This window comes from Mesocricetus auratus, unplaced genomic scaffold (assembly GCF_017639785.1).
Source record: "Mesocricetus auratus isolate SY011 unplaced genomic scaffold, BCM_Maur_2.0 Super-Scaffold_100011, whole genome shotgun sequence".
Classification (NCBI taxonomy): Eukaryota; Metazoa; Chordata; class Mammalia; order Rodentia; family Cricetidae; genus Mesocricetus; species Mesocricetus auratus.
Genome location: NW_024429195.1, coordinates 44,341,801 through 44,411,406, shown reverse-complemented (window position 1 = coordinate 44,411,406; position 69,606 = coordinate 44,341,801). Strand labels below are relative to the sequence as shown.

The 69,606-nt window shown below is 49.3% G+C and overlaps 3 protein-coding genes and 1 pseudogene across 6 annotated transcripts in view; 2 read left to right on the top strand and 2 right to left on the bottom strand.

Moving 5' to 3' along the window:
- Positions 1–8,984: 8,984 nt before the first annotated feature.
- LOC121143255 lies at positions 8,985–11,496 on the bottom strand (annotated as a pseudogene).
- A 4,337-nt stretch (positions 11,497–15,833) lies between these two features.
- On the top strand, positions 15,834–35,866 carry Stat6 (signal transducer and activator of transcription 6). The gene is made up of 22 exons (XM_040754730.1): positions 15,834–16,122; positions 19,707–19,843; positions 20,142–20,280; positions 20,946–21,029; positions 23,171–23,309; positions 23,432–23,484; positions 23,592–23,740; positions 24,589–24,720; positions 24,819–25,007; positions 25,822–25,909; positions 26,051–26,173; positions 29,650–29,742; positions 30,185–30,391; positions 31,940–32,034; positions 32,137–32,273; positions 32,574–32,720; positions 32,874–32,937; positions 33,029–33,133; positions 33,225–33,308; positions 34,270–34,338; positions 34,423–34,551; positions 34,634–35,866. Exons 2-22 carry the CDS (start codon positions 19,728–19,730, stop codon positions 34,851–34,853), a joined length of 2,562 nt encoding a protein of 853 aa, XP_040610664.1. The 5' UTR covers positions 15,834–16,122; positions 19,707–19,727; the 3' UTR covers positions 34,854–35,866.
- Positions 35,806–41,561, bottom strand: Nab2 (NGFI-A binding protein 2). Of its 2 annotated transcripts, XM_005079745.4 has the most exons (7): positions 41,195–41,560; positions 39,000–39,873; positions 38,559–38,692; positions 38,230–38,281; positions 38,004–38,136; positions 37,613–37,804; positions 35,806–36,636 (listed from the first exon to the last, which is right to left on the bottom strand). In XM_005079745.4, the coding sequence occupies exons 1-7, from the start codon at positions 41,275–41,277 to the stop codon at positions 36,527–36,529; spliced, it is 1,578 nt and encodes a 525-aa protein (XP_005079802.1). In that variant the 5' UTR covers positions 41,278–41,560; the 3' UTR covers positions 35,806–36,526. The 2 variants fall into 2 exon arrangements, with proteins under 2 accessions (XP_005079802.1, XP_005079803.1); XM_005079746.4 differs by lacking the exon at positions 37,613–37,804 and having other exon boundaries at positions 41,195–41,561.
- A 9,299-nt stretch (positions 41,562–50,860) lies between these two features.
- Nemp1 (nuclear envelope integral membrane protein 1) overlaps positions 50,861–69,606 on the top strand; it is a 22,711-nt gene continuing 3,965 nt past the window's right edge. For all 3 annotated transcript variants that reach the window (XM_040754728.1, XM_005079743.4, XM_021232844.2), the window contains exons 1-5: positions 50,861–51,009; positions 57,172–57,293; positions 58,061–58,280; positions 60,682–60,754; positions 69,576–69,606. The exon at positions 69,576–69,606 is cut by the window's right edge and continues 63 nt beyond it. In XM_040754728.1, coding sequence (XP_040610662.1) covers positions 50,883–51,009; positions 57,172–57,293; positions 58,061–58,280; positions 60,682–60,754; positions 69,576–69,606 — 573 coding nt within the window. In that variant the 5' untranslated portion in view covers positions 50,861–50,882. The remainder of the gene's footprint in view (positions 51,010–57,171; positions 57,294–58,060; positions 58,281–60,681; positions 60,755–69,575) is intronic.

The following is a 69,606-nucleotide window of genomic DNA, read 5'->3' as shown; positions in this document are numbered from 1 at the left end:
CTTAGCTTGTCCTGCTCTTTCCATACTGTCTGTATGCATCCAGACCATGTTTCCTGTTAGTATCTTGAATCTCCTCGATGGCTGGGTGCTCTATCCCGGTGTGTGAGCTTCAGAGACTGGTTCCATGAGACGGGAGAATGCTCACTTCGGCCTGAGTCTATAATTACTTTTTCCCCAGCTCCTCGAAAAAGCTCTGCCATTATTCCTGAGCTGAACATCTTGGACTATTCAAAAACTTGTATCCAAAAAGCCTGGTGTGATGGCACCAGTCTGTTGTCCAAGAACTCAGGAAACAGAGGCAGGAGGATCACAAGTTTGAGGATGGTCCGGAACTCACTGCGGTTTTTCACTCCAGCCTGGGCTACATGGTAAAACCCTGCCTTAAACAGAACAAATCTCAGCCGGGCGGTGGTGGTGCACACCTTTAATTCCAGTGCTTGGCAGGCAGAGGCAGGTGGATCTCTGTGAGTTTGAGGCCAGCCTGGTCTACAGGGCTAGTTCTAGGACAGACAGGACTGTTACACAGAGAAACTCTGTCTTGAAAAGCCAAAAAACAAAACATCAAAACAGAACAAATCTGAACTGCACTCACCACGGCCTCAGAATCCTGGTCCACCACCAGACCATAACCTCCTAGAGAGCAGAGACTCTGTGCTGACCTCTGTGAACGCCCCCCTCACCCCTGCATACCAGTGTCTGGCCCGCAGCCCCAGCTCTTGACCGTGGGGAAACAGCGGGATGTCTGCGGGTAAGGAAGTAGGGTGTGCCTGTGAGCATCTTCTCCTGTGGTTTTCCTACAATGCTCATTAATCATTTTCTCCCTGTCTCGGTTCTTCTCTTTCTCTCCCTCCACTTAGCCTAAGACAGCCCACCTTCAAATGCGGGGAAATCAAGCAAGAATTTTCTCAAGTTCATGACATGGGTGCCAAGAATGGTGATAGGCTGACAAGAAGTTGTTTCAGGAGAGTATATCCTCCTTCAGCAGATTATTAACCACCCTGCTTTCTTGTCTGAGTCTAATAGGGCCTGGGATAGGGCATTTAGGGAGGTGGTGCTGGGACAATCAGGCCACTGGCTACCACCACCTAGTGGTCAGTTAAGGAAGTGTAAATAGGAAAGAATATCTCTGAACGGGCTAGAAGGTGGGAAAAAGAAACGACAAACATTTATTGAACAATTTGCCATGGAGCACACCACTGGAATAGAATATGGAAGCCGGGCAGTGATGGCGCAAGTCTTTAATACCAGCACTCAGGAGGCAGAGACAGGCAGATCTCTGTGAGTTCTAGGCCAGCCTGGTTAACATAATGAGTTCCAGGACAGCCAGAACTATACAGTGAGACTCGGTCTCAAAAAACCAAAACAAAGGCCAGGCCGTGGTGGCACACGCCTTTAATCCCAGCATTCGGGAGGCAGAGGCAGGTGGATCTCTGTGAGTTTGAGACCAGCCTGGTCTACAGAGCGAGTTCCAGGATACCCAGGACTGTTACACGGAGACATTCTGTCTCAAAAAAACAAAACAAAACAAAACAAAAAAAAAAACAGGAAAACAAACAAAAGGGAAGATGGATATCCCACTGAAGTCTCACATCACTTTGTGGCACAGGTGTTGTATGCAGCTGATAGACCAGGAATACAGAGACTCAAGAGATCACAGAATCTGTTCCAAGGTCTACCTGCCTCTGCCTCCCAAGTGCTGGGATTAAAGACATGTGCTACCACTTTGTGCTCATTTAAGCACAGAAATTTGAATCCATTTGACTTGACTCCAAAGCCGCTGTGAACCAGTCAACAGATCACATCAAGACAACCTCATGTATGAATAAAAAATCTCATAAGAAGAGTAGAGCATGCAAAGAGATAGGGTCTGGGTTCTACCCCTGGGACCCACATCATGGAAGGAAAGAACAGACTCCCAAAAGTTGTCTTCTGATCTAACGTATGGTACACATCTGTTTTCTCGCCCAGTGTATATACACACACTAAACAGGTAAATAAAATACAAAAAAATTAAAATTGACTGAGTGTGGTGGTGCACGCCTTTGATCCCAGCACTCAGGGGACAGAAGCAGGCGGATCCCTGTGAGTTCGAGGCCAGCCTGGTCTACAAGAGCTAGTTCCAGGACAGCCTCCAAAGCCACAGAGAAACCTGTCTCAAAGAAACAAACAAAAAAATTCTAACTGAAGATCATATCAGAGATTTGGAAAACAAACAAACAAACAAACAGGGATAGTGAGAGCCAGCTTGGAATCTCACCTTATAGTGACTTGGGCTGTTGCTCAGTGGTGGAGCACTTGTCTTCAATGCTCAAAGCCCTGGGTTTCCTTCTCAGCCTAGGCAGTATGGATTGTGTGGAGGTTTGAATGAGAATGGCCCCATAGACTCAGGTCTTTGAATATTTGATTGATGGGCCTGTCTGGGAAGAATAGGTATGACCTTGTTAAAGGAGGTGTATGGCTGGGGGCGGGCACCGAGGTTTCAAAAGCCCATGCTGTTCCCCGTTAGCTCTGAAGATGTGCGCTCTCAGATGCTGCTCCAGTGCCATCCTTGCTTGTACACAACCATGCTGCCCCATGACGGCTATAGACAGCCTCCAAAACTCCCATATACTCTTTTCTCTCGAAGTTGCCGTGGTCATGGTGTCTCTTCACAGAACTAGAAAGGTAACAAAGACCAGAGCTGGAGTCAGGAGTAGGTCATTGCTGTAACAGACCTGGCCAGGCTGGTTTTTGGACGAGTTTGGAAGGCAGTAGGGCTGAGAGTCAAGGGGACTCTGGAGGCCCAGCCCAAGAGGTTCCACAGGGGAGCAATTGTAGCTCCTGCGCTAGAGGCCATTCTTGTGACACGTTAGCAAAGCATGTGGGCCCTCTCTGCTCTTCTCCTAAGCATCTGCCTGAGGCCAAATTGTAATGTTTTGGACTAATTTCCTTGGCAGAGGGGATATACAGACAGCCTAACATTGAGTCTGTTGCTTAGTTATTAGTGATCACTCTTACGAAAGCCTACAATGAAAAAACTTAAGTGGGGCAGGAAGAAATAGAAAATGTACGGTTTGAGGAGAAAAGGAACGCCGGGAAACGTAGTATTACCCTGACGATTTGTGGTGAAGGAGATAAGAAGAAATGGGATGATGGGAGCCGTGTCATTGGTGTAAGACTCCACCCTGCTAATCCTGCAATTTGTGGATGGAAAGACCTAACGAATTTTCTGTTCCTAAAGAGAAACAACAAATCAAAGTTTATGCAAACATAACTCAAGGAGGAGCCTGGTGCCACCCCAAGCAGGTGGCGGCCATTGGCCCCATAGTTCTGGGTTTAGTGGCGTGAAGGATACAGGAGTAAAGGGGTCAGGGAATCTTCCTCCACAGGGAATCTTCCTCCACAGTTAAGAAAAGCTGCTGTGCCCAAGCATGTGGTAGGGGAGTCCCTGTGTGCTGAGTGCTGGAGAGGCCATTTTATGAAACTGTGAAAGAAAAGCCTGGATTGCACTGGAGACTCCAAGTTGCTGGAGATGCCAGAGCCACGGGATACCTGCCAAGGACAGCTGCAGACAGGGGTGGAACCATCCCCAGGGACAGAAGTGTGTTGCAGTCAGTAAAGATGGAAGGGCAGGGCCATCTACGCTCGATGACGTCAGACATGGAGCCCCAGGATTTGGAGTCTGTGCTGCTGGTTCTCAGTCTTGCTTCGGCCCAGTATTTTCTCACTGTGCTCCCTTTCCTCTCTTTCGGAATGGCAATGTGCATCCTGTGCTCATGTATGTTGGAAGTTTGTGATCTGCTTTTTTATTTTGATTTTACAGAGATTTACAGTTAAGAGATTACATGAATTGCTGAAGAGACTTTGGACGTTTATTTTTTTAAGATTCATTTATTTATCACATGCAGTGTTCTGCCTGCAGGCCAAGAGGGCACCACATTAAATTATTGATGGCTGTGAGCCACCATGTGGTTGCTGGGAATTGAACTCAGGACCTCTGGAAGAGCAGTCAGTGCTCTCAACCTCTGAGCCATCTCTCCAGCGCCGAGACTTTGGACTTTTAAACAGTGTTGAGATTGTGAAAGATAATGGGGACTTTTGAAGTTGGACTAAGTGCATTTTGCATTATGATGTGGCCATAAGCCTGTGGGGGCCAGGGAATAAAATATGGACAGATAGCTGTAAGGGATATGTCCTGAAAACTAAGACAGGTCCTGACTAACTGTTGATACTCCAGAACTCTTATTGAGACGAAGATGGGGGCTCATGGTCCTTCTTGACACCCAGAATGGCATATGTGACACGGGCAGGACACTTCCATTGGATTGGTGGGTGCAGGAGGCAGTGGCAGTATAACGAGGTGCATAAGGGAAGATGTCAAATGTGAAAACTTTCCCAGGAAGCTTGGCTGCACAGGGAAATCAAGAAAGGCAAGATGCTAATTAGAGGCTGGAATTTCCTTTCAGAGGTTCAATCTTGACCACAGCTGGCTCTATCCAGAGCGGCTTGGCTTGCCCACCCATCAGGACTGACAGCTGCTTGCGAAGGTCTGCTGGCCTTGATAAGTCACAGCCTGAGGGTTCTTTCTGGAGCCCTGAGCTCAGATGACCCTACCATTGCTCACATCCTGTCTTCCTTGGCAGGACTTGACGGGTGTCCGCCCTTTTACCCTAAGCCCAGTGCTTCCTCTTCCTAACCACAGGGCACCCCTTCCTATGCCCTTTCTGGTGCAAAGCCCTGGCCACTCCGCTGCTTCGCTCCGTGGAAGCTGGGTGCTTTCCTGAGGGTATGCTTCCTTTAGTGAGGTCTTAAAATTGGTGTCTGTGGGAGCATGGAGAGGTGGTTACTGTGGGCTCTGTGTTTCCTCCATCGGGGTTTCAGTTAGGGATGTATTTAGGAACAAGCAACAGAACACCCAATAGAGCAGACTGAATCCAGAGCAACGGTGGGTAAGGTAACTGGGCGCTCAGCCTGAGACCTGAGTTCTAGGCTCAGGACCCATGAGGTGGAAAAAGAGAACTGACTCCCACATATGTTCCCTGACCTATGTGTCTGCGTATACACATGTGCACACACATATACACTCCCCCCCACAGACACATATACACTCCCATACACACACATATACACTCACACACACACAGACACATATACACTCCCATACACACACATATACACTCACACACACATATAGACTCCCATACACACACATATACACTCACACACACAGACACATATACACTCCCATACACACATATACACTCACACACACACAGACACATATACACTCCCATACACACACATATACACTCACACACACACAGACACATATACACTCCCATACACACACATATACACTCACACACACAGACACATACACACACATATACACTCACACACACAGACACATACACACACATATACACTCACACACACATAGACTCCCATACACACACATATACACTCACACACACATATACACTCCCATGCACACACATATACAATGACACACACATAAACATATACACTCTCACACACATACACTCCCATACACACACACATATACACTCCCCCCACAGACACATATACACTCACACACACACACAGACACATACACTCACACACACACAGGCACATATACACTCCCATGCACACACATATACAATGACATACACATAAACATATACACTCTCACACACATACACTCCCATACACACACACACACATATACACTCCCCCCACAGACACATATACACTCACACACACACACACACACACGCACTACACTAATATGAAAATCAAGAGTTCTAGGGCAGGTCCAGACTGGTTAACTCACCAAGGGTTGTTTACCTTTTCACACTGACACATTATCCTCAGTGACTGGTAGATGTCCTGTCACTATATGGTTGCAGCTATCCCAGTGGCACCAAAGAGAAGATGGACAACATCTTTCCCAGATAGTTTTCTAATTGGCCAGGCTCAGGTCACTGAGTAGGGGAATGGAAATACCTTGATTGCTATACCAATTAGAGGCATCCTGTGAGCATGGGAGGCGCTCTAGAAAACTCTAGACTTTGCTAACAATGAAGAAGGGCTTGGCTCCTGAGTAGGCAGGATCAGTGATTGCCTGGGAAGTTTATGGCTATGTGTCCCTGCTGGGAGCTCCCATAACTCTTTGTCCTCTTCAGAACTATATCCCTGGTTATCTTGTACTATCACTACCTGCAAACTAGTGTGAGTCCTTTGGGTGAAGCATAAACACTCAACAAATGCTTGCGCTCACTGGATGTAGGTGCTGGAGGGCTGGATTTGACGGATACCAGTTGGACTTCGTTTTCTCTGAAGGTGGGGATTTTGAACATGACTGTATGCTGAGAGCACAGAACCACAATAAGGACAGAGCTGAGAGTGGACACTGGGGGGGGGGGGAACTGAGGGACGCTGAGGGGAACAAGTGACTGCTGAGACTGAAAGCGGGGCCCTGCTGGGTCCTGTGACGGCACACAGTCACAGCTAAAGTGGGGAGGCTGGGCTAGCCTGGGCTACACAGGGAGACCATTTCAGGAGCAAGCCATCACAAAAATAAAGCAGGGTCCTTGAGCTCGTACCTTGGGCAGGGGAGGGTCAGGCAGGACACTGGGGAAACTCCTGACAGATAACTTGGCTTAGTCTAAGTAATGATGACTTGCTGTCAAAGGGAGTGGAAATTTGGGGAGACTTGTGAAGTCCTGAGAGTCAGAGGTGTCAAAGGGCACCCAATAACTCCCTTCTTTTCTGTGACTTCATCTCATCTATTAACACCCCCACAAATGCCAGGCCACTACCCAGTGCTCTCCAGCTGTCTTGTCTGTGAAATGAATTCAGGTCGATAGTTCCCTGGATCAACCCATTGATAAGGTTAGTGTCTTTCATTGCTTTGGAAGCAAAACCTTTTACAAAGTTTACAGAAAACTGATCAGGAAGGTGAAACTTCAGAGAATTTCTTTTTTTTTTAAATTTTATTTCTTTATTATGTATACAACATTCTGCTTCCATGTATATCTGCACACCAGCAGAGGGCACCAGATCTCATTACAGATGGCTGTGAGCCACCATGTGGTTACTGGGAATTGAACCCAGGACCCCTGGAAGAGCAGCCAGAGCTCTTAACTTCTGAGCCATCTCTCCAGCCCCAGAAACTTCAGAGAAATTAAAAAGAAAGGACTCAAGTTGGATGTCTTTTGTGGTCTAGGTTGTAAAAAAACAAATAGCATGTGTCTTTAAGTGTTTTTTTCGGAATGTGCCCTCCCATCAAGCTAAGGCAGCTGAAGAACCGTGGGAAAATGACTGAAATGATGTTAACCTCCGTGCTGGCCAATATGCAGTCTACTAGCCATGTACATACTGAAAGGTGGCTAATGCAATTGTGACTATGATACTTTCATAAATGACTGAAGTGGTCACCTGACTAGTCATTACTGATGTTTCATGGATCAAGCCATGGGATTGGAGGGGGGGGAACACGACACTCTTAGCACTGCTGAGAATTTACGGGTTGGGTAAACTGATAGGAAAGCTCTGGATAAGTCTTGAGTCTTAGCTAGTTTTGGAGCTGGGGTTGGCACAGCCCACTGAGGGAAGGACTCCTGGGGACAATTCAGGATGATCTCCCATCTGCTGGCTGATGGCTCTGGTCACTCAGGAGGGTTCCTTCAGTCACAAAGTTGGGCCACCCCAGGGCCATGTGTGTGTTTACACCACCCCTGTGGGATAATTAGATGCCTGTTTTCAGACAGGGTTTCTAGAGTCAGAGGAGGGACTAGCAATGGAGGGGAGTGTCTTTGGGTGCTATTGTGATGAAACACCATGACCAACAAAACAAGTTGGGGAGGAAAGGGTTTATTTAACTTACACTTCCATATCACTGTTCAAAAATCACTGAAGGAAGTCAGGACAGGAACTCAAACAGGACAGGAACCTGGAGGCAGGGGCTGAGGCAGAGGCCGTGGAGGGTGCTGCTTACCGGCTCGCTCCTCATGGCTTGCTCAGCCTGCTTTCTTATAGAACCCAGGACAGCAGCCCAGGGATGGCCCCACGCACAATGGATCGCGCCCTCCCGTCCGGCGTTGGCGGCATTTCCTTTTTAAAAAACTTTTATTTATGGGGTGTTGGGGAAGTCCTGTGTACATGTCAATAAAGCACTGTTGGCCAATAGGAAAGCAAGATAGGTGGGACTAGGAGTCCAGGAGGATTCTGGGAAGGAGAAACACAGGAAGTCAAGATGTAGCTACCATAGGGGTCAGAAGTCCAGACCCCTTTCTCTGGTAAGAGAAATACTTAGACGGGTTAAATACTTAAGTCAGAGTTAGCAAGTAAGAAACAAGCAAGGCCAACAGCTTCATAACTAATATAGCCTCCTGTGCATTTATTTGGGACTGATACAGCTCTGGAACCAGGCTGGCAGGAAGGCTTCCCTTTACAATGGGGCTAGAGAGACGAGGAGACTACTCAAAGGGTAAGAGCACTGGCTGCTTTTCCAGAGGCCCTGAGTTCAATTCCCAGAAACCACATAGTGACTCACAACCATCTATAATGAAATTTGGTGCCCTCTTCTGGTGTGTAGTAGGCATACATGCCAGAACAGAGTATACACAATAGATACATAAATCTTTGAAAAGAAAGATCTCTTTCAGTTTAAGCTCTATGCTATAAAAACAAAAAAACAAAACAAAACAAAACAAAAACTTAGCTGGGTGTTGGTGGCGCATGCCTTTAATCCCAGCACTCAGGAGGTAGAGAGAGGCTGATCTCTGTGAGTTCGAGGCCAGCCTGGTCTACAGAGTGAGTTCCAGGACAACTTCCAAAGCAATACAGAGAAACCCTGTCTCAAAAAACAAAAAAAAAAAACCAAAAAACTATTATTTGTTATTATTCTATTTCATGTGCATTGGTGTATGTATGTCTTGTGTGAGAGTGTTGGATCTTCTGGAAATGGAGTTACAGACAGACATGAGGTACCATGTTGGTGCTGGGAATTGAACCTGGGTCCTCTGGAAGAGCAGTCAGTGCTCTTAACCGCTAAGCCATCTCACCAGTCCTGAAGGCATTTTCTTAATTATGGTTCCCTCTTCTCAGATGACTTAGCTTGTTTCAAGTGGACATAAATTATCTAACACCTGGAGCTAAGGGCCCAGGCCTTTTCTGGCCACCTGCAGGGCACATGGGCCCTTTCTTTTCTGAGATTAAGATCTTGGTCTTAAACCCTTTGCTGGGATCCAGCCAGTTTACAAAAGAATCCATTCCTTCTGCCAGCAGGCTTGTGTTGTAAGTGGAGGATTTATACATATTAAACCATGGCTTGGCCTGTGGGCTAATGCCATAGCTGGAAAGGCACACTGTCACTGGGTCAGACCCAGGGGCAGGTGTGATGAACTCGCATAATGGATTGTAAAGGTATCTGTGAGAAAATACCATTGTAATGTTCTGTCCAGGAACCAGATCTCAGTGTCATTGGGTTTCCCATGTTTGCAAATGAGTCAAGCCTTCCCATCTCTATTGAAACTTAAATATTACATGTCGAGACGGGGCAGGGGGGATCAGGGTGAGTCTTCTCTGCCTGGTTTTCATTGGCTTCATGAGTTTCAGCCCCCAGGTCTGCCAGAGGTGGTGCATGGAAGACGTGGAAGAGTCGAGTCAGTTTGGCAATCTCATTATTCCTATGCCTCCCATTGGAGCAATGTGTTCATCTATGGTCACAATCCGTGCAACGTGAAAATTGTCAGTCATCTGTTGAATGAAAGTTTTCTGACCCAGGGGAAGTCCCACCACCCTGGAGCCCCAAATAAACACACAGATGCCATATTAAATATGAACCCATTGGCGATGACTAGGGCTTCTTATTGGTTAGCTCTATCTTAATTATTAACCCATTTCTATTAACCTAAGTATTCCATGTGGTCTTATCTTACTGGAGAAGGGTCCAGACCTCTAACTCCTTTGGCAGCTCACATGGTGACCGATAAGCATCTCCGCAGAGAAGAGGAGCAATTTCCCGTTTGTTCCTGCTTATATCCTGATTCTGCCCAGCTACATCACTTCCTGTCTGTCTGTACAGACCTCCACACCTCTATAGTTAGTTAGTGGCAAGTTTGCCCAGCTATGTCACTTCCTGTCTGGCCGATCAGCCAATCAGTGTTGTTGAGAGAAACACATACACAGAAGAGCACTGTCACCACATCTTTGGGTGCCGCACAGCTGTTGTTTTCTTTCCTTGAAGAGATCATACGAATTTCAGCTTTTCTGTTACGGTCACCTCTGCCACACCCGGGATCTCTCCAGGCTGCAGGCATCAGCGTCCTGGGGTGGGGGCTTGCTGCCACCTTGCAGAGAGAGCAGCGTCCCCTCCATGGCTTGCACCCCTGCTCCTTGATTGCAGGACACAAAACACCAGTGCCCGTATGATGAGCTCACCTCTCAGATAAGAGAATCCATGGGAACCATTTGGCCTGGTGCCAGGCACAGAAGACATGCAGAATGAATGGCAGCCCGGGGGTCACCCTGGCATTTCCTCACAAAGACGTGCGCTGTCTGTCCCAGCTGCCGGACAATGCAGTGGGGATGAGGACTGCGATGAGCTGCCATCCTCCTCAAGCCTACACTCCACCCAAGGAAGAAAGACGTCCATAACGTAATTCCAAAAGCAGTACAGAGTCACATGCAACACTCACCAACATCCACAGCATGTTTTAAAGCCTACAGTCTGAAAGTCTACTTATTCATTATTTTATTATTTGTGTGGGGGGGGTATGTGCACTTGCGTAGGTCAGAGGACAAGATTGGCAGTTGGTTCTTCTCTGCTGAACTAACAGCTTTGGGTGAACCACCACCCCGGATCCTGCTATAGGAGCACTGGGATTACAGATGTGCATCATCAAATATGTCCTGTTTGTGGGAGAGGGGCCAAGGTCTCACAATGCAGTCCTGGCTGTCCTGGAACTCAGTATGTAGACCAGGCTGGTCTTGAACTCATAGAGAGCTACGTGCCTGAGTGCTGGTATTGACAGCAAGGTGCATCGCCATGCCAACTTTTTTACTCCTGTTCCAGGTCTCAAACTCAAGTCAGTCATGCTTGATTCACTGAGCCATCTTACGGTCCTTTTTGCTGGTTCGTTTTAAATAAACACAGCCTGCACTAGAAAGTTAGTCTGGGAGTCATATGCACACAGAAAATGGGAACAAGGGTTCACTGAACAATTTGTCTTACTTACTTTTCTATTGCCATAACAAAACACCATGACCAAGACAACTCATAAAAGAAAACAGCTAATTTGGGGCTCGTTGTTCCAGAGAGTTAGAGACCATGACGGCATGTGGCAGCAGGTAGGCAAGCATGGGGCTGGAGTGGTCGCTAGGGAACACATCTGGTGACAACACTGTGAGGCAGAGAAACACTGGCTTTTCTCTGTTTTTAACTTTTTAAAATATCTTTTAGCAGGGCATGTTGACACACTCCTTTAATCCCAGCACTTGGGAGGCAGAAGCAGGTGGATCTCTGTGAGTTCAAGGCCAGCTTGGCCTACAGAGTGAGTTCCAGGACAGCCATGTCTACACAGAGAAACTCTGTCTCAAAAACAGCACACACCCACACACCTTTTTCAAGCATTTATTTTTATTATTTTATTATGTGTAGATGTGTGTGTGCATGAGGGTATGTGCACATGAATGCAGTGTCTTGGAGGCGTTAGATTACCCTGGATATATATGTTCACTTTTTGTTTGTTTTTGTTTTTGAGAAGGAATCTCTCTATGTAGCCCAGGCTGTCCTGGAACTCTCTATGTAGACCCGGCTGGTCTTGAACTTGCAGAGATCCTTATGCTTCTGCCTATGAAATGCTCAGATTAAAGGCATGTGCCACTATGCCCAGGTACTTACTGATGTTTTATTTATTATTTTTTGTTTTGTTTTTCAAGACAGCATTTCTCTATTATTTTGGAGGCTGTCCTGGAACTCACTCTGAAGACCAGGTTGGCCTCGAACTCACAGAGATCCGCCTGCCTCTGCCTCCCGAGTGCTGGGATTAAAGGTGTGTGCCACCAACGCCCGGCCTATTTATTACTTTTTATCCTATTTTATTTTGTTTTATGTGTGTGTTGCTGTTTTGCCTGCATGTATGTATGTCTGTGTACCGCATATGTGCCTGATGCCCTAGGAGGCCAGAAGAGGGCATCAGATCCCCTGGAACTGGAGTTACAGACAGCTGTGAGCTATCACCTGGGTGCTGAGAATTGAACTTGGCTCCTCTGGAAGAGCAGCCAGTGCTCTTAACACTGAATCATGTCTCCAACTCCTTCTATTCCATTTTATTTATTTAGTTTTTAATTATTATTTATTTTTAAGTTTAAATTTAGATTAGAAATTTATTTAGTTTAGTTTTGTTTTGTTTTGTTTGAGACAGGGTTTCTCTGTAGCTTTGGAGGCTGTCCTGGAACTCACTCTGTAGACCAGGCTGGCCTTGAACTCACAGAGATCTGCCTGCCTCTGCCTCCCGAGTGCTGGGATTAAAGGCGTGCGCCACCAACGCCCGGCTTTATTTAGTTTTTTGAGAGAGGGTTTCTCTGTGTAGTCCTGGCTGTCCTGGAATGCATGCTGTAGACTAGGCTGGTCTGGAACTCACAGAGATCCACGTGCCTCTGTCTCCTGGGTGCTAGGATTCAAGGTGTGCACCACCACCACCCAACCCACTTGGTTTTTTAAAAGTGGTCAAGAGACTATTACGAGATGAGCTATGTTCCTTGAAAAATTAATAGTTAAAGCCCTTCATAGTCCTCAGAAAAAAAAAAAAAACAACCTGGCAACACCTTGATCTTGGGATTTTACCTTTCATCACCATGAGTCAAATTCCTATTGTCTAAGCTACCCAGCTTGCTATGTTTTCATTATAGCAGCCCTAGCAAAACTGATACACCCATCAGATTGCTTTTGTGACTCACTATTGGGCTGTAGCCTGAAGTTCTCACACCATAAAGTTGTCCCCCACCCCAGTGCTTTCCTTCACTTCATCATTGCGGGCACTGGGTGGGAGGCGGGGCCTGGAGGGAAGGCGGGGCGATGAATTGCCATGCAGATGGGTGTCATTAATGAAAGCTGGCCTGACCCTACAATCACACAATCTCTAACGAGTTGCGCCCTAGTCACCCACTGTATCCCAGTGCCCACTGCAGCACAGCGCCTTTTGTCTCTCCTGTGGTCTTCAGACGGGAGAGCCTGGCTTCCACTACCGTCTGGGGACATTTGTATGTACAGTGGGCACCTGGAAACACATAGAAAGGGTGTGTGCCAGGAGTTCCCTCGCATTCATACCTCAGTGTAAACATTACTTGCTGGACCAGTCTCTGGACAGACTCCTGCCTGCCATCCCCTGCTTGCATAGAGGTACACACACGTCTTCTAGGCTCTGTCTTTGGGGCTACGGTATTTCCCTTCCCCAGTTCAAGAACCTCTGGGTGAGATGGAGAACCTACTTTCCTAACCTAACATGCATTCTGGGCCATAACAATAGTGTCCGGGGCTGGAGAGGTGGCTCAGTGGTTAGGAGCTCTGACTGCTCTTCCACAGGTCCTAGATTTGATTACCAAGACCCACGTGGTCGTACACGGCCACCTGTAACCCCAGTTTCCTGGATGTGAAGCCCTCCCCTGGTGTCTGAGAGGACCAGGCTTCCTGGTGTCTGAGAGGACCAGGCTTCCTGGTGTCTGAGAGGACCAGGCTTGCACGGGACACACATGCATGCAGACAACATATCCACACACATTAAAAACAATCACATAGGCCAGGCGTTGGTGGCGCACGCCTTTATCCCAGCACTGGGAGGCAGAGACAGGTGGATCTCTGTGAGTTCGAGGCCAGCCTGGTCTACAGAGTGAGTTCCAGGACAGCTAGGCAGGACTGTCCAGAGAAACCCTGTCTTGAAAAACGAAAAACCAAACCAACCAACCAAACAAACAAACAAAAAAACCCAATCAAATAATATGCGACTGACTGGGGGTGGGGCTCATCTGGCAGAATGCTTGCTTGACATGCAAAAAGCCCTGGGTTCAGTTCTTAGCACCATATGAGCCCAAGCCCAGCACTGGGGAGGTGGAGGCAGGAGGGTGCAGTTCAAGTTTGCCCTTAGCGCCGGGAGGTGGTGGCGCACGCCTTTAATCCCAGCACTCGGGAGGCAGAGGCAGGCGGATCTCTGTGAGTTCGAGGCCAGCCTGGCCTGCAGAGTGAGTTCCAGGACAGCCTCCAAAACAATACAGAGAAACCCTGTCTCGAAAAACCAAAAAAAAAAAAAAAAAAAAAAAAAAGTTTGCACTTAGCTATGTGCAATCTCAAGGCCAGCCTGGACTAACAAGCCCTTGTCTTAACAACAACACCGACAACAAATACCCCACCAAATAATGAAGCAACAACAGCCAAGGTGCCTGCTGTTTACTGCGCCCCAGCATTGCTCTAAGCCAGTGTTCATGCTCTATTCTCACCCTGCATGGGCTAACTTGCCCTGTGTGCCCCATTTTACAGATAAAGAACCAGTCGGTTCTTAAGTTAGCACCTTGAACACAAAGAACCCAGCTCAGAGTCCACACCTATACCACATGTGCAGTTTGTTCCTACCGCCTGCTGACTGGCCCGTCTATGTATGCCCATCTATGTACAGCGCCCAGGGAGGGCAGGAGAAAATCAGTGCAGGCACCAGGGGGCAGCATAAGACTGCCTTTGGCTCTTCAGCCAGGCCCTGAAAAAGGGGAGAGCCAAAAATTCTAAGTTGACACACACAGCCACCCAACACCATCCTTCCACACACCCCTTGGCTATCAGGTTTGGGTCCCTTACTATCCTCCCCCAGCGAAAACTACAGAACAATTCTCTAAATTCTTTATGGTGACTTAGAAGCAAGCGCGCTCACGTGGTGTGTGTGTGTGTGTGTGTGTGTGTGTGACTCTAAGTGGCTCTGAGTGCATGTCAGTGTGCGAGCCTTCTGCTACATGTTAGAATGTGTGCGTGACACTCTTAAGTGACTCTGAGTGCTGACATGTGTGCCAGCCTGCCACTACATGTATGAACGTGTGTGTGTGTGTGTGTGTAACACTTAAGTGGCTGAGTGCTGACATATGTGTGAGTCTGCTGCTACATGTGTGAACGTGTGCCTGTGTGCCTGTGCATGCAGTCTTGTGGCTAGGGAAATTATACATGTTTGTATTGGGGTGTGTCTCCATGTTTACCCCTAGAAACAAACAGGCACTTTGCATATGCACATTCAAGCTTGGCCCCCTAGGAATCTCCTGGCAGCCCTCAGTGGCTATCACTAGAGTCTGAGGCTTGGTACCCGGTGCAGATCCCTCTCCCTTCCAGCGCCGGGAGTCTTCCAGAATTCTCAGCGAAGGGCTCCCCTCCCCCACTTCCTCCTTACAGCGTCACGGGACCTCTAAGGCGTTCCCGCCTGGCAAGGAGGTGAGCCTAGCTCTTGGGGCCGCAGGCTCCGGGCGACTTCGCAGGGTCCTCCACTGGAGGGAGCGCACAGCTCAGTGGGGTCAGATGTCCCAGCGCACAGTCCCACGGGGCCCCGACCTCCGACCCGGGGAAAGTTTTCGCGGTAGCTAGACGGTTGAGGGTAGCATGCCTTTCTCAGATAGTAGGTGACTTTACAGAGGAAAAAATGGGTCATTGTTAGGGGGCTAGAGGAGGCGAAGGTCAACCTCCTTCCAGTGACTCAGTGGAGTTCCAGCCCTGCTCGCCCCATCGTGCTTCCTCACCAGGCACAGCAGGCATACATGTTCACCCCACTTTCTTCCTCTTCCTCCTCCAGTCCACTTTCTCTTCTCTGTGTCGTCAGAGCTCCAGGGAGGGACCTGGGCAGACAGAGAAGCCGGAAACAGCAGGCCGGGGCAGCCAGGGTTTACAGTGAAGAGGAAGGCCTGGAGCCGAGTGCGTGTTTGTGTGTGTGTGTGTGTGTGTGTGTGTGTGTGCGCGCGCGCGCGCGCATGAGTGTGTGCGTTTGTGATGTGTGCGTGTACACATTGAGTTTTTAGGGCCAGCCCAGAACCCGCTGGACAGAGCCACAGACCCATGGGGCCTGGCAGTGCCCGCTGAGAGAGGGAGAAGATAGCAGAGGGGCTGCCAAGGTGAGGGGATGTCTGCGGGCAAGCAAGGTGGGGGGCCTTTGGGTAAATGTGGGGGGTGGATTTTCGGGGCCTCTCGGATCCTCCCCTGGGCGGGGCGGTTGGTCCCCTGGAAATGGTTTCTGCTGGTGTTAGTGGCTGGTGGCACTGGGTTTTGGCAGTTTCCAACTTTGGAAGGACTCGGGTGGATACAGGCCTCCACAGTCCCCTCCCAGAAGCGTCACTTCACTTTCCCCCCCCGACCCTCGGCCCTGCACCTCCCGGGACATGGAAAAGTCGCGGAGCAGCGAGGAAAGAGGGGGTCCTCTGGGTGGGGTAGACGTGGCTGCCCCTCCCTAGAAGTTGATGCTCCAGGCCCCCTCGCCCCAGCCTGTTCCACCCCTAGCTGATGCCCGCCTAAAAGGTTCCCGTTCAGGGTGTGGCTGGAGGGTGAACGAGACCCAGAGGTAGACCTCATGGTGCCCCGGAGGAGGGGGAATTTCCCCCTCGCTCGCACGGCTCGCTCGGCTGCAGAAAAGGCTGAGATTTCCCCGTGGGAGGGAGGGCGGCCCGCCGGCCGGGGGTTAACCCTCCTGGTGCTGACCTGGCTCCACCTCCTCGCACCCTTTCCCGCCCCCACCGCCACCGCCATATGCACACATTGGGCAACTCAGAGAAGCCCTTGACTTCTGATCCTGGGGTCCCACGATCAACGGACTCGGAGCTCAGGGGGAAAGGGCGCAGGGTAGAACTCGGGCCACCAAGCTTTTGAAGAACCTCCTGGGCTGTCGGGCTTCCCCTACCGCGGTGAGGTTGGAGTCTGGAAGGCAGCGCTGGCCCCGCCTCTTGCAGTGTGGCTCCGCCTTCCCTGCGTCCCTCCCTAGGGAACTGAACGCAAACCTGTAGACCTGGCCAGCACCGTTACCGGGTGCGCAAGGGGAGAAATAGGGGCTTCATGGGTTCTGGGAAGGGAGGAGGAGGAGACTTCAGTCAATCTGCAAGGGGATTTAGGGGAAATGGGAGCTGCTTGTGGCTTGGAGGGCCCCAGTCCCCCGGACGGTAAGGGCCAAAGGTCTGGGATCTGAGCCCGCCAGAAACTGGGAGAAGACAGAATAGGGTTCTCCCTTGAATTTGAAAACAAGCCGAATGTGACTCCTTAGGATGCCCCACCCAAAGGGGCTGGCAGATTTAGACCAAAGGAAGTCAGAGTGGTGGGGCGCTAGGAGAAACAGGTCGGGGAGAAACAGGATGGTTAGGGGTAGCAGTGTCCTGAGAAGGGGCCTCTTTTCCTTCCACCAGGGAGCCCTTGGGGAGTTGAAAGGCTCAAGAAGCAGGAGGACTCGGGGACACCCAGGGAGTTTCCATCCATCTTCCTCCTCCTCTTCCTCTCTGAGAGGACACTATGAGAAGTGTGAACTGAGAGCCCCCGGGAAACCATTGATCCACCCAGCCCACTCTGAGGCCCCTGGGAAGGCAGGGAGATAGCTCTCTCTTCCTGCTTCTACCTCCTCCTCTCCCTCCTTTCTTCTCTTCCTCTGTTGTTTTTGGGGGGTAGGTTCTCTTGTTGTCTCACTCTTCCAGGCTCTTGTCTCCATGGCCAATCCTGCTGTTTCTCTGGTTTCCCTCTTCCTGTTCCCCTTCCCATTCTTCCTACCCTCTGTTTTCTTGAGGCGATTGGGTTTCTGAGCTGGAAGGAATCCTAACAGTACAGTGTAGTGACTAATTCTCATAGAGATACAGTGGCCAATTACCAGCTCCTTGCCCCGTGGCCTTGGCCGAGTTAAATAACCTCCTGAGCCTTAGTTTCTTCATCTAGGAAGAGGGATAATTTCATACTTTATAAAATAGGACTGGAAAGATGGCTCGGTGGTTGAGAGCATTGACTGCTCTCCCAAAGGACCTGGGCTTGGTTCCCACACCTACATGGCAACTCACAACTATTTATATATAATTCCAGAGGCATACATACATACATAATTGTTGTGAGTGGACAGGGATGTGGCCCAGGGATAGAGCACTTATGTAGCATGTATAAGGCCCTGGGCTTCTTCCTTAACACACACACACACACACACACACACACACACACACACACACGGTTGTGAGGTTCCAATGAGCTAAAATGTGTTGAGTATATCTATGAAATAGTGCATAATAAATAGCAGACATTACCTTTCTGCCATCATCTTCATCATCGAGCCTGGTGATTTTGGCAGTGTTGGGCATGGAACTTAGACTTTTACAGATGCTAGGCAGGCACTTTCCAGGGTGTGGAATTGTCTCCAAGGATCTTGTAAGATTTAAACGTCTTCCAGGGACACCTGTAGGGAGAGCAGGGAGAGAGGAGGCAGGCCCAGTGGAGTCCCTGCTCCACACTTGCTCCAACGGTGCTTTGCACCCTCCCTACCTGTGGCTTTGCTCTCCATGGCTTTAGGTACCTACAGTAAGTCACCTCTGAGAACGTGAAATGGAAAATATCAGAAAAGGGATTAATGAACTTTAAACAACTTTTATTACAGTATGTTGTATAATCTATTCTATTGTTGCTAATTTCTTTATGTGTCCGATTTATGTATTAAACTTTGCATATATATGGGAGAAAATATAATAGATACAAGAGTAACTGCTACATGCTGTTTCAGGCTCTATCCATGGTCTCAAGTATCCAAATGATGTCTTGGAGTGTCCTTTCCGGACACTAGTGTCACATGGATTAAAAAGTAAAATTGGAGTCAAATGTTGTGGTCCATGTCAGTAGTCCCAGCACTTGGGAAGTGGAGACCAGAGGATCTTATGGTGCACACCTGTAATCCCAGCACCCAGGAGCCAGAGGCATACCGATTCTCCGAGTTTGAGGCCAGCCTAACCTACATAGGGAGGTCCTCTGATAGACTCAGAGCACTTGCCTAGCATATACAAGACCCTGAGTTTGCTCACAGCACCCCTGAAATTAAAATTGTCTAGTGTTTTCAAATGTTCAGAAGGAGCAAAGGCATGTATCTGCAGTCCCAGTACACGAGAGGCTGAGATGAAAGGATTCTCTGAGCTCAGGAGCTTAAGAGCAAAGTGTTCCATAGAGCCAGCTATCTTAAACCAAAATGTCAGAAAGTGCTCTGTTCATTTAACCCTCGTATTTCATAGAAGATCAAGGTCCTTAGAGTACAGTCTTTTTACCCCAGAGCCAGAGCAGGTCCTGAACTACAGTGGAAATCTTCTGTCCTCTTTTCCTTCTGTCTTGCATCTTCGTGTCATGTCACCCCACCCTTCTGGCTGTACTTCTTCAGTTTGCCCGTGTCTACCATTGAAGGTATTGCCCTGTTTCAGGCGTGGCCAAGGTACCCTGACAATGGGAATAACCAATTAAGGGGGGGGGGGAAGGTTGTTGTGGAAGAAGGACTGTGACACCTCACATCCTAAGTCAACCCTCTGGGACTTTACCATGAGGAACTAGAAGAAATCTGAGCTATGGAAAGATGCAATGTTCTAGGCCCAGCAGGACTGAAGGAAGTTCTTGGCAGGACCGTCTGTATGAAAGAGCTGTGGCTGCCCCAGAAACTAAGCTGAGTTTCTTGGGAGCCTCTTTGAACGGCCTTGCTCTCCTTTCCCAGGCACCCTGCACACCCCAGATCATGTCTCTGTGGGGTCTGATTTCCAAGATGCCCCCGGAAAAACTGCAACGGCTCTACGTTGACTTTCCCCAGCACCTTCGGCATCTCTTGGCTGACTGGCTGGAGAGTCAGCCCTGGTGAGTCCCGCCACCGCCCCCTGTCTTCCCTCTCTTTAGAGCCCTTCCTGCTGGCAGAATGCCCGATTGAGTTTGTAAGTAATAGTCTAGACTTGGTGGGGCACCAGGGCTGGGACAGGAGCAGTTTCTCTTCGTGGCTGGCAGGGTGGGGAGCAGGAGGCATGGCTGCAGTGGCAGAGCACCGCCCAGAGAGGAAGGGGGGAGAAAAAGAACCCCTGAGTTCTCCACTACAGGGTGGAGGCTCAGAAGCACTGAGGAAGCCCTAGCCTGAGGCGGCCTTACCGCGATGTCCCCACAGGGAGTTCCTGGTTGGTTCAGATGCCTTCTGCTACAACATGGCTAGTGCCCTACTCTCAGCCACTATCCAGCGTCTTCAGACCTCAGCCGGAGAGCAGGGGAAAGGAAGCACCATTTTGCAACACATCAGCACCTTGGAGGTGGGGCAAGAGGGGAAGGGGGGTGGGGTCAAGGTAGAGCTGGAGTGAGCACTGGATTCGGAAGGAAATTGGTTGGATGGTAGATGTTGAAAGCCAATGGTATTCCTGTGGTTAGGTGCTAGCTGGCATGCAAATCATTTTTAATGATTTATTTATATTATGCATACAGTGTTCTGGCATGCAGGCCAGAAGAGGGTATGAGATCTCATTACAGATGGTTGTGAGCCACCATGTGGTTGCTGGGAATTGAACTCAGGACCTCTGGAAGACTAGCTAGTGCTCTTAACCTCTGAGCCATCTCTCCAGCCCACAAATTGGTGGGGGTTTTTTTGTTTGTTTGTTTTGTTTGTTTGTTTTTGTTTTTGCTTTTTCGAGACAGGGTTTCTCTGTATTGTTTTGGAGACTGTCCTAGAACTAGCTCTGTAGACCAGGCTGGCCTCGAACTCACAGAGATCCGCCTGCCTCTGCCTCCCAAGTGCTGGGGTTAAAGGCGTGCGCCACCAACGCCCAGCACAAATCGGTTTTTAAAGCATGCAAATGTATGAGACTTGAGAGCCTACAGTTATGCTCTCTGCCATCATCTCTATGAATGGGGGTGAGGAATTGGAGGTGGGAGGGGTCACGGGTAGAGTGAGACTAATTGCTGGTCACTTTCACTTTTATAGAGCATCTATCAGAGGGACCCCCTAAAGCTGGTGGCCACCATCAGACAAATACTTCAAGGGGAGAAAAAAGCTGTTATAGAAGAGGTATTGTGATACCCCCACTTCCCACTTGTATTAGCCAAGGGTCCTCTGGAGGAACAGAACTTATAGAATGAATTTATTTATTTATATACATATATATATATACACACACATAGGTTTGTGTGTCTATGCATGCATGCATATACATATACATATACATATATATGGCTTATGGGTTGTGGTCCAATTAGTCCAACAATAGCTGTGTACCAGTGGGAGGTCCAGGAATCTACTAGCTGTTCAGTCCATGAAGCTGCCTGTCTCAGCTGGTCTCCTGAACGCCAGGGTATGCCAGAAGCTTGAAGAAGGAGGCTGCAGTGGCGGTGAAGGAAGGGACTAGCTAGGGAGAGCAAGAGCAAGCGGGCGAACAGGGCAAGCGTCCTCCTTCCATGTCCTTTATGTAGGCTGCCAGCAGAAGCTGTGGCCCAGACCAAAGGGGGGTCTTCCCTAATCCCAGCACTCGGGAGGCAGAGGCAGGCAGAGCTCTGTGAGTTCAAGGCCAGCCTGGTCTAGAGAGCGAGTTCCAACACCACCAGAGCTACACAGAACCCATCTTGAAAAGCCAAAAAAGAAAAAAGAAAAAAGAAAAGAAAAAAGAAAAAAAGAAAAAGAAAAAAAATCCTTCACAGGTATATCTAGCCACTTAGGTTTTAGCTAATTCCAGGTATAGTCAAATTGACAACCAAGACTAGCCATTGTAAGTCCACCCCCTATAAAATCGACACACAATCATCTCTCTTTATGTCATGCTTAATTTCCAAATGAAAACAATACCCGTGTCATCATTATACCTAACATGATGTAACTGTTCCATGTACAACCACAAGCACATTATAAAATAGGTGGACTGTCCCTTGAGGGACATTCTTTTAGTGTCTCAAACTTAAATATTATAAGCACTGATATCCTCTCTCTCTCTCTCTCTTTCTCTCTCTCTCTCTCTCTCTCTCTCTCTCTCTCTCTCTCTCTCTCTCTCTCTCTCTCTCTCTCTCTCTCTCTCTCTCATTCTTACTCTCTGGCTGTCCTGGTACTTGTTCTGTAGACCAGGCTGGCCTCAAACTCACAGAGCTCCCCCAGCCTCTACCTTCCAAGTGCTGGGATTAAAGGAATGTGCCACTACTGCGAAGTCTTGTTTATTTATTTTTATTTTATGTGTATTGGTGTTTTGTCTACATGTATGCCTGTGTGAAGGTGTGGGATCCCCTGGAACTGGAGTTACAGAGAGTTGTGAGCTGCCATGTGGGGGCTGGGAATTGAACCCAGGTCTTCTGGAAGAACAGTCAGTGCTCTTAACTGCTGAGCCATCTCTCCAGCCCCTTAGCTGGTATTTATAACTACCATCTACCACCCATTCTGAATTTCCTCCACCCTCTGCAAGCACCTCAGCAGGTCCTGGCTCTTTTCCTGCAGGAGAGACCCACACCTTCATTCCTGGGGGGTCTGTGTCCTTTGTCATCCTGCGTGGATTAGACTGTTGTAGCTTCTCATGAACTTTAATGACAGGGTATGGTAGTGTCAAGAGACGTCCTAACAGATCTCCTACACTCCAGTCATAATGCTTCTTACCTCCATTGTGGAGAGGCAATCCAATTTCCCCATGGTAATCTAGATCTTTCCTCCTCCTAACACTGCTATTCCTCTCTTAGTCTGTTGGTTTAGGGACATCAGAAGCCCAAAGAGGCCAGGGGGGATGTCTGGGCTTTGGGTCCAATGGAATGTTTGTTGTGTCTCCTGGCTGGAGTGCTCCCCTGGCTGGAACCAAGACTCCTAGGCCAACGGAACTTAATGTTGCGGGAACAGGAAGCAAAAATGTGTTTAGTGGGTCACTAGGAGCGTTAGTGAGTAAAATTACCCCCTTTCCACCCTGGGTTCCTGGACTGGTGGATCCTAGCCTGAACCATGAAAACTTAGGAAGAATATAAACTCAGAAAAGACTCAGTGGTCTAGGCCAGGGTAACTAAAGGAAGTTCCTGGGGCTCAAGTGAACCCCAAACCAAGTGTAGGGGGCTTCAGGCAGAACGAGGCTAAGAAGCTAGTGCTGCCAGGAGAATGGCCTTATTCTGAGGAGACTCGAGGAAGGCCAGGGGCGGGTGCAGAGGAATGGGTGGTGACTTACCTCTTGGCGTCTGTTCCTTCCCGTGCAGTTCCGTCACCTGCCAGTGCCCTTCCACCAGAAGCAGGAAGAGCTCAAGTTCACCACAGCCCTTGGGAGGCTTCAGCACCGAGTGCGGGAGACCCGCCTTCTCCGAGAAAGTCTGCAGCAAGGCACCAAGGCTGGACAAGGTGGGGCCCAAGGCCTGGACAGCAGAGGGGTCTGGGAGGGTTTAGAAGTGACCTTTTCTTGGACCTCTGCCTCAAGTGAATCTCCATTCTCTGTACACCCCGATTTCTGCCCTTGCCCTCAGTGTCTCTGCACAGCTTGATGGAAAGTCCTGCCAACGGCACTGGTCCAAGCGAGGTAGGTAAAGGGCGGGGAGTCGGACAGATGGAGTTGACAGGCTCAGGCGTGGGAGGCCAGGGGAGAAAGTAACTGTGCCCATGGCTCAGGCTCCTTCCTGCTGCTAGGACCTGGCCGCGATGCTGCAGGGGACTGTGGGAGACCTGGAGGTCACCCAGGCCCTGGTGCTGAAAAGGATCCAGATTTGGAAGCGGCAGCAGCAACTGGCAGGGAATGGCACCCCCTTTGAGGAGAGCCTCTCGGGGCTGCAGAAAAGGTAAGGGGGGCGGGGATGCTGGGAGGGGAGAGTGCTGGGGCGGGTGGGTACTGTCCTCTCTGGTCATGGTACACGCGTGTGAGGGAGAGGGGCTCTGGAGAAGGCCAGGACTCACAGAAGCCCAGTGCCTGCAGGCTGGGCACAGCTGTCCACGAGGATTTTTCCCAAGTAGCTCAGTTGAGGAGACACAGAGAGTCAGTCACCATTTCTATCCTCAGGTCCGTGTCCAGAGGAATAAGGAGGCTGGCTTGTATGTTTGTATGTTTCTGTTTTTTTGTTTTGTTTGGTTTGGTTTTTCGAGACAGGGTTTCTCTGTATTGTTTTGGAGGCTGTCCTGGAACTCGCTCTGTAGACCAGGCTGGCCTGGAACTCACAGAGATCCACCTGCCTCTGCCTCTTGAACACTGGGGGTTAAGGCATTGGCTGTCACCATCCGGTTTGTGTGTGTTTGTTTTTAAGACAGCATCTTATACTATAAGATGTCCTGGAACTCACAATATAACCCAGGCTACCCTTGAACTCACTGCAACCCTCCTGCCTCAGTCTCCCAAGTACTGGAATTATAGATGTTTAGTCACCCCACCTGGCTTGAGAATCCATTTTCTATTTGGTCTGTGGGGTGACTGCACTTTCTAGTTTTCCCTCAGGCACGGGAACTGAAGGAAGAGGCCACTGGGCTCTCCACAGGGAGTCTAGGCCTAGGAACCCCCTTCAGTCCAGGTGCCTTGCAGCCACGCCCACTACCCACCCCGTGCCTGCTTACACAATAAATATCCTGTGTTCTCCTGGGTTTGGGCTGAAGAAAACAGCTTGAATTCTGTGCTCCCTGACACCCACCCTGGCCCCAGGTGTGAAAGCCTGGTGGAAATCTACTCCCAGCTACAACAGGAGGTGGGGGCAGCCAGCGGGGAGCTCGAGCCCAAGACCAGGGCATCGCTGATCAGCCGCCTGGATGAAGTCCTGCGAGCCCTTGTGACCAGGTATTCACCACGGGCCCCTGCTTGGCTGTAAGCAGACCCCAGGGAGTGAAGGGGCTGCCTGGAGGGGACCCAGGCCCTAACACTCCTCTCTCCTCTAGCTCTTTCCTGGTAGAGAAGCAGCCCCCTCAGGTTCTGAAGACACAAACTAAGTTCCAGGCTGGAGTTCGGTTCCTGCTGGGTCTGCAGTTCCTGGGGACCTCAGCCAAGCCCCCGCTGGTCAGGGCCGACATGGTGACAGAGAAACAGGCTAGAGAGCTAAGCCTGCCACAAGGGCCCGGGACTGGAGTGTAAGTGGAGGCTGGCCCCCGGCTTGGAGGGGGCGTGGCGGGGTGATGGAGAGGAACTGGGTGGCTGGCTTCATGGATTAGAGTGCCGAGACTCTGAACGCACTAGTTAAGGCAGAGGAAGGGGGTGGGGGAGTCTCTTCAAGGGAAGTCATCAGGATTTGGACAAGATGGAGTCTCCTCTCTTAAAAACCCAAGAAGAGGGAGGCCAGCAAGATGGCACAGCGGGGCTTCCTGCGTGAGTCCAAGGATGCTAATTTGATTCCTAGACCTATGTAAAAGTGGGAGGAGAGAACCAACTCCTAAAAGTCACCCTCTGACTTCAGTAGGAATGCACCCTTGCTCCATGTGTATGTACACAACAGCAGTATTAATAAAAGCTAAAAAACAAACAAGTCAGCGGTGGATGGGGGGTTAGCATGTCAAGGTACTGGGCTCAGTGGTAGACACACACTCTACTCACAGAGAGAGAGAGAGAGAGAGAGAGAGAGAGAGAGAGAGAGAGAGAGAGAGAGAGAGAAGAGAGAGAGAGAGAGAGAGAGACAGAGCACAGACAACTGTGGTGGCTAATGGAGAAGGGAAATGTTTGGGGGGGAGAGAGAGAGAAAGGGAGAGAGAGAGAGAGAGAGAGAGAGAGAGAGAGAGAGAGAGAGAGAGAGAGAGAGAGAGAGAGAGAGGAGGGAGAGAGGGAGGGACATGGAGAGCCAGGGCCAGTGACAGCAGTGGTCAGCACCGTTCCCTGTGGACCCAAGCTCCTCACCACAGGTGAGACTCTTCACACTCTGACTCCCACCCCATCCTTGCCTCGCCCCCACAGGGAGAGCACTGGGGAGATCATGAACAACACCGTGCCTCTGGAGAACAGCATTCCTGGGAACTGCTGCTCTGCCCTGTTCAAGAACCTGGTGAGAGGCCTAGGGTTCAGGAGGGTATCCGCAGACTGTGTGTGACTCTCCTTGGAAAGGGTGTTGAGGGCCCAGAGAGGAAACGCCCTCAGCACCGTTGCCTCTCACCCTCCCCTGTTCTCCGTCTCCTCACCCTGGCAGCTCCTGAAGAAAATCAAGCGCTGTGAGCGGAAGGGCACAGAGTCTGTCACCGAGGAGAAGTGCGCAGTGCTCTTCTCCACCAGCTTCATGTTGGGGCCCAACAAGCACCTCATTCACCTTCAGGTGAGTGGTGACCCTGACCCCAGCCTGCTGCACACTGGGACCCGCGTCCTCCTCACACACTGGGACCCGCGTCCTCCTCACACACTGGGATCTGAGTCCTCCTCACACACTGGAACCCGTGTCCTCCTCACACACTGGGACCCGCGTCCTCCTCACACACTGGGATCTGAGTCCTCCTCACACACTGGAACCCGCGTCCTCCTCACACACTGGGACCCGCGTCCTCCTCACACACTGGGACCCGCGTCCTCCTCACACACTGGAACCCGCGTCCTCCTCACACACTGGGATCTGAGTCCTCCTCACACACTGGGACCCGCGTCCTCCTCCTCACACACTGGAACCCGCGTCCTCCTCACACACTGGGACCCGAGTCTTCCTCACACACTGGGACCCGCGTCCTCCTCACACACTGGAACCCGCGTCCTCCTCACACACTGGAACCCGCGTCCTCCTCCTCACACACTGGGATCTGAGTCCTCCTCACACACTGGGACCCGCGTCCTCCTCACACACTGGAACCCGCGTCCTCCTCCTCACACACTGGGATCTGAGTCCTCCTCACACACTGGGACCCGAGTCCTCCTCACACACTGGGACCCGCGTCCTCCTCACACACTGGAACCCGCGTCCTCCTCCTCACACACTGGGATCTGAGTCCTCCTCACACACTGGGACCCGAGTCCTCCTCACACACTGGGACCCGCGTCCTCCTCACACACTGGAACCCGCGTCCTCCTCACACACTGGGACCCGAGTCCTCCTCCTCACACACTGGAACCCGCGTCCTCCTCACACACTGGGACCCGAGTCCTCCTCACACACTGGAACCCGCGTCCTCCTCACACACTGGAACCCGCGTCCTCCTCCTCACACACTGGGACCTGAGTCCTCCTCACACACTGGGACCCGAGTCCTCCTCACACACTGGAACCCGCGTCCTCCTCACACACTGGGACCCGAGTCCTCCTCACACACTGGAACCCGCGTCCTCCTCACACACTGGGACCCGAGTCCTCCTCACACACTGGGACCCGCGTCCTCCTCACACACTGGGACCCGAGTCCTCCTCACACACTGGGACCCGCGTCCTCCTCACACACTGGGACCCGCGTCCTCCTCACACACTGGAACCCGCGTCCTCCTCACACACTGGGACCCGCGTCCTCCTCCTCACACACTGGGACCCGCGTCCTCCTCACACACTGGGACCCGCGTCCTCCTCACACACTGGGACCCGAGTCCTCCTCACACACTGGGACCCGAGTCCTCCTCACACACTGGGACCCGAGTCCTCCTCACACACTGGGACCCGCGTCCTCCTCCTCACACACTGGGACCCGCGTCCTCCTCATAACTGCCTCATAGCCCATGTTTCTGAGATAACACACTGGGGCCAGACAGAGCCGAGAGGAACAACACCCGGAGGACACATCCAGGGAATAGCTTGTGCAGCAACCGAGGTTTTTTTGTTTGGTTTTGTTTTGCTTTGTTATTTTGTTTTACTTTGTTCACTTTTTTTGGAGGCAGGGTCTCATGATGTAGTCCACGTTGGCTTTAAACTCTTTTCCTTTAAATCTTATGTTCATCATTATTGTGTGTGGGTGTGGGGGTAGTATGTCTGTGTCACAGTGCACAGGAGGAGATCAGAGAATCAGAGAACAGCCTTTCTACTTTTATGTGGCTTCTGGGTGTCTTGGGATTCTGGAGATCTAATGGGTTACCAGGCTTGTCTGCAAACACTTGTACTCACTGGGCATCTTACTGACCCAAAAACGCTTTTTCTCATTTTATTTCATCTCTCTCTCTCTCTCTCTCTCTCTCTCTCTCTCTCTCTCTCTCTCTCTCTCTCTCTCTCTCTCTCTCTCTCCTCCCCCTCTCTCTGTCTCTTCCCTCTGTCTCTCTCTCCATTTCTCTGTTTCTCTGTCTCTCTCTTCCCTCTGTCTCTCTGTCTCACTCTGTCTCTCTGTCTATCTGTCTGTCTGTCTCTCCATCTCCTTTTCTTCTGTAGCCCAGGCTGGCTTTAACTCAGGTCCTGCCTCAGCCTCCTCAGTGCTAGGCATTGAAGGCCTACGCCACCACCACACCCACCTAACTCTTACCGGTGCTCTTGCACATTCACTTATGCCAAGAACTAATTATAGCACAGGGCACTGTCCCCAGTGATATGCAAGCACACACAGCCTGGTGGTTTGTCTTGGTTAGGTTACGGTTGCTATGATAAAGATCATGGCCAAAAGCAACTTGGGGAGGAAAAGGTTTATTCCATCTCACTTTTCCCAGCTCATGTCTATCAGTGTGGGAAGTCAGGCAGGAACTGAGGCAGGGCAGGAACCTGGACGCAGGAACTGAAGCAGAGGCCTTGGGAGAATGCTGCTTACTGGCTTGCTCCCCGTGGGCTTGCTAAACCTGCTTCTATACACCAAGACCACTTTCCCACGGGTGGCTCCACTCACAATAAGTTAGGCCCTCTGACATCAGTCACTGATTAGGAAAATGCTCCACAGCCTTGCCTACAGTCCAGCCTTATAGAGGCATTTTCTCAACTGTGGTTCCCTCTTCTCAGACTACGCTAGCTTGTGTTAACAACAACAACAAAAACCTACATTGACATATTTCTGGATAACAGTTGATGGGGGTGTCCTTCTGTATATATTACATGTTTCTCTCTCTCTTTTTTTTTTTGGTTTTTACGAGACAGGGTTTCTCTGTATTGTTTTTGAGGCTGTTGGTCCAGCCCAGCCTCGAACTCACGGAGATCCGCCTGCCTCTGCCTCCCGAGTGCTGGGATTAAAGGCGTGCGCCACCACCACCCGGCTTATATGTTTCTCTTATTGGTTAATAAATAAAACACTGGCTGATTGGCCAGGCAGGAAGTATAGGCAGGGCTAGGAGATGAGGAGAATTCTGGGAAACGTAGGCAGACAGAGTCGCCATATTTACCATGTGAGTCCAGGGAAGAGAGGATGCACCAGGCCTTCTCCAGTAAGCTAAGACCACGTGGAAATGCACAGATTAATAGAAATGGGTTAATAATTAAGACAGAGCTAGCCAGTAAGAAGCCCTAGTCATCAGCCAATAGTTTAATAATATATAAGCCTTGTTTGTTTATTTGGGGCTCAGGGGTGGTGGGACCCTATCAGGCAAGAAAACTTACATCAACAAACAGTGTAAGACAGGCTCTATCACTAGCCTCAGGTTACAGATGATGACATTGGGTCGTAGATTCCGTAGTTTGCCTGGCTCACACAGCTTCTAGGCATTGGGATTGGCTTCTGAGCCCTGAAAGTCTGGCTTTGTCGCGTTGACTTGCAACTGCTTCTGTACACTGAGTTTCAGAAAGTGTCCAGGGATACACCACCAGCCTTTGACTATGTCACGTGAACGAACAACACCCCAGTGCACTAGAGTAACACTCTGCTCTTCAAGGACACTTCTGACCCCACTAAGGATAAAATTCTCTCCTTACCCCGTAGGCCCTGTCTCTGCCATTGGTGGTTATCGTCCATGGTAACCAAGACAACAATGCCAAAGCCACTATCCTGTGGGACAATGCTTTCTCCGAGGTGGTAAGAAAAGACCCAGAGTGGGAGATAGGGACACAGTGGATTCTTTTTGTTTTGTTTTCTGAAACAAGGTCTCTGTATATAACAGTCCTGACTGTCCTGGAACTCGCTCTGTAGACCAGGCTGGTCTCAAACTCACAGAGATCCACCTGCCTCTGCCTCCTGAGTGCTGGTTTACAAGTGTGCGCCACCACCTCCTGGCGGCAGCAAGCATGTTCAAATGCGTAACTTATGTCTTCCCACTGGGTCTGCTTTTGTGTTTCTGACCTCTTTCCATGACGGTCCTAACAGCTGTCTGGGCCATGGCACCACCAAGAGCTACTGAGAAATCACTGTATGTGAGCCAGCTCGGACAGTGATGCTGTAAGAGGCAGCTCAGGGAACTGGGAACAATGAATGAAGGCCGCTGGAAGAAGACTGGCCATGCTCTCTCCCTTCCACACAGGACCGTGTGCCTTTTGTGGTAGCTGAGAGAGTGCCCTGGGAGAAAATGTGCGAAACCCTGAACCTCAAGTTCATGGCTGAGGTGGGGACCAGCCGGGGACTGCTACCAGAACACTTCCTCTTCCTGGCCCAGAAGATCTTCAATGACAACAGCCTTAGCATGGAGGCCTTCCAGCACCGTTGTGTATCTTGGTCACAGTTCAACAAGGTCATTTGCCTGCTCTTCCATTTCCTACCAAGCTCTTTGCCTTTGGGGCACTGAAGACCTCTCTAGCCTCTGTCCAGGGATCAGGACAGAGTTTTAGGTTCTTCACAGTGCCTCCATCATGGCGTGCCCCAGAGAGAAAACTTTTCCATTCTGTGGCATTTTCTAGCATCCCTTAGTTTTGGTCTGGGGGCCTATCCTTCCTTCCTTCCTTCCTTCCTTCCTTCCTTCCTTCCTTCCTTCCTCCTTCCCTTCCTTCCTTCTTTCTTAGCTGTGATTCGAATGATTCGGTTTGATTATGTGCAAACAGAGTTCTGATTGGAAAAGTGACTTTGACCCATTAGAAAAGTGGTTTGTTGCAAACTCTGGGTGAGGCTGTTGCCATTTGCTGGCCGCTTACTACACACTAGGTACAGCTTCACACTTTATGTATACTAACACCTTAATCCGTCTGTCCCACATCCCTTTCGGGTGGTAAGTGTTGCTTGTGTGTCTTTCGCAGATGACAAGCCTGTGCAGACGACAAGTCTGCGCTTAGTGAGCCCTGTAGTTTGTTCCAGGTCTCACAGCAGGTGACGAGACTAAGGTGGACACCCAGATTTCCTTTTTCTTTTGCTGTGTGGCTCAGGCCAATCTCAAACTCACTGTGTAGCCCCGGCTGGCCTTGACCTCAAACGCCTCCAGCCTTAGCCTCCATTCTAGGTCCAGAAATTTACCAGCATGAGTTGCCATGGCCAACAGGAGCCCTGGATTTCTGACTTTTCATATTAGATACTGTATTTTTCTGTCTCCAAAATGAGATGGCTCAGGACTGAATCACTTTCAAGGACAAAGGAGATCATGTACCTCTGTCCTTGGTGGTCGTGGTGCACAGAAACCTAAACAATGCTAAGTCACCTCTCCTGGTGCGTACCTTCCCCTGGCTCCCACTTTAGGTCCTTTTTCTTTTAAACAGACGAAAGATGGAGGGGGGGAGCTCATGTGATCAGAGAATACATTACTGACGGGAACAGGACATGGGACAGTTGTAGACAGTCTTCCGCTGAAATGGACCTTTACCAGGCCCCCTTGAGGACAGAGGTTAGCACAGTGGTTATGAGGGACTCCCATGCTAGCCTGCTTGACTAAAATCTCCACTCTGACTGGGCGTTGGTGGTGCACGCCTTTTATCCCAGCACTCAGGAGGCAGAGGCAGGAGGATTTCTGAGTTCAAGGCCAGCCTGGTCTACGTGAGTTTTAGGACAGCCAGGGCTACACAGAGAAACCCTGTCTCAAAAAAAAAAAAAAAAAGCACACAACAAGAAAAAAATCTCCACTCTGACCTTCCTCAGCATCCATTCAGTTGTAAAGATGACTGTGTTATGTCCAGAATTACTGTCATATCCAAATAAATCAGTATATGGAAAAGCCTGAAGGAATGTCCAGTGTGGTCAGTGGCTGCCGTTGATGGGCCTTAGGTCCACGTTAGCTCTCAACCATTGACTCTCAACTCTGTGCTAGCTCCAGCTCAGCCCCCACCCCTACTCACCTCTGCTCTTCTCCACCCTTCAGGAGATCCTGTTGGGCCGCGGCTTCACTTTCTGGCAGTGGTTTGATGGTGTCCTAGATCTCACTAAACGCTGTCTCCGGAGCTATTGGTCAGACCGGTGAGTCCCGGGCCCCAGGTGGCCACGCACCTGTACCTGTGTCTCCCTCGCCGCACCCAGTGTCCACCTCCGCATCCATGTCCCCTCCTTCACTCTGCCCAGGCTGATCATCGGCTTCATCAGCAAACAGTACGTCACAAGCCTTCTCCTCAACGAGCCAGACGGAACTTTCCTCCTCCGCTTTAGCGACTCTGAGATTGGTGGCATCACCATTGCCCATGTTATCCGGGGTCAGGATGGTGAGTCTCCACAGCCAGCCCTGACTCCATGCTGTGTTCTCTTGGGTTTCTGGGGAAGGAAGTGTCCTGGCAATCCTTGATGTCCACCTGATCTTCAGGAAGTTCCTCTTTAGGCTTGACTTCTTGCCCTCCTATGGTCTAACCTTCAACTCCCATGGCAATGGAGATGAGTGTGCCTCCTTCACTCCAGACCTTCCAGGCTAGACCTTCTCTCACACGGTGGTTGACAGTGGGTCTTGTGTGGGGCTTGGGGAAGAGAAGTTTGGACAGGGGAGACTCAGGGTCTCATTCCTCTTGTAGGCTCCCCACAGATAGAGAACATCCAGCCATTTTCTGCTAAAGACCTGTCCATTCGCTCACTGGGGGACCGGATCCGGGATCTTGCTCAGCTAAAAAACCTCTACCCCAAGAAACCCAAGGATGAGGCCTTCCGGAGCCACTATAAGCGTGAGCGGGCAGTTCTGATGCCTCCTGTCGCCCATCTCTCCCTGTCTCAGCCACACCCTTCTTCCCTTGCCTCCCCTCCACCCGCCCATCAACCGTCCTCCTTCCCACCTCCTCGATAGTGTGACACACCACAGTTTTTCCTTCCCACCGCAGCTGAACAGATGGGGAAGGACGGGAGGGGTTACGTCTCGACTGCCATCAAGATGACTGTGGAAAGGTTAGCGCCATGGTGTGGTTAGCGGGTGGAGATGGGGACTGGAGCTTCTCTGCAGGAAGCAATGTCACATGTGCTTCCTTCTCTCTCTCAGGGACCAGCCTCTCCCTACTCCAGAGCCTCACATGCCCACCATGGTGCCGTCTTATGATCTTGGAATGGCCTCTGATACCTCCATGCAACTCAGCTCAGATATGGGGTAAGGGGGCTGAGAGACAAGGAGGGGCCGGTGCGCGCCAACAGGGTTATCAGGGGAAGGGCTTGCATCAGGGTCTGCTTTCTTTCCTCAGGTACCCTCCGACGTCTCATTCCATCCACTCATTTCAAAACCTCCCCCTAGAAGAGTCAATCAGTGTACTTCCAGCCTTCCAGGAGTAAGTCAGAGCCCGTGGGGGATGAGGTGGGGCAGCATCTGATGGCAAGCAGTGGGTAGCAGGGTTTACGTGGGACCAGCAGCACAGGCTGACGCCCATCCTCCCTGTGTTCAGATCGCTGGGCTTTGAGTTCCAGCGCTGTGAACTGTGTATAGATTGCTCAGCCTCCGGCAATGATGATAATAATGGCATTCCCTGCTGCTCAAGGGCAAGCACTTACTGAGATGATCCCATAATGTGTAGGGCTGAGCTGGGCGCTTACAGCAAACACTGTTAGCATGTTCTCTCTTGCCTGTGAAGTGACGGAAACTTACTTGCTGTGTGTTTGCTTGATAGCTATGATGCTGGGGGTCGAGTTTAGGGCTGAGGATTGAACATATGCCGAGTGTGTGCTCTACCACTGAGATGCATCCCGGCGGATGTCATGATTTTTATCTGTTAATCTTCACGATCCCTGAAATGGCCTAGACTTTTTTTCTTCCCCAAGTAGCATTAAGTTGCTTAATCAGCTCTGAGTCAAGGGCTTTTCTGTCTTCTGGGAACTGATGTGGAGTGGGCCTGGGAAACATAACCACTGTTCAGTCTCAAGAACGCATTGGGCTGGGCGGTGGTGGCACACAACCTTTAATCCCAGCCCTCAGGAGGCAGAGGCAGGCAGATCTCTGAATTCAAAGCCAGCTATTTCTATAGAAGTGAGTTCCAGGACAGCTAGGACAACACAGAGAAACCCTGTCGCAAAAAGCCAAACAAGAAATAAGAGAAAGAAAGAAACATTGGCAATTGGACACACACACCATTTTTTCAGGGGAAAAATCTCGCAGAAAGGGCTTGCTGAGGGAATGCTAGTCAGTGAAATGCCAAGTCAGGATAAGCCCAGCAGCTTTCCTGACTTACCTGTCTGGACGTTGCAATATTCTCCCTCTGCCTGATTTCTTTCCTATTTTCTCCTTCCTGCTTCCAGACCTCCTCACCTGCAAATGCCTCCCAACATGAGCCAGATGAGCCTACCCTTTGACCAGCCTCACCCCCAGTAAGTGACAAAATCCTCCTGACCCCACCTTCTCCATTCTTTCCTTACCACCGCCTCCTAATGTTCTCTTCTGACCCCTGGCAGGGGCCTGTTGCAGTGTCAGTCCCAGGAGCATGCTGTGTCCAGCCCTGAACCCTTGCTCTGCCCAGATGTGGCCATGGCAGAGGACAGCTGCCTAACTCAGCCTGTGGGAGGTTTCCCCCAGGCCACCTGGTGAGTAGGGGGGGGAGCGGGGGGGGTGAGGCTGGGAGAGTGCCTGCCTAGCCGGCTCCACTACCTCCCCTCCTCCTTGCAGGGTCGGTGAAGTGGGCCTAGGAAACAGAACTATCCACGAAGACATGTTCCCTCCCTTACTGCCACCCACGGAACAGGACCTCACCAAGCTGCTCCTGGAGGGCCAAGGGGAGGCAGGAGGAGGATCCTTGGGGGCCCAGCCCCTACTGCAACCATCTCCTTATGGGCAACCTGGGATCTCTATGTCCCACCTGGACCTACGGACCAACCCCAGTTGGTGATCCCAGCTGGAGAAGCCCAGACACAGAGCCTCTTCTGTTCTATGGACCTGCTCTGGGCACCTGCTCACACAGGTGCCTCCCATCTCCAGCTGCTCCTTGGTCAGGAGGAAAGAACTGGCTGGGAGGATGCATGGCAGCGTGTGGAACCACAGCACTCCGTGCTTCCAACCACAGCAGGGCCCCCTTTTCCAGCTCGGGGGCACAGGGATGTTCAGGCTCTGATGTCTTAACAGGCACCTTCATGCCTGCATCACACCACACACACACACGCCTACACACACAGGGACCAGAACACGCTCAGCAGGAGGGACTAGGCAAGAGCAGGTCAGGGCGCCAGGGGCTCCTGTGTTAAGCCAGGACCTGGAACACATGCATAAAAGCAAGACACACAGCCTCGGATAGAGGGCGTAGACTTAGGGCATTGGAGCAGAGGTCAGGAGACCCTGGGTGGGGGGAAAAGGGGGTGTAGGCATATCGTTACTGGTAAGGATTTTGCCCAGATTAAAAGTTCCTTCAAAGCTCCAAATTCTTGCCAAAACGGCTGTGGCAGTTGAGAGCCTCACAAAAGCTAGGCGTCTATGTGTGTAGCTGTGCCAATGTTTACCCGAGAAATGTTAACCTACAGATGTCACACGCTCACTATACAGGACATGTATCTCTGCTTTTGCCTGTGTGACAACATATATTTGAAAGGCTCAGAGTAACCTAATAATTTTGAGCGTAACTACGTCGCTGTGACATGCATATAGCTATAGCCTTTGGCGACTCCATGCTTCCTGTGTTTCCTAGAGCCCAAGGACTGAACAGGGATACAGGCCTCGCTGTGAGGCATCCTGGGCGCTGGTGGCCCCGACTGCTATTTCTCTTGTACTTTTCCATCCACCGCTGGCTTCTCTCCACTCACACCTCATGCGGTTCCCTTTTCCCTCCCTAGAGGGAGGGGGGTCATGGATCCTAAGCCATAAAATAAATTTTATTCCAAAATAACAAAATAAATAATCTACTGTACACGATCTGAAAAGAAAGACACTCTAAGAGTTTGACAGGTGCTGCAGTCCTCCTGCTGGCCTGAGGAGACCCGGGGTCTAACCCCGCCTCTAAGGGGCTGGTGGAGGGAACCCGGGGGAACCCTCATACACAGTACAATGAACTGCCGGGAGGGGGTGGGGGTGATGAGGATGGGTGGGCAAACCGCAGCACTTGTTAAATTAAAAGAAACAAACTAGAAGCACAAAAATGGGGGTGGGGAGACCCAGTTTTCCAGGAGACCCCAGTCTCGGGGCAAACGGTGCCATTTCCAGACGCTAGACCTCCCCAGGAAGTTCGTTCTCCCCACACCCAAGCTGATCCCAGCCTGTTCATACCATGGGTGGCCGCCTCTTAGAGGATGGGTGTGTGTGGTGAGGGGAGGGAGAGCCCCAGCAGGCTGGAGGCAAAGTCCATGCCCCTGAGCCGCGTGAGGGCAGGGCGCACCGTGCACCCTCCTAGTGTCCTCTGGCCAGGCCCCTGCTTGTTATTGCTTGAAGCCCCATAGTCCTGTGCCCACGGGGCAGATGGGTGGCAGGAGGGCAGCAGAAGGATCCTTCTAGGGTGGTGACTAGAGTCCGAGGACAGAGAACTCGGGGGTCTGAGTGAGCCAGAAGTCTGGATGGTGGCCGGAGGCGTCCCCACTCTCACTGCCGGCCGGCCTCGGTCTCCACCTTCACACTGCTCCTACGACCCTCCACCAGAGCGGGATGAGGTCCTGGGCCCGGGCATCGGTCCAGCAAGCCTTCCTCGAATTCTGAAGGAAGAAGGTGTGGGTCAGGAGAGAAGGCATGGAGGCTGAGCCGAAGGGCTGTTCTGAGTGAGGCCGGCACAGGAAAACACGCAGATCGCTCCTGTTACTCGATTACAGCCTCCTGCCCACTGTGTGTGCACGGGGGTTCCATGCCCAAGTGTATGCAGCTACCCCTCCTATTTTGGTTTTCGGTTGTGTGTAGTTCTCTGTCTCTGTGTGTCTCTCTTTCTCTGTCTCGCCCGCCTCTGCTCTTGCTGGAATTTCTGGTTCTGTCAGGAGCTGCGGGGGCGGCTTGGCTCTGACCTCTTCCCCCTCCCCCTCCCCAAGCTCAGTCACCCCCACTCATCTCTGGCCCCCTCCCAGGCCTCACCTACCCTCCAAGAGCCCCCCCCCACCCCGAGGTTTTGGTAGCCAAATCAGGGTAAACACAGGAAGCTAGACTCCCAGCTTCTCCCTCAAGAAAAGCCCCCCTCCAGTCCCCGCCCCCACTCTCCCACCCACGCAGAGTTTAAAAATACCAAGCCAGGGTTGGTGGCTTTGTCTGCTGCGTCACTCTCAGCCCAGCGGCTGCCCGGCCCTCTGCCGGCCTACTCCTTTCCTATCCACACACAAAGCGCCCAGCTCTGGGCTCCTGGGCTTCTACGCTGGGGAACCCTATCCCCACAACTCCCTGCGACTCCACACCCGTGCATTCGGCAGTTCTAGCCTGGCTTCCTTTAACTGCTGATTCTACTGTTGGCCTTCACCCCTCGCTCTGTTCCCTGCTCCCCCACGTCACAGATCCCACCTGAGCCAGACCTTCCCCATCGTAGTAAACAACCCAGCAGTAGCTTGCCCCTGCTCAAGGTATGACTAGCTGGAGCCCCAGCTACTGCTCTGAAAGCCGTGTCGGATCCCTCTTCCTCCCCTCTGGTCCTAGAAAACAAGCACCCTTGTGTGGGCCTGGGGTGTTTAGGGACAGCACTGCTGGCTGCCTCACCTGCGAGAGGCGGCTTCGCAGGCACACAGGGGCTGAGGCGGCCCACGCGATCATGGGAGACGAGGCGGGCGAGCCGCAGCCCCTCATCCATCAGTGTCTGCTGCAGGATGTGGCGGCTCCACAGCCCATGCGCTGGCAATGCCAGGGGCAGGTCAGCAGGGGGCGGCGTCAGCCTTGGGCACGACCCCACAGCTGTGGGCATGGGCACTGGTCAGGTCGGGGGGCTGCCGCCAACGGTACCCACCCTCAACCGACATTTCATTCCCATTGGCTCTTCTGCCCCCATCCAGCCAGACCTCCCAGCCCTGCTCCAGGCAGCTGACTCCTGGCTCACTCCTGCAACCCACCTGCCCACTCCCGCTCTCCCCCAAAGCAGAAGTACTACACTCACCCTGCAAGTGGCCATCTAGGCTCTCCCCAGACAGGCTGGCGCTGTCCTCCTCTAGGCTGGGGCGGTATGGGGGTGCATAGGACTCAGGGCCTGGAGGAGGCTGTTGGATGTCGGTATGACTCTGTTCTCCAACCTGTGGATGCCCAAAATTGGGAAGTGAAGACCGAGCAAGGCAGTGGTCAGGGTAGGCTAGCCTGCCCTGTCCCCACTAACCCCAAAACCGTACCTCTTGCTTCAGTTTCTTCAGTGGTGGGCCTCCTAACTCTTCTGAGTGAAGCCTAGAATAGGGAAGGCAGGGTTAGGGAGGGTCCCAGGATGCACAGGGAACACAATCTGGCTAGGAAAACTCCACCAAGAGGCTGGTTGGATAGACATCTCCCATCATTATTGTGGGGGGGTGGGGAGTGAAGAACAGGCCTCTGACAGCAGACTTGGCAAGAGGAAGACACGCGGGGAGGTGGTAAGCAGGCCTAGAGCTGCCTGAGCTGCAAGTGAGGAGACTTCCAACTCTGGCAGGATTCCAACCAAAGGCGGCCCAGGGAAAGGGGGTCTCACCTGGATCCCTTCAAGGAGGAAAGATAGGTGCTCTCTCGGGCTACTTGGCGGGACAGCGAGAAGAGTTCTACCCTTCGAAGTAAAAGTGTGTTGTCCCTCATGCAGAACTGGGCAGCGGCCTCGTTGATGGTCAGCTGTGGCAAGAGGACAGCCAGTGTGAATCCTGAGTCTCCTACTGTTTTACCCCTTCACTCCCCGAAGCTGGGAGGCAGGGACTCAGCGTCCTGACCAGGGCCTCATCTGTATCTGAGGGGCTTCAGCAGCGGCACAGGTGGGCTGCTACCTCAGCTTGCCCTTCAGTTGATGGAGGTAAAGTAGCGGCTGGGGCTGGGGGAACTTGGGGGGCCAAGGAGACAGTGATCCAGAGTCTGAGGAAACACGAATCCCCAGAGGACAATGGACTGAACCCTGGAAGTCAACCCAGCAGACCTGGGCCCTCACCTCGTGCAAGCTGAGCTGCTTGCCCTCCCGCCGCTTGGAGTCCAAGCGGCCGTAGATGATGCTGTACTTCCGGATCTCTTCTTCCTTCTGGCTGTCGCTGTCATCCATCTCAAAGATGTGGCCCACACTCCGTGCCAGCTTCTTATTCAGCTTCAGCAGGGATGTGACCTCTCCGGCATCACCCCTGGGGAAACTCCGGAAGATCCTCTCCACACTCTCTACCACCATCCGTACCATCTCCGGTTCCAGGCGGTCTGGACCACCCCCAGTCCCACCGGCAGCCATCCCCACAGCCCCAGTCCCCTCAGGGACTCCTCCCCCTGCAGGTGGGGAGAAAGGGGGTGACCCAGCCTCCTCTTCTCCTCCTGCTCCAACATCAGATTCTGGAGTGCTCTGGCCCGGCCAGATCCGGGGATCCCCTGCCCCAGGTCCTCCAGGAAGTGGTGACAGCTTCTCTCCAAGCTCAAGGGGACTCTTGGGGCTAAAACTTCGGGCACTGCCTGCCTTTTCTCCCGGGCTGCCGTGCCCATTGCTCATGCTCCCTTTCCGAGTCCCCGCTGTCTCAGAGATCTTGAAAAGTGGGATGCTGGAGACAGGGACCGCAGGCACCGGCTGGCTGAAGAGCCCTGGGTTGGTGGCCCACTCTCTCAGGGCCTTCTGTAGACGTCGGACATGGAGTGGTTTGGTGGCCATGCCCACAAGTGCCATGATTTCCAGGAACTCCTCCTCACCGGCTTCACACAGCTGCTGCACATCGTCGCCTCCCTGCTGGATGAAGGTCTCGTAGTAGGAGAGGAGGTTGGCCCGCTGCAGGACCCGGTACAGCTGCAGCTCGCCCAGCGTTCGAGGCAGCGCCATGGTCGGGGCGCCTGCCCTGGGAAGGAGGGCAGGACAGGCAGTGAGTGCAAGTGCCCCGCTGGGTACCAGCCCACACTAACAATTCTCCTCTCTCTCCTGCCTCCTCCTCCTCCTTTCTTCTGAATGCCTTCTCTGCCCAGTGCCCAAGGCCGAGTACTCTGAGAACTGAGCACTGCTCAGAGGCATAGCCGTGCCCATGCCGGCAGTCCCAGACTAGCCAGAAGCACAGAAAACCAGCTATGGGGAAAACCCTTGCCTCTTCTTTTGCTTTGATCTTTCTGGTCTGGGGCAGCACAATCCTGAACAGGAAGACCCACTAGCACTTCCTTGAAATGGCTAGACCCACTTTCCCCAAAATTACAGTCCTCCCCCCCACACTCAGCAGCCTGAACATTACTGCCTGTAACATCCCACATTAAAGTGAACTTAGGAAACTAGGGGCTACTCCTTGCCCAGGTAGCTGAGAGCGAGGGGTGTGGCCTCTTCCTTGGCTTCTCAGTGAACCCAGGGGACCCTTGGCGCCCCTGCTCAGTTTTCTGGGATTATAAATTACCGCACCCTCTGAGTATTTGTCCCAACTTTCCAGGCTGCCTGGTACCCTCCAGTTGCCCCCTCCATTCGTGTGGCCCTCCCCACTATTCAGCAAGTCCCTCTCTTCTCAGGCAACGGGGGAGGGAAGCCTCGATTGTTCTGCTCCGGGGCCCTTCTTCCCACACACTCCTACAGAGGCAGCGTTTGTGGGCGAAAACCGCCTGGGGCTCCCGCCTACTCTCGTCTCCCTTATTTTCCACCCTAGTCTTCTGAAAGAGAGTGAGGGAGCGGCTGAAGGCCTCTTGAGGAAGGGGCTGGCCACGGAGAAACTACCCCTCCTTACGCTGTGGTCATTTAAAGAGAAGAGGCGCCTGAAGCACGCCCCCTTCAAGCCTCAAAGACGGCCCTCTAACCCAAAAGAACCCGGACCTAGGGATGGTGCCACCTTCTAGTGACACTGAGCCATCTAAGCGCCCCCACCCCTCGCACTGTTGTCAGATCAAGGTCTGGAGCTTTCCCCTGGCGCTTGGGTACGTTCTTTTCAGGGGGGCTCACGTGCCAGGTCATGCCCACTGAGCAAGTCTGGAATGGAAAACGAGGCAATACTCTAGCGTATTGAGGTTCATCGGGTCTTTGTTCCCAAGATCCCCTCCTAATTCGAACACTTACCCCTCTTCTATCAGTCTCCACCTCCCACCCCCACAGAGCCTCCCCACGTCCTCTTTGCGACCTCCACCCTCCGGACCCCATTCCCGAGTCCAGCTCCACCCATCTCCACTCCCCGACACCTCCTTTTGCTCACTAACTTGAGTCTGGGCTGCGGGGTCCGGTGGATGTTATCCCCTCTGCCAGGTGGCTGCTCCGCTGTGGGAGAGGGCACTCTGTGCATGGACGGCCAGAGATCACCCGTGCCTCCCCTCTCGGTTCCTGCTGCGCGCTGCGCTTTGCCTGGCGCGCGCGTCCCCGGTCCACCGCTGTCCAGGCTCCGTCCCTTCCTCCACGTCTCCTCTCTCCGAGCCTCCGCGCCTCTGTGTGTGCCTCTGCCCCCACCTCCCCGGCTGCGCTTGCCGCCTCTCCGCGCCTCCTCCCCCGCAGGACGCACGGGGAGCGAGGCCGGGCGCTGCGCTGGCTGCCGGGCTGGCGGGAGGAGGGCGTGGGCAGAACCGGGGGCTGGGACCGGAGGCGGGGGGTGGGGGGGGAGCCGAGGCCTCTGGGCCTCTGAGAGGCTGCTGCGGGGACTGAGAGGAGGAGACTTGGGGGTGGGGGAAAGGTGTGGAGCAGGAGGCGGAGGCGGGGACTCGAGAGTCGGGCGCCTAGTTGGGGACCGAGGTGGCCGAGGCCGGGCTGGGGGGGGAGCTTGGGGACCCAACGGGCGGGGCAGGTCGCTCCGTGCCGCCTACGCCGGATGCACAGCCGGCCCTCTCTGCGCCCACGTACCCACGTGAGCACCCCGCCGGCTACATTCCTACTCCCTGCACCACTCCTACTCCTGTGAGCCGAGAGCGCGGTTTCACAACCACGCACAAGTATACAAAGACACCGAAGCGCACGTACGTGCACACGCGTCCAAACAACGACGCGGGCGCCCGGTGCCCGCACTCCGGCCGCGCTGCGCTGTTCGTGTGAATGCTGGGAGTGAGCGGTGAAAAGTTGGCAAGGCTCGCGTGTGCGGTTCCTCCTCTTAGGATGCACGCTTAGGGTTAAAAACCTGTGGGCGTGGGGCTGCGCAGGAATTCCTGCCGAGCCTCGGCACCCTTCTCTGGCCCTAAAAGTTGTAATCTGAAGAGGCGGCCCCCGGAAACCTTGGTCGTCTCCCTGCCTGCCTCTGGTTGTCGAAGTTTAATAGGAGGGTTCTGCTGGAAGCTACAACTTTCTCGGGCGTCCATTAGGCACGTCGGGGTTTGCTAGGTAGGGCAGGGATGGGGATACCATGCCTTCCTCTATTCGTGCCACCCTGTTTTTTGATAACCAGACCTTAGTGCTTGGACGATTGGGTGGCAAAGCCGGGAAAAGGCGACTGCGTTTTCTGGGGGTCGTGTGTCATCAGACCTCTCTGGACACCGTAAGAGAAGGTGAAGGAGTAGACTGCAAGAGGGCCCACCATGGAGGAGCACCTTCAAGGAGCCCAGCCCCCTCCGTTCCTTCCAGCCCCATCTGGTTCCCATTACACACGCCCACGGCTAGGAGGACTGGGGGGGGGTTGGGCACGCGGGGGCAGCGCAGGCCTTGGGGAAAAGGGCGGTGGGAAGCGCGGCCGACTGGCCACAGGCGACGTCCCTTTAGTTCGAAGCCCCAGCCCCGCCCCTCGGTTCCGCACTTGTGAGTGGCTCGCCCTGGCAGGGCGTGGGCGGCGTGGGCCAGGGCGGGTTCTACATTCCACATTCATTCCAGACTGGCCAGGGGATCTCTCTCGGTTTCCAGTTAGAGGGATGGGTTCTTTATGGGGGGGGACGATTTCAAGAGCCGTGTTTTGTCTTCATCCTATTAAACGCTCGACACGGTAGAGACGGTGGGGAGAAGCACCGTCCTCCTTCCGACCCCGTTTGCCTGCAAGGAGGGCGCGACCAGACGGCCTCCCTAGGAGGAACCCCGGATCCCTTCGGGGTGTGTGGCGCCCCTCCCCCACTCCCCCGTCCGGTTATTTTGGAGTCTGGGCTGCCAGCGCCGGTCCCGGGTTTCCTCGTGCCCCCGCCCTCCCCCTGCCCACGCTCCCCGTGACGCACATCCTCCGCCCACTCTGCTCTTGCTCCAGGCACCCCCCTTCCCTCCCACAGGCCCCCTTGGGGTGGCATGGAGTCCTAGGGTCTGGAGGGAGAGGGCAGCTACTGGAGCGGTAGGGGGTGGGGAAGGGTAGGGCTTGCAGCATAGGAGCTGGAGCTCACTGTGTGGGAGCCTGGTCCGGGCCCAGCAAAGAGGGTGATGGAGGAAGAAGCCGGTTCTGAGGTCTCGGCTCCCAGGTTTAGAACTAGGAAAGGAGAGGAGACAAATGCCGCTGAGACAGTTGCCCGGGTCTCTTTGGAAGTCGGAATGGGTCCCGATGCGAACCTGTGTGAGAGTGAAACTACCGAGTATCTCTTGTAGCTTTGTTTCTCAAGACTTGCCATGAGGTTTAGAGACTGTGCGAACTGTCAATTGTAGAATGCTGGTCAGATCGAAGGCTATTGGCAGTATTTTGAGTATACGTGTTTGCTTCTTTGTATCTACTTGTGTATCTGTGTCTGTAGGATTGTATCCGAGTCCTTCTGTGTGTATTTTAAAATACACACATTAAAAACCACACATACAAAAAGCAACATTGACTTGTCAGGCCCCACCAGAGGCCCAGAGCGCCCCCGCAGCCCGCAGCAGAGATGTCTGTTCTTCTCTTCCCTCCCACTGCCACCACCCCCACAAACCCGCCTACTCTCTTCCGTTGAGAACAAGGAATTTCCAGTCTTCAGCAAAATGTGTCTGTGTGTGTGTGCGCTCGCACAGACAGGTGTGTGTCGGGGGCTGACAAAAGGGGAGTGGGAACAAAAATTTTCCCCCATTTCTTTTTCTGCTGGATCTTAATTCTTCCCAGTGCCTGAACTCTCAAGACCAGATCATTACCTGCACTCCAAAGGCGGAATAGAGCAACTGATGCCATTTAACCAAAGTTTAAGGTTCCCTTTATTGACTGGAGTGGTCTGTTCTAGGAAGGGAAACTGTGTCGTAGTTCTTAAGAGAGAGGGTGGAGGAGACCGAAGAAGGGAGCGTGGGTGGTGGAGGAGTGAGGATACTGCGTGCCAGGATTGTCTTCTTAGGCACGTGCAGATTTCATCTAGCAGATTGCGGCTGACTCCTCTCCCCACGCCTGTCACCTCACCCTGCCAAATGAGACTCACTCTGCAAGGTTTGGCTCAAGCTCACCTTCCTCGGACCGCACTCCCTTCTGGACCCTCCTCCCCCTTGCCTCCAGGCGGAATTAATTCCTCCTACCCTCATGGGTGACATTGTTTTCTGTGTCCTTTAAGAAATATGTTCTATTTCGTGTGTGTGTGTGTGTGTGTGTGTGTGTGTGTGTGTGCCTGAGTGTATGTATATGTACCACATGAGTGCAGGAGCCCACTGAGCTGGCACATGGATGCTGGAGACTGAACTAGGGTCATCTGCAGGAGCAGTTAAGCACTTTTTTTTTTTTTTTTTGGTTTTTATGAGACAGGGTTTCTCTGTATTGCAGTTAAGTACTCTTAACCCCCGAGAAATCTCTCCAGCCTACCCCACCGCTTAAAAATACTTTATGTGCGCCTCAGTGTACGTATGTGCACCGTGCCCGTGAAAGAGCTCACAGAGGTCAGAAAAGTCATTGATCGTCTGGACTCGAGTTACAGATCACTGTGAGCTCCCATGTGGGTGCTGGAGACTGACGTGGCAGTATTCCCTAAACCACTGACCCTCTGCTCCAGCTTGCCCTGCCCCTGCCCTAGTTTGTATGGAGGCAGGGTCTTTCTATGTAGTTCTGGCTGTCCTGGGTCTCACTGTGTGGACCAGACTGGCTTTGAGCCCTCAAAGATTTCCCTGTCTCTCTGCTTCCTGAGTGTTAGAATTGAAGATGGCTGCTCACGCTCCACTCCCCTACTCTGTAGCCTGGCTGGCCTGCAACACAGTATGCAGACCAGTCTGGGTTCAAATTCAAAGATCCCGCCTGCCTCTGCCACTGGAGTGCTGAAATTCAATGTGCAAACAAACATGACAGGCCTCTGCCCTGACTCACTGCAGCTTACAGTGCAAGTCTGGCTTGTTGATATGTCCATTAAGCTGGTAAATTAATAGGCCAAGTACTCTAGGTACAAGGCCTAAATCCTTGCTGGTAGCCAAAAAATACAAAGTACTGACACTCCTTCCCCCTTTAGAACACCATGCCAGAGTTGTCTAGGAAGTGCAATCCTTGGATTTACTTTGCAAGAAATACTTCACCCCTCAAAAGTCACCCTAACCTGCGCTCATAAGGACCTCAGAGCCTGGTAGAAGTAACCATAGGGGCTGAAGAGATGGTTCAGTGGTTAAGAGCACTGACTGCTCTTCCAGAGGTCCTGAGTTCAATTCCCCCGCAACCACATGGTGACTCATAGCCATCTGTAATGAGATGTGGTGCCCTCTGCTGGCATACATGCAGAACTTTGTTCATTGTATATGTGATAAAGAAATCTTTAAAAAAAATGTAACAACACAATGAGTAATAGGAGACAAAAAAGGTGAGAGGTCTGGTCTTCTGTGGGAATTCTGACTAGCTGTGACTCCCCCACTCCGTCCCCTCCCCACTGCTGTCAATCTGTCCTCTCAAAGGACAGGGATAGGCTAGCATCTGATGCAGGCAAGGAAGCAGTCTAGGACTTGAAGTATGAATAGAAGTTTTCCAGGAACAAAGGAAGTCAGAGAAAGACAAGAATATTTTCTTGCATGGGGGGATGAAACAAAACCAAATGTTTCAGGAACTAGAAATTAATATTCACTGCTGTGGGTGGCGACTATTAGAAATGAAGATGTGGCCGGGCGGTGATGGCACACGCCTTTAGTCCCAGCACTCGGGAGCCAGAGGCAGGCGGATCTCTGTGAGTTCGAGGCCAGCCTGGTCTAAAAGAGCTAGCCCCAGGACAGGCTCCAAAGCCACAGAGAAACCCTGTCTCTAAAAACAAAACAAAACAAAACAAAAAAAGGGAAAGAAATGAAGATGTATGTGAGGCCATTACATTAAGATTGGTTATAGACCATTGTGTTAGGGACCAGACCAGTCATAAAAATATCCAACCTAATACCGCGTTCTGTTTTTCATTTTCTTTATTTTTTCATGTATGTGGGTTTTTGCCTACATGTATGTCTGTGCTACCTGTGTGCAATGCCCAAGGGAGCCAGAAGAGGGCGTTGGATCCCCTGGGACTGGAGTTACAGATGGTTGTGAGCCCCTTGTGGGTTCTGGGGAACACACACAGGTCCTCTGGAAGAACAAGTGCTCTTAACTGCTGAGTCATCTCTCCAACCCCTACTTTATTTTTTTCACAGTTTTTTTTTTTTTTTGTTTTGTTTTTCGAGATAGGGTTTCTCTGTGGCTTTGGAGGCTGTCACTGGAACTCGCACTGTAGACCAGGCTGGCCTCGAAGTCACAGAGATCCGCCTGCCTCTGCCTCCCGAGTGCTGGGATTAAAGGCGGGCGCCACCAACGCCCGGCTTTTCCAACCCCTACTTTAACTGGAAGAAAAAATTTTAAAGTTTGTTTTAATTCTTGAGACAGGGTTGTATGTAGCCCAGGCTAACCCTGAACTTGGCCTCTTGCTGCCTCTGTATTCCCAACACTGAGACTGTGGTCCTGTGCCAACTGCCTGGCTATCCAGTATTATAAAATACTCTGAAAGTGCACCAAAAGGTGACTCAAACACAGTCGCTGTGAAGTTTCTTTGTTAAATTGCTGCTAAGCTTTTAAAATAGGGCTAGAGAGATGACTCAGCAGTTAGGAGCACTTCCTGCCCTTCAGGAGGGCCTGCCTTTAGTTCCCAGTTCACGAGGTGGTTCACAAAGGCCTGCAACTTCAGTGCCACAGGATTGGACACCCCCTTCTGGCTCCTTTGGGCACCTGCACTCACATTCCATACCTACACCCATACACACCAGGACACTCACATATCCGGATTAGAAAAACAAAACAAAAACCTCCAAACTAGCCAGGAGTGATGGCGCATGCCTTGATCCCAGAATTTGGGAGGCAGAGGCAGGTGGAGCTCTGTGAGTTTGAGGCAACCCAGGCCTACATTGGGAGTTGCAGGTCACCCAGGGCTACATAGTGTGATCCTATATAGAAAACAAAGAATCTTTCTAAATATACTTAGTTTCTGAAATTTTCTCCATTTAGTGAGTATTAGCTATCAAAAAACATCAAACTTTGAATAATGTTATAATTTTTAAAAATTTATGTGTATGGATGTTTTACCTGCATGTATGTCTGTGTACATGTGTGCAGTGCCTGTAGAGACCAGAGGAGGGCGTCCGATCCACTGGAACTGGTGTCACAGACGGTTGTGAACTGCCATGTGGATGCTGGGACTCTAACTCTGGTCCTCTGGAAGAGAGCCGGCTCTCCAGCTGTAGTTGTTTCTTTATAGCTGGTTAGAGATACGGTAAACCATAAAGATTCTAACAGGATATGGGAGGGATGCACCTGCACTTAGGAGAAGGAAGGACTACAGGTTACAAAAACACTCGGAAGGCCAACAAGATGGCTTCCGGGGAATTTCTAGGACCCCTGTAAAGACTCTACAAAGTTGTTCTCTGACCATCTGCCCAAATCACGGTCATGCACATTCAATTATTTTTCCCCCAAAGGGTGGCTCAGAGAGTAAACTCTCAATGGTGGAGAGAACCAGTTCTTAAAAGTTGCCCTCTGACCTCTGTGTACCCCCCTCCTCTAAATAAATTTAAAGTAACTAAATTTTTAAAAAATTAGGGAAGACAACTTGAAAGAAAGTAAAAGACTTTTCCACTGGAGAATGCCAGTCAGAATGGCAAGGTGCTGGGTTGAGTTGGGGCCAGGGGAGAAAAAGGCAGATTCAAGATAGAACACAAAAGCCGTAGGATTGAGTGATTGATTGGTTCAGTAATATTCATCAGTCACCATCTTCAATCCGTTACAACTTTTGTTTTTCAAGACAGGGTTTCTCTGTGTAGCTTTGTAGACCATGCTGACCTTGAACTCACTGCCTCTGCCTCCTGAGTGCTGGGATCAAAAGCGTGTGCTACCAACGCCCAGCAATCCTTTACAATTCTTACATCCAAAAGACTGTGATGCATAACTGTTTTTCATACCTTACTTGGCAATAAAACCTAGTTCTGGGAGCTGGGAATACAGCTTCATGGTAGAGTACTTGCCTAGCTTGTAGAAGGCCCTCTTTTGGTCCCCAACATGGGAAAAAACAAAAAAGCAACCAAAACCAAGCCCATGTAATCTGTCTTTTTATGACCAAGAACCTGAACAAAATTGGCAGGAGGTACACTTTCGTTCATTCCCCTTTCATTTGTCCTAGCACTGCTATTCATATATATTATTACAGAAACTCCGATTGTGTTGTCCTGGATGGCATATGTACCATGTTATCCTTATAAATCCAAAAAAGTTCTCCAGCATATTTACCATCCATATTTTATACCCTATTTACTCTCCAGCCTTGGCCTAGGTTCTTTTGGCTATTTACGTACATCAGATAATGAATATTCATTATTGTAGCTTTTGCCATAGAAAATGCTGAAGGTGATTCTTGAAATGTCAGTGTTAAAAGAAAGATACAAGCCAGACTGTGGTAGCACACGCCTTTGATCCCAGCACTCTTGAGAGGCAGAGGCAGGTGGATCTGTGCGAGTTGAGGCCAGTCTGATCTACAAACAGAGTTCCAGAACAGCGAGGGCTACACAGAGACACCCTGTCTCGAAACAAAACAAAAGATATAGACTTCCTGGATCACTAACTTGAAATACAGCACTCACTTGGGTAGTGAAGTGTGACGTGCCATAGATAACTAGTCTTATCATACCTCATCTGCACTTTTTTTATTGTTATTTTTTTGATTTCTGGAGACGTGGTCTAAGTAACTGCCCGGCTGTCTTGAAACTCCCTCAGTAGACCAGGCTGAGATCCGCCTGCTTCTGCTTCTGGCTCTGGAATGCAGGAGTCGAAGGCATGTACCACCACTGCCAGGACCATCTGCACATTTCAATAGTGAGTGACCAGTGGTCTTATGTAATTAGTTCCCAAACCTGAAATTGGTTCACCTGTTTTTGCCATCAGTGAAAACAGAAGGCAAAGCTCACAAGTGAAAACAGAGAGGCCTGGCCTGGGAGTTGGGGGTAGAGATAAGAGTTTAAGGTCTTCCTTAGTTACAGAGGGAATTTGAGACCTACTTGGGACACATGAGACTTTGTATCCAAAAGAAAATAAAACCAAAAGCCATGCTGAAGAGATGGCTGAGTTGTTAGGAGGACTTGTTGCTACTTCAGAGGACCCAGACCCAGGTTTGGTTCCCAACACCTTAACAACTGTCCGTAACTTCAGTTCCAGAGGTCCACAACCCTTTCCTCATCTTCACAGGCATTACATGTATGTGGCACACAAACACACACACATGCAGGCAAAACAGCCACACACATTAAATAAAAATAAAATAAAGAGGGCTGGAGAGAAGCGCAGAGGTTAAGAGCACTGACTGCTCTTCCAGGGGACTTGGGTTCAATTCCCAGAAACCACATGGTGGCTCACAACTGTCTATAATGGGATTGTCGCCCTCTTGTGGCCTGAAGGCAGACATGCAGGCAGAACACTGTGTATGTGTGTGTGTGTAATAAATAAATTTTTAAAAATAAAGAAATCTAAGTGTGTGTATGCATATATAGTAAATAAATAAATCTCCAAAAATAAAATAAAATAAAGAAGAAATCTAAAGCCGGGTGTAGCGGAGCATGCCATCCCAGCACTCAGGAGGCAGGAGGATCTCTGTGAGTTCAAGGCCAGCCTGGTCTAAAATTGTGTTCCCCAACAACCAAGGCTGTTGTTACACAGAGAAACCCTGACTCGAAAAAAAAATGACCCCCCCCAATAAAAACACAAAAACAAATTAAGGGCCTGAAAGAGAACTAACGTGTGCCACGCTGGTGACACATACCTGTAATCCCAGTATTTGGCAGGCAAAGGAAGAAGGACCGCTGAAGGTTTGGTAAGTCTATACACGTTCCAGGACACCAGGGCCATATAGCCGGACCCCATGCTTTATTTCTGTGGCGCTGGTGATTGACACCCGGGCCTCGAGCATGGTCCAGCTACATCTCCAGTCAAAAAAGGGAACTACAATCAAATTACTGTGGGTGCCCTGTTTCTGTTCGTTCTGCAGGGCTGGGGATCGGCGTCGGGCCCTACGCGGGCTTCGCGAGCTCTGTCTTCCACGACCACTCTTCAGCGGGCGCCTGTGCCCCCCAAACCGTGCCACGCCCGGATGCCTGCACTCGGGTTGGAATCTTTTCTCCACGTTGGGGTAGGATGTCAGGCATTTTACCTTAAAAAATAATCGTCACGTCAGACCCTTGTTCGTAAAGAGTTTCCGTAGGCGCGCCTGTCATAAAAAGACGGACCTAGAAACGAAAGAAAAACCAGCAGGAACTCGGATGATTAGAGTTTCCATCTAAGGAAACGTGCGGACCAGGAGGGTCTCGCCCATTCTGACTTTCTATTGGGCCAGTTTGCCGTCAATCTCGCTGGTAAATAGACCGGGGAGACGGAAACAGGTTGGGTAAGGGGTGGGACCTTCCTGTTGCCTTTGCGGAGGGTTGGGGCTGTTAAGAGGCGTGGCTCCTAGGAGCGCGGGAGGCCGGCGCGCGCGAAGCCCCGCCTACTCCTCCGGGCGTAGGGGCGGGCCTCGCCGCCGATTGGCTGCCGGCGCTGCCTATCCGGAGCCAGCTGCTGCGGAGGGGCACGTGAGGAGGCGGCGGCGTGAGGCAACCATGGCGGGAGGAATCAAAGTGGCGGTGTGGTCGCCGGTTGCTCCGCGGCCCTGGTGCCGGGGGACCGGGGGCGGCGTGGCGGCGTGGCTGCTCCTAGTCGTCCTCGGCTGCGTGGTCTGCGGCTCAGGTACCGCTCGGGCAGCCGCTGCCTGGGGGGCGGGAGCGAGGGCGTTAATTTTGGAAAAGTGGGTTCATCCCGAGGGCGCGGCCCGTTACTCCGCCGAGCGGCGCGCCTTGCCGAGGGAGGGAGGGAGGCGGGCGCTGCGGGGGCCGTGGCTTATCCGGACCCTGCAGGGGCTGCGCGGTGCTGCCGGGTCCCCCGAGGCTCGGGTTAGGACGGAGGAGGTGTGGGCACCGTTTCTCCCTGAGACGTGTCTGAGGCAGTAAACGCTCCCTCATCCAGGCTAGTAAAGACACCCCGGAGAGACGTCCTGTCTCGGCACCGGGGAGTGGATTAAACTTCACTTGCAGGGTTTCTCGAGACCGGGTTTCTCTGTATTGTTTGGGAGGCTGTCTTGGAACTCACTCTGTAGACCAGGATGGCCTCAAATTCAGAGATCCACCTGCCTCTGCCTCCCGAGTGCTGGGATTAAAGACCTGGACCACCACCGGCCCGGGGACTACTGCTCTTACTAAGACCCTCCTCCCTAACAGCCCTGGAGTAGTTCTAGTTCAGTTGCCCAGAAAAGGTGGGGCCACCAGCTTTGAGTAGGACATCTTTCCGGAGTTTGTTCATTTCAAGCACATTCATTTTGTATCTGCTGCTAAGCAATCATCAACTCCGGGCTGGGTGGGAAACTATTTTGCGCTCCAGTTCAGAAAAATTAATGTTTGTTAGAAATAGATTACTCCCCCCCCCCTTTTTTTTACCCCCTTGTTAAATAGTGAGCGGGAAAAATAAGCGATGCTTGCAGACTTCCACTGGAGGGAGTATCGAATCCAGAAAATAATTCAGAGCTTATAAACCACAGGTTATGTGCTCATACCGCCCCCTTCCGTTCCTGCTTATTACATACTCTCGCTGTGGCTGTAGGATATGTTTAACACACCCACAAGATTCATTTTTGTTCAAAAGGGTCCAAAGATTTCTTTTTGCGAAGGGAGTAGGTATCCAGGAAACACTCTTTTGCAGATGCATGGCCTAGAAGCCACGAACAGTATTTGGGAGGATTATTACCTGAATGAACTTTTGAAATGGGCCTTGGGTTGGGAAGAAATAAGAAAATTTTAAGAACAGTCAGCAGGTCCCTTCTTTGAAGTTTCTTTTGGAGGATACCGGGGATTGAAACCTAAAGCAGAGAGGCAGGCATTGTGGCACCCCACTTTAGTCCCAGCACTCGGGAGGCCAAGGCAAGTTTGAGGCCAACTCGGCCTACATCGTGAGTTCGGGGACAACTGGCACTACCTAGTGAGACTCTGCCCCAAAACAAATAACCAGTAAGTGCAAAACTAAAGCAGACTTTTCTGCTTGCTTCCCTGTCCTTACCTTGTTTTAACTGAGGCAGGCTCTTACTGTGTTGGTGCTTTGGAACTCACTGTGTAGTCTTCCTGCCTTGTCCTCCAGAATGCTGGGGTTACAAGCACCACAACCAGGCTTCAAAGTTCTTTCTGGGAGGGGAGGCTCAGGGGCTTCTTCATTTGCAGAAAGGTAATCTCCAGGGACAGCTCGCTGACCCGATTGTGTGTGGGTTCAGCTATAAAGACAAACCGTGTAGCTTTCTAAAAGCCAGGTAATCCCAATGGTAGACTGGAGCTCTATTCAAAGGCTGGTTTCTTGTCACTGGAAACTTTGGCAACATTTAATTCTATGAGTAGCTTGTGTTTTAGACCATTTGGCAAGTATTATCAATACAGCTAGGTATAAAGGAGTAGGCAAACCCTTGCAGTTCATTGCCTTTGTGTGTGTTCTTATGTCTGAGTACATCCAGGAGCGTTGATGTGCACACGAGAGCATGTGTCTGCCAAAGGTTGGTATCTCTTGTCTATTTCAATCCCTGTCTACCCTGATTTTGAGACAGGCTCCCTCACTAGGCCTGGATCTTAGAGATTTGGATAGAGTGGCTGGCCAGCATTGGGATTATTGGTGCATGCCACTCAGGACACCTGGCTGTGTGTGGGACCTGTTCATCTGCACTCTGGTCCTTGTCCTACTGAGCCATCTCCCCAGCTTCAGACTGGAAAATTCTGAGGGTTCGTGTCCTTTGTTCATGGCCTCTTGTGAGTATTATATCTTAATGAGCCAGGCTTTCATAGCCCAAGTTACCCCTTTGTAACGAGAATGATTTTCATGCTTGATTCTCCTGTCTCTCACTCCCATGTGCTGGAATTATAAACATGTACACCTGCATGCCTACATATAAACTAGTAAAAAAATTTTTTGTGCTAGAAATCAAATTTAGGACTTGTACACATATCATACATGAGCTCTACCAAGCTTCACTACACCTCTAGCACTGTGATTTTTATTTGTAAAGATTTTTGTATAATTTCCAATTTCCAATTAAAAATTTTTCAGTTTATTTTCCTCCTTTAAAAAATTTTTATTGGGGTTTTTGTTTGTTTTGTTTTTTTGAGACAGGGTTTCTCAGTGTAGCCCTGGCTGTCCTGGAACTCACTCTGTAGACCAGACTTGGCCTTGATTGAACCCACAGAGATCTGCCTGCCTCTGCCTCCTGAGTGCTGGGATCAAAGGCGTGTGCCACCACTGCCCGGTTTTAATTGGGTTTATGTTTAAGTGTTTGTTTTTGCAACACTTGTGCTTGGTGCCTGCAGTAGTCAGAAGAGGGTGTCAGATGCCCTGGAGCTGTGGTTATTGATGGATAGATGAATGCAGGGAATAGAACCCTCTGCAAGAGCAATAAGTGCTCTTAACCACTGGTGAACCTTTCCAGCCTCTGCCCCCTCTTTTTCCTTTGTCTTTGTCTTTTTCTTTTTGGTCTTTTTTTTGTTCTGTTTTGTTTTTTCGAGACAGGGTTTCTCTGTATTGTTTTGGAGGCTGTCCTGGAACTAGCTATGTAGACCAGGCTGTCCTCGAACTCACAGAGATCCGCCTGCCTCTGCCTCCCGAGTGCTGGGATTAAAGGCGTGCGCCACCAACGCCCAGCAGGATGTGCACTTTTACATACATCATACATGTACACAATAATGATAGTAAGATAAAAAGTGATCTGTAAAGTTAATATTTCATTTTTGGATTTTGGAGGATAAATTTTAAATATTATTATTTTACTAATTATTATTATTAGTAAAACTGGGAATTGAACCTAGGGCCTCAAACGTTCAATGCTGGTGCTCTACCATTGAACTATAGTTCTAGTCCTTTTATTTTTGATTTATAACTTGTATTAGCATTTGGTGTGAGGTGAGGATCTGGATGGATTTTATTTTTTAAATAATGATTTGTCCCAGCTTGCAATTTAATAGTAATTTCCTAAACCCACTGATTGAAGATGGTAGGTTTTAAAACAATGAGGTGTGTTCTTCGGCAGGTTGACACGTGCGTAGTCTGTTCTGATTCCGTTATCCTCCCACACTCTGTAGCCCCCCTCAGCCCTTGCTTCTCCCTGTAAGTTCCTTTCCTGAACCAAGCATTCTTTTTGTCACTCACTGAGTTTAACGAGGGTTTTGGAGCATGGAAAGATGGCAATTTGGGGCCAGTGGGTTAAGGTGGATCCAGTGGGCCAGGTTAAGTTTTCATTTTATTTGGAGAAAGTTGTCCTCATCGTGGTAATCATGGAAGTGAGGTCTAGGGATAAAACTTCAGACTTGGTGGCAAGTGCCTGAACTTGCAGAACTATCTTACTGGATATCTCTTTAAGATATTTGAGAATTTACTTTCTTTAATTGTTTTCTGTGTATGGGTGTGTGTTGCATATATGTCTGTGTACCATGTGCATGCCTGGTACCCATTGAGGCCAGAGCAGGGCATCAGATTTCCCTAGAACTGAAGTTACAGGTGGTTAATATGCTACCATGTGGGTTCTGGGGTCCTCTGGGAGAGCAGCTAGTGCTATTAACTGCTGAGCCATCTCTCCAACACTCATTGTACAACTTTGTTTATTTTGAGGCAGGGTCTTACTATGTAACCTTGGCTGGCCTGGCGCTTGCTATGTAGACTAGGTTAGTTTCAGCCTCACAAGAGATCCACCGTTTCTGCCTCCTGAGTGCTGGGATTAAAGGAGTGTAACACTATGCACTGCTCCACTGTAGACTTTTAAAGTTAAAGTTATTTTTCCTGACATTAAGTTTTTCAAATGGCTGGTATTATCAGCACATTATTTGTTATCTCACTGCCCACTTAATAATAATAATGGGCTTTAAAAGGTGAGAGGATAGTTGCTAGTAAGTGTATATTGGTTTGTGGATGGATGTTTTTACTTGAAGTTTTGTAAGTAGACTGCACTTTGCTTTAAGGAAGCGATGGATCCTTGTTTGACTTGTGTGTAGTGTGTGTGTACATGTGTTCATGTGGAGGCCAGGGGCCAATATCACATTCAGTTACTCTCCACCTTTTTTCTTTTTTCTTTTTGACACAGGGTGTCTCTGTTATATGTTATGTAGTCCTGGCTGTCCTGGACCTCACTGTGTAGACCTGGCAGGCCTCAAATACAGAGATCCACCAGCCTGTGCCTCCCAAGTGCTGAGATTAAAGTTATGTGACCATTCCTGGCTCTACCTTACTTTTTGAGACAGGGTCTTTTGCTGAAAATGGAGCTCACGGGTTCAGCTGAACCCGTGAGCTGATAGAGTGCTGGGGTTACAGATGTGTGCTGTCTGTCATGCCTGGCTCTGTGTGCTGTGCACCGGCGCTTGGTATGTGCATGTCGTGGCGTTTGTGTGGAGGTCAGAGGACAGTCTTGGGTGCTCGTCCTTCACCTTCCTGCCACCTTGTTTGAAACCAGATCTCAGTTACTGCTGCTTACTTGCAGAGGCCACAGTCTGACAGGGATTCCGTCTCCAACTCCTTCTTGCTCGGGAGCACTGGGGTTACAGATGTGTGCTGCTGTGCTTGCTGATTTCTGTGTTCTGGACCATGAACTCAGCTCCATGGGTGGCAAATGCTTTACCCACTCAAAGCTAGTCTTAGTTTGCAGTAAGGATGTTTCTCAGTGGTAGAGTTGCCTAGCAACTTTGTAGCAATGTACATTGCCTTGCATATGTACAAAGAAAACCTGTGACTTAGCAATGAAAAAAAAAATTAGTCTTAGTTTCACTTGAAACCATTTTGGCCAGCAAGATGGCCCAGTGGGTAAAGGTGCTGGCCCTTTAAGTGTAGGTTCAGTCCCTAAGAGCTATATGGTGGGTGAAGAGAACTGACTCCCACAAGTTGTCCTCTGGCCTCTACACTATGGCAGTCTCCCCCACTAGAGTAAGTAAATAAAATATAATAAGACAATTATTTTTTTAAAAAGCTTTTATCTTGGTGGGCTTTTATCCTTTTTGTTTTTTTTGGGGGGGGGGACAGGGTTTGTCTGTGTAGCATTGGCTGTCCTGGAACTTGCTCTGTAGTTTATGTTGTTGGCCCCACACACAGAGATTTCCCCTGCCTCTGCCTCCCGAGTGCTGAGATTAAAGGTGTGTGCCACCACTGCCTGGGAAAAAAACAAAAAACAAAATATTTTTGTAAAGTTCCTCATGATACAGAGTATCAATGAAGAAAGAGTTAGAGGTACTAAGTTATTAAATGTTTGTGTCAAAGAAGATAGGCTTCCAGAAACGTGGGGGAGAGTGGTTTTCTCAAGTCGTGAATTACTGAGAATGATTAGAAACAGGCAGAGTCTTGTAGTTTGAATCCAAGGGGTGATGACCACCATTGACTGCTCTTCAAACAGCAGCCTGCGGTCCTTCAGTGCCCACTTCACTGGCTCTTAAAACTCCGCAAAGCCTCTGCCAGTTCTGGCCATACTACTCAGAAAAGGGGTGGAGAGAAGCAACACGTTACCGTGTCCTAAGAGAAGAAGGGTGTTCGTGGTCAAGGTGGGGGCTGGGCTTGCATGGGAAAGTCACAGACTGATCACTAGCTGAGTGACCTTGGAAATTAACTTTCCTTAGACATCAGAGTCCTTGTTTGTAAAATAGAGATTATGAAATGGCTACACAGTGGTGTTGTTAGGAGGCTTAAGTGAGGCAAGCAGCACTCTCTGAAGAAACACTTAAAAATAGTTCTTAAGGGCTGGAGAGATGGTCAGCAAAGTGGTCAGTTTAGTTCTTTTTATAACATGAGTTATAATTATGAGCTTGCTCTGTCATGTTCTACTTAATTCTTGTTTCCTTTTTTTTCTTCATAAAGCTGGAATTGATGTAAATGTGGTCATGCTTCAGGAGTCTCAAGTTGATATGAATTCCAGTCAACAATTCTGTTACAAAAATGTGCTTATCCCAAAGTGGTATGATATCTGGACACGGATACAGGTAATTGGAAGCCCTACCCGTGGTGTGTCAGCTTCCTTTCCCGGCTTAGAGAACTGTGATCCTGCAGGAAACGTTTTCCCTCTTTCTTCTCTGCTTCCTCCCTTCTGAGGTGTGCACACTCATGCCTCTTTTGAAATGCCCTGTGCCTTCTTTGGGCTGGATTCTGGTGTGCATGTCTGAATGTAAACTCTTGTCTTGCGGTTCCCGTTCTGTTTTGATTCTGTGAGAGGTTTCCTCTGGGTAGAATGACTTTGGTCTCCTTTATTTCATAACACTGTCAAGAAGAGTTTCTGGCTGTAGTGGTGATTGAACAGAAAGAGCCCTTTGGAGGTTTGCAGTGAATATGCAGTAAACACAGACACTGATGAGGGTATTCACTGTTCACGTCAGCACATGAGAGGATACAAAATTCATACTGTATCTGGGGCACATTATAACCAATGTTTATCCATAATCAGTGATCTGTGACAATGCGTTGAACTTCTCAGCCTGTCATTATGGGAACATTTTCAATTCTCTGGGGCTGTTTATGACTGGCAGTTTTCTTAGTGTTTCAGGCCCTTGCTTTGTGTGATGGCACAAATAGCTGTATTGATGCTCTGTCTGCTGGGGACCCCCTTTCTGGCCTGAATAGTGATTCAGGCCATGTAATAAGAAACTAGCAGCTGCCTCTATTAGAGCAGCAGCATTTTTCCAGTAAGGGTGTTTTGAAAATTATGTTTATGAAAATTCCCTACTTTTTCATCCTAATTTCATTTGTGTTACAGGTCCGGGTAAATAGTTCCAAATTGGTCCGTGTCACCCAGGTGGACAATGAGGAGAAGCTGAAGGAGCTAGAGCAGTTTAGTGTCTGGAACTTTTTTTCTTCTTTTTTAAAAGAGAAATTGAATGACACCTATGTTAACGTGGGTCTATACAGCACAAAAACCTGCCTCAAAGTTGAGATTATAGAGAAGGACACCAAATACAGTGTCATTGTGACCCGGAGTAAGTCTGACCTCTGTTTTTCTGATGGATTCTATGATGAGCTGGGACAGAGCTTTGGAGGGCATAGTTACTGAAACAGAGAAGGCAGTCCAAGACAACTCCATTTTGCTTTTCATTACTGTCTTGACTGTACCATGGCTCTAGACAGCTTATGGAGACTCCACCACACACATTATTCTTTAGGCCCAGAATAATGAAGGGTCTAGCTCAATAGTAACGCCTTCCCAGGCCCTGAGCTGATCAGTCAGCACTACGGAGTCTGTCAGACAGCTGTGTCTGTGCCTTTTGGAGAAGACAGGAAAAGTGAACGGTAAAATTAGTAGTTCATAATTAGAGCTGAAGACACTATAGTTGAAGGCTTATATTCTGGACGTGGAGAAGTTTTCCTTCTCTGAAGGCTTCTGAGAGTTTTAAAGGAGGCAGAGTCCATCAGATCTTGGTTGGTTTCTCCTTGGTTACTACTCAGGATTCAGGCTTGTAGGTTTTGCTACCAAAGGTTATGCCCTTCCAGTGGTCCTACAGTCGGGTTCTATGGTTATGTATGGTGTTGTGGAATATTATTTTTGATACCTTTTTTGTTTTGTTGTTTTTCGAGACAGGGTTTCTCCGAAGCTTTGGAGCCTGCCTTGGAGCTCACTGTAGACCAGGCTAGCCTTGAACTCACAGAGATCCACCTGCCTCGGCCTCCCAAGTGCTTGGATTAGAGGCATGCGTCACCACTGCCCAGCTATGGAGTATTATTTTAACCAGGCAAAGATGTGTTACATTAGTTTATGCTACAGAATATACTTTAACTGTGTAAAGGTGTGTTACCTTTGTTTATGCTGCATTTGTTTAATTAAGTAAAGATGTGTTGCATGTTTTACCTTGTCTGCCTAAGGCAGATGATTGATCTAATAAAGAGCTGAATGACTGAAAAGAAAAAGCCTGACGGGACAGGAGAGATGGCTCACAGGTTAAGAGCACTGACTGCTCTTCCAGAGGTCCTGAGTTCAATTCCCAGCAACCACATGGTGGCTCACAACCATCCATAATGAGATCTGGTGCCCTCTGCTGGCGTGCAGACATACATGGAGGCAAGATGTTGTATTCATAATAAATAAATAAATCTTTTTTTTTTTAAAGAGAGAAAGCCTGAGCCAGTTGGTGGTGGCACACACCTTTAATCTTAGCACTTGGGAGGCAGAGGCAGGTGGATCTATGTGAGCTCGAGGCCAGCCTAGTTTACAGAGCAAGTTTCCAGGATAACCAGAGCTACACAGAGAAACCCTGTCTTGAAAAAAAAAAGAAAAGAAAAGGCCTGGTACATTTGACTACTAACCAGCCTATATTTCTAATATCCTAAATGGTTTATAATAATATCTTTCAAGGACTAGAATTTTACATTTTTAAATGAACTGCATAGGTACAATACCTTAAATAAGAGTATAAGTACATAGACAGTATGTTGTAACAAAAATAACCTTATACTTGTGTCGATAAACAAAAGTTCATACCAATGTAAAATATTTGAGATTAATAGTTTTTAGTCTAAAAGCAGATTTGCTAATCTACCTCCTACCTCCATAACCCCCTTTTTCTTTTCAGAAGAGTTCCTTGAGTCAAACCATCCTTACTCAGTTTCCTCCCTTGGCATGGCCAGTAGCAATTTGACAAATGTACCATTCAGCTCTATATTAGACCAATCAGGTGCCTTAGGCAGGCAAAGTGAATCAGCAACACATTTTTACATAAGTAAATTCAGCACAAACAAAAGTAACACACCTTTACACAGTTAAAGTAATATTCTGCAGCATAAACTAATGTAACACATCTTGGCCTGGTTAAAATGATACTCCACAACGGTAGAGCTGGCCTGTGTTTTGGTGTTCCTTTAGTATTTCATTATCCTGCCAGCTCCAGTCTGTTTCTGGCCTGCCTTAGCCTTGGCTTTTGAATGTCAAAGCCATGGAATGCTCTGGGGTGCCACCAGCGTGTCTCTGCCTGGGCCTGGGTGAGAGAGAGACATTTGTCAGCACAGCGCTGTATCGAGAAGCAAAGTATGAGGTGTGGTTGGGCAAGAAGAATTGCATGGAGGACATGAGGCCACACCCAAGTGCCCCGACTGACTTAAGGCAGAGAGATACCCATTGTCAGCAAGTGTGTTGAGGTGATGATGGCATCATGTTTAGCTTAGTCCAGCTTTTTTTTTTAAAGCCTTAGTAGAGAAAGCCAAAGTAAGAGTAAGATATTCAGGAAGGTCCACACTAGACAGAAACCTATTACATTCCTCTTTGGAAGGAGGCCCAGGGTTTGTGTGGTATCTATACTGCCATTTTACTGTAGTTGACCAGTAATACTAATGTCACCTTTTATACCTTTAATTAGTTCTTCTATTAAGCAAAATTTTCATTTGTTTTAGGATTTGACCCCAAATTCTTCCTTATTTTTCTCCTTGGACTTACATTATTTTTTTGTGGAGACTTGTTGAGCAGGTAAGTGTGGACTTGATAAGATACTAACACTGTTTGACTTTTGTCATAAGAATTTTAAGTACTACTACAATTCCCTTTTCCAGGGTCTGTGTGGCTTAGATGCCTGCCTGAATGTTTTTAGATTTATTTATTTGTTTTGAGATAGGATATGTAGTGCTGGCTGGCCTAGAACTCAGTATGTAGACCAGACTGGCCACAAACTTCAGCTGCCTCTGCCTCCAAAGTGATGGGATTAAAGATGTGCACCATTAGGCCCAGTTTTTTTGTTTTAAATATGTATCCATGTGTCTCTGCCTGTGTGTATGGTGCCTGCAGAGGCCAAAAGAGGGCATTGGATCCCCTGGACCACTTATAGGTGATTGTGAATCATCCAGCCTGATGCTGGGGACAGAACTCAGGTCTTCTGGAAGAGCGAGCAGCAAGCTCTTGAAAGAGTCCTGCCACCCCTCTGGCACTGCTTGGGTATTTTAAAGGTAGACTTCTTTTCCTGATTCGAATATGATTGTTAATTAATGCACTTTCTCATTAGATAGTTCCATCATTAGGTTAATGAGTTACCTAGTGCTATAAAGTTGATTATGAAATTAGAAGTAATGTTATTGTAGAGATTTATATAATGAAATTGCTGCCAAATTATACACTGATAGACTTCATGCTGCCCAGATATAAGACAAATATCAATTACTTGTCCTTTTTCTATTTTTAGAAACCTACTAGCTGTGACAGGTAAAACTGATGTGCGTTAATGTAAAGGCCCGTTCACTGAGATGAAACTCTTATCCAGTACTGCTAAAGCAGTCAAGAACCTGAGACTAGATAAGTCATAGGCCCTAGGGGAAAACCTAGTGTTGCTCTGCTAAAAGGACACAGTAGTCAAATGACTCCTGGTAACATGCTGCTGTACTGTTGATCAGTGCCTCATTCGGCCCAGAGAAGTTTCCTCTGCAGCACATGATAATTACCAGAGACCCACACAGAAGAGAGATTGTGCAGCACTTATCCCTAAACAGGGATCCATGTAGGAGAGGAGGTGAGATTGTAAGAGCCAGAGGTGGACGACTCCAAGATGCAGTGGGCTGATGGCAGTATTAGCCCATACTGTTGCTTTTACTCTTTGCTCTTTGGCTCTCTTTGAGGGCCCACAACCCAACTCCCAAATCATGGCTTGGAGGCTTATTCCTACTTATGAACGCCTAGCCTTAGCTTGGCTTATTTCATGCCTTTCTTTCTCTCTCTCTCTCTCTCTCTCTCTCTCTCTCTCTCTCTCTCTCTCTCTCTCTCTCTCTCTCTCTGTCTTTCTCTCTCTCTTCCTTCCTTCCTTCCTTCCTTCCTTCCTTCCTTCCTTCCTTCCTTCCTTCCTTCCTTCCTTCCTTTCTTTCTTTCTGGTTTTTCAAGACAGGGTTTCTCTGTAGCTTTGGAGGCTGTCCTGGAACTAACTTTTGTAGACCAAGTTGGTCTCGAACTCACAGAGATCCACTTGCCTCCCGAGTGCTGGGATTAAAGGCAAGCGCCATCAATGCCCAACTCACCAGTATTTCTTAACCTAAATTATCCTGTCTACCTTTTGCCTTTGGGCTTTTCATTTTCTTCCATAAATCTTACTTTCACTCTTACTCTGTGTGTGGCTGGCCCCTGACATCCTCCTCTCCTGTTCTCTGTTCCTTTTTTGTTCTTACAGATTTCTCCTTCTATTTGTACTCTCTGCCTGGCAGCCCTGCCTAGCCTTTCTCCTGCCTTGCTATTGGCCATTCAGCTCTTTATTAGACTATCAGGTGTTTTAGACAGGATCACAGCTTCACAGAGTTAAACAAATGCACCGTAAATAAAAGCAGCATTCTTTACCTCATTAAACAGATGTTCCAGAGCATAAACATATGTAACACACCGTAAAATAATATTCTACAGCACCATACAAATTCAAACCACTCCCAATCCCAACACTGAGAAGGGGAAATGGATGAGTTCCACTCCTGACCAGAAACTAGTTGCAATTTACTCCTGCTGGGAAAGGGAAAAATCCATTTTCTCTAATGCAGGGTCCCTGGGTGTCCTGGGTGTAGCATCCACACTTCTCAGGACAGGTTTCATGCCAAGAAGTGGTTGGCCAACACAAAGAGAACCCTTTGAGGTGTTTTTGTTTGTTTTTTTTTGGGGGGGTTGGTACACTTTTTGTTTTGGTATTTTTGTATGAAAAAGATTTAAATAAATATATAGATAAGTAAATATTGAGTGAAAGGGTAAACAAGAGAGAAGTTATTCTTTATTTTGGGGCTCCTGAGGGAAACTCGGATTCAGGGTGAAGTAACTGATAGAGCTTGGAATGGTAGTAGGATCTCCGACTGTCTTGGGTAGTCTGCTCCATTCACTTTCCAGTCTCTACTTGGGCTTACTCCTGTCCCTTCTCTCTCCACAGACAAGCTGTTTAGTACCTCAGAAGAGTTATTTTTTCTTTTAAATTTTCTTTTAAAAATGTTTTTATTAGCATATACTAGTTGTATATAAGGATGGGCTACATTATTGACATGCCCATACATGTACATAATTAATTTTGATCATGTTTACCCCAGTACCCAACTATCCATGCTTTTTTTTAAAATTTTTAATTCTTCTCTCATATATTGCATCCATTGTGGTTTTCCCCTCCCTCCTCTCCTCCCAGTCCCCTCCATATCCTTTTTCTCCCAATCAACTTCTCCTTTTCCTTCAGAAAAGGGTGGGCCTCTTTAGGGATGTCAACCAATGATGGCCTGTCAGGGTATAATAAGACTATGCAACTCCCCCCATATCAAGGCTGGACAGGGCAACCCAGTAGGAGGAAAAGGGTCCCAAAAGCAGGCAAATGAGCCAGAGACAGTCCCCATGCCCACAAGAAGATCAAGCTACACAAACATACATGTATACAGAGGATGTATCTCAGATCCATACAGACACCTTGATTGTCCGTTGAGTCTCTGTGAGCCCCTAATAGTCCTGGTTAGTTGATTCTGTTGGCTGTTTTCTTGTGATATCCTTAACCCCTCTGGATCCTACAATCCCTCTTGCAATATTCCCCCAAGCCCTGCCTAATGTTTGGCTGTGTGTCTCTGCATCTTCCCTCAGTTGCTGGATAAAGCCTCTCTGATGATGATTATGCAAGGTTGGGGTCTACAAGTGTCGCGTAATATCATTAGGAATCATTTCACTGACTGTTTACTTATTTGTTCATCTATTATGTTTGGCTCTATCCTTGGTCTCTGGGTTGTTCAGACTCTATAGTTCCTGGCCTCCCAGGCAGTATCTGACTGGGCTCCCTCTTGTGGTGTGGGATTCAATTTGGACTCGTTATTGGTTGGGTACTTCCACAAGTTCTGTGCCACTTTTATCCCTGTACATCTTGCAAAATGCATTCCAGTCATCTCTCAGCACTCTTCCCCCCCAACCCATCATGTTCCATCTTACACCTGTCAGAATGGCAAAGATAAAAAACACAAGTGATGGGGCTGGAGAGATGACTCAGAGGTTAAGAGCATTGACTGGCTGCTCTTCCAGAGGTCCTGAGTTCAATTCCCAGCAACCACATGATGGCTCATAACCATCAGTAATGAGATCTGGTGCCCTCTTCCGGTATAGATGAAAACAAAGCACTCATATACATAAAGTAAACAAATATTTTTAAAAAAACACAAGTGATAGTTGATGTTGGCGGAGATGTGGAGCAAGGAGAACATTCCTCCTTTGCTGGTGGGAGTGCAAACTTGTACAGCCACTATGGATTTACATCTGGGTCTTAATGAATTCGATCACATTGATCATCTTGTCTGTTTTTATGCTAATACCATGCGGTTTTTATTCTGTAGCTCTGTAGTACAGCTTGAAATCAGGATGGTGATGCCTCCAGCAGTTCCTTTATTGTACAGGATTCTTTTAGCTATCCTGGATTTCTTGTTTTTCCATATGAAATTGAGTATTCTTTCAAGTTCTGTAAAGAATTTTGTTGGTGATGGTGTTGAATCTGTAGATTCCTTTTGATAAGACAGCCATTTTTACTATGTTAATTCTACAGACCCATGAGCATGAGAAATCTTTATCTTATGATATCATCTTCAAAGACTTGAAGTTCTTGTCATACAGGTCTTTCATTTGCTTGGCTAGTTACCTCAAGATATCATATATATATATATATATATATATATATATATATAATTTTTTTTTTTTTTGGTTTTACGAGACAGGGTTTCTCTGTACTGTTTTGGAGGCTGTCGGTCCAGCCCGGCCTCGAACTCACAGAGATCCAACTGCCTCTGCCTCCCGAGTGCTGGGATTAAAGGCGTGCGCCACCACCGCCCGGCTCAAGATATCTTATATTACATGTAGCTATTGTGATGGGTGGCATTTCCCTGATTTCTTTCTTGGTCCATTTGTCATTTGTATATAGGAGGCTTACTGTTTTTTGTTTTTGAGTTAATCTTGTACCAGGAATTCCCTGGTAGAATTTTTGGGGTTGCTTAAGTATATTGGCATATCACCTACAAATATCGATACTTTGACTTTCCAATTTATATCCCCTTGATCTCCTTTTGTTGTCTTATTGCTATAGATAGAACTTCTAAGTGCTATATTGAGAAGATATGGAGAGAGTGGACAGCCTTGTCTTGTTCATTAATTTAATGGAATTACTTTGAGTTTCTCCCTTCAATTTGATATTGGCTCTAGGCTTGCTGTAAATTGCCTTTATATTTAGGTATGTTCCTTGAATCCCTGATCTCTCCAAGACTTGTATCATGAAGGAGTGTTGGATTTTGTCAAGGCTTTTAGCATCTGATGAGATGATCATATTTTTTCTCCTTTCAGTTTGTTTATGTGATGGGTTACATTGATGGATTTTCACATGTTGAACCATCCTGCATCTCTAGGATGAAGCCTCCTTGATCATGGTATCATGGTGGGTGATCTTTTTGATGTGTTCTTGGATTCGGTTTGCAAGTGGTTTTTTTTTTTTTTTTTTTTCCGAGTCAGGCTTTCTCTGTATTACTTTGGAGCCTGGGAGCCTGTCCTAGAACTTGCTCTGTAGAGCAGACTGGCTTCGAACTCACAGAGATCTGCCTGCCTCTGCCTCCCGAGTGCTGGGATTAAAGGCAACGTCTAGCACAAGTATTTTATTGAGTATTTTTACATTAATAATAATGAGGGAAATTTGTTTGTAATTCTCTTTCTTGAATCTTTGTGGTTTGGGTATCCTAGTGACTGTGGCCTCATAAAATGAATTTGTCAGTATTCTTTGTTTCTGTTTTGTGGAATAATCTGAGGAATATTGGTATTAACTCTTTGAAAGTCTGGTATTAACTCTTTGAAAGTTCTGTGCTAAAACTGTCTGGCCTGGTCTTCTTTTGAATAGGAGAGTTTAACCCCCTCTCCTAAAGGGTTAGAGGTCTATTTAAATTGTTTATCTAATCTTGATTTAACTTTGGTAAGTGGTATCTATCCAGAAAATTGTCTATTTCTTTTAGATTTTCCAATTTTGTGGAATACAGATTTTTGAAATACAATCTAATGATTGTTTGAATTCCCTTGGTATCTATTATGTCCCCCTTTTCATTTCTGATTTTGTTAATTTGGGTATTTTAGTTTTTATAAAGGTTTGTTTATCTTGCTGATTTTTTTTTCAAAGAACCAACTTTTTGTTTCATTGATCCTTTGTATTGTTCTCTTTGTTTCTATTTTACTGATTTCAGCCCTCAGTTTGATTTCCTGGCATCTACTCCTCTTAGGTATGTTTACTTCTTTTTGTTCTAGAGCTTTCAGGTGTGCTGTTAAGTTGCTAGTATGCACTCTCTCCAGTTTCTTTTGAAGGCACTTAGTGCTATGAACTTTTGCTCTTAGCATTGCTTTCATTGCGTCCCATAAATTTGGGTATTTTGTGCATTCATTTTCATTGAATTCTGGGAAGTCTTTAATTTCCTTATTTCTGCCTTGATCCAGTGATCATTCAGTAGAGAGTTGTTATGTTTCCATCAGTTTGTAGGCTTTCTGTTGTTGAAATCTGGCTTTAAATGATGGTGGTCAGCTAGGATACCAGGAGTTACTGCAATTTTTTCACGTCTGTTTAGACTTGCTTTGTGACAGAGTATGTGGTTGATTTTGGAGAATGTTCCATGGGGTACTGAGAGGAAAGTGCATTCTTTTGTGTTCTGGTGATATCTGTTAGTTCCATTTGGTTCACAATGTCTGTTAGCTCCAGTGTTTGCTTGGATAACCTGTCTATTGGTGAGAATGGAGTATTAAAGTCTCCCACTATCAATGTGTTAAGCGTTGATGAATGAATTAAGCTTTAATAGTATTTCCTTTATAAACATGGGTGTTCTTGTGTTTGGGGCATAGATGTTGAGAATTGAGATGTCATCTTGGCAGAATTTTCCTTTGAGTATGAGGTGTCCTTTTTGTCTCTTTTGATTAACTTTGTTTTGAATTCTATTTTGTTAGATGTTAGAATGGCTACACCAGCTTGAAAAATCTTTTTCCAATCCTTTACTCTGAAGTAATGTCTATCTTTGGTGCTGAGGGATGTTTCTTGTATGCAGTAGAAGTATGGATCCTGTTTTTGTATCCATTATATTGATACTGAGAGAGATCAATGACTGGTGATTATTAATTCCTGTTGTTGTTGTTGTTGGGGTGAGAGAGAGAGATGGTGCCTGCATGGCTAGCAAGTCTAACATCGGGAAATGAAAGACAAGACATTGGGCCTTTTGTGCTAAGAGGATGCGTGTGTGCATGCCTGTGTGTCTCTTTATTGCTAGAAGGGAGCAGCCTCATATACAGACTTACAGCACAGTGGAGAAACCCCAGGTGTAATAGTCCGTGTTTTCCTCTTGCTAGATGTTGATGCCAGTGGGGCAAGGCCAGGCTGAAGCCAGGACTAGAGAACAGGATGCAGCTGTGGCTATCGGCTGACAAATGCACAGAGGTCCATGGGGGGTGGGGCCCAACAGAGAGAAAGAGATTTTTTTCTCTGTGGCTTTGGAGGCTGCCCTGGAACTAGCTCTTGTAGACAAGGCTTGTCTCAGACTCACAGAGATCCGCTTGCCTCTGCCTCTGCCTCTGCCTCTGCCTCTGCCTCCTGAGTACTGGGATTAAAGGTGTGCGCCACCACCGCCTGGCTGAGAGATTATTTATTGCCTGTAATTGTTATGTAGTTAACCTCTTTGGCCTGAATTTGTAGGTAGGTACTGATTAAATTTGACTTTATCCTAGAATAACTTGTGTTCTCCATCTATGATGATTGAAAGTTTTGCTGGGTATAGTAGTCTGGGCTGGCGTCTGTGTTTTCTTAGTGTCTACAGGATATCTGTCTAGGCCATTCTGGCTCTTAGAATCCCTGTTGAGAAGATGTGGCTCAGGGACTTTCTTTTCTGGGCCAATCTATTTGGTTTTCTGTGAGCTTTTTATACCTTTTATAGGCATCTCCTTCTTTAGGTTAGAAAAATTTTCTTCTATGATTTTATTAAAAATATTTTCTGGGGCTGGAGGTTAAGAACACTGATTGCTCTTCCAGAGGTCCTGAGTTCAATTTCTAGCAACCACATGGTGGCTCACAACCATCTGTAATGAGATCTGGTGCTCTCTTCTGGCGTGCAGACATACATGGAGGCAAGATGTTATATTCATAATAAAAATATTTTTTGGGTCCCAGAGAAACCCTGTCTCAAAAAACAAAAAAAAAATTTTTTCTGGGGCTTTGATGTGGGATTCTACTCCTTCTATTCCCATTATTCTTAGGTTTAGTCTTTTCATTGTATCCCAGATATCCTGGATGTTCCACATGGGCACCTTACCAGTGGCTTCACCAGTGAACACCATGTCTCTCCCTCTTCCATTGCCCACTAGCTGTGTGAGTTCTTGGAGGGGCATGGGACATGGTGGCCCTTGAGAGGCTGGGGGATCTCTGTGAATTTGAGGCCATCCAGGTCTGCACATTGAGTTCCAGGACAGCCAGAGCTACGTAGACCATCTCAAAACCCTGAAATCTAAAAAATAAGTGCAACATGTATGTCACACATACCTGGTGTCTGGGTTCATTCCTTTCCTCCTCCTTCCATCACTTGCATTCTCTGAACCCCTTGTTTCACGATGTTCTCTGAGCCTTGGAGGGGATGATACCACTTATGACTGGGCATTCAAAAGTCCTTTATTCTTGTTTTTTTGACCAGTTATGAATCTTTGCAGTCATCATTGACCACGAGACAGAGCCTTCTCAGATCAGAGGGTGATTTGATGGATACATTGTATCTGTTTAGCAAGACAACAGCCTAGCTCTCAGGCTTGAGCCTACAAACTCCCAGCCATGGCTTTTGGTGGAGTTTACAGTAGTAGACAAGAGTTCTTTTCTGTGAAATGGGCATCACGCCCAGCCCAAAAGTGGCTGGTTCCTCCTACCACAGATTTTCGGTGGACTGTTGCAGTGTGCCCTTCTTGTCTGAGGTCCACAGCTGGGTGAAATTGTCGGTGGGGTTCTCCCCTGGCGTCCTGCGCAGCCCATTGAGGCACTGTGGGGCCTACCCAGCAGGCACAAGGAGGCCTCCAGCCAAGTGCCAGCTTGGTTTTTCTGTGCCCCATGTCTGTACCGTGTGGTGGACTTGGAGAGAGATAGGGATGGGAGTGAGGTGTGAGAGGGCCTTCATAGCCTATCAACAGCTGCATCAGCCTGCAGTTCTGTGATTTTAAGGAGTGGGCAGATTCCTTCTCTAGCTGCTGTTTGCAACTTCACTATGTCACTTGTTCTGTTTGATCAGTGCTTTATATGGCCTACAGTATTACATAGTCAAGAAAAATGCTTTCTCCGCAGGAGCCAGATTTTCTACTATTCCACTGGAGTG

Excerpts from the sequence above, each read along its gene's own strand:
- Nab2 (XM_005079745.4), bottom strand. The coding sequence starts at position 41,277 with ATGCACAGAGTGCCCTCTCCCACAGCGGAGCAGCCACCTGGCAGAGGG. Across the intron at positions 38,693-38,999 it reads AGCAGCTCAGCTTGCACGAG|CTGACCATCAACGAGGCCGC; the intron begins GTGAGGGCCCAG and ends CTCTTGCCACAG. Across the intron at positions 38,137-38,229 it reads TGAAGAAACTGAAGCAAGAG|GTTGGAGAACAGAGTCATAC; the intron begins GTACGGTTTTGG and ends GGGCATCCACAG.
- Stat6 (XM_040754730.1), top strand. The coding sequence starts at position 19,728 with ATGTCTCTGTGGGGTCTGATTTCCAAGATGCCCCCGGAAAAACTGCAA. Across the intron at positions 26,174-29,649 it reads AGCACCTCATTCACCTTCAG|GCCCTGTCTCTGCCATTGGT; the intron begins GTGAGTGGTGAC and ends CTTACCCCGTAG. Across the intron at positions 33,134-33,224 it reads CAACTCAGCTCAGATATGGG|GTACCCTCCGACGTCTCATT; the intron begins GTAAGGGGGCTG and ends TTCTTTCCTCAG.